The sequence below is a fragment of the Oncorhynchus clarkii genome, chromosome 31 (assembly GCF_045791955.1).
Source record: "Oncorhynchus clarkii lewisi isolate Uvic-CL-2024 chromosome 31, UVic_Ocla_1.0, whole genome shotgun sequence".
NCBI classification, from domain to species: Eukaryota; Metazoa; Chordata; class Actinopteri; order Salmoniformes; family Salmonidae; genus Oncorhynchus; species Oncorhynchus clarkii.
Window position 1 is genome coordinate 34,892,232 of NC_092177.1, and position 66,259 is coordinate 34,958,490.

At 41.3% G+C, this 66,259-nt stretch overlaps 1 non-coding gene across 1 annotated transcript; it reads left to right on the forward strand.

The window, feature by feature from the left end:
• The first annotated feature begins 46,144 nt into the window (after positions 1–46,144).
• On the forward strand, positions 46,145–46,197 carry LOC139391259 (U7 small nuclear RNA). The gene has a single exon (XR_011629575.1). It is a non-coding gene; the product is annotated as a U7 small nuclear RNA (small nuclear RNA).
• Positions 46,198–66,259: the final 20,062 nt, after the last annotated feature.

The following is a 66,259-nucleotide window of genomic DNA, read 5'->3' on the forward strand; positions in this document are numbered from 1 at the left end:
CGCCTGGTGTAGAGGTCCTGGATGGCAGGCATCTTAGCCCCAGTGATGTACTGGGCCGTACGCACTACCCTCTGTAGTGCCTTGTGGTCGGAGGCCGAGCAGTTTCCATACCAGGCAGTGATGCAATCAGTCAGAATGCTCTCGATTGTGCAGCTGTAGAACCTTTTGAGGATCTCAGGACCCATGCCAAATCTTTTTAGTTTCCTGAGGGGGAATAGGCTTTGTCGTGCCCTCTTCACGACTGTCTTGGTGTGTTTGGACCATTCTAGTTTGTTGTTGATGTGGACACCAAGGAATTTGAAGCTCTCAACCTGCTCCACTACAGCCCCGTCGATGAGAATGGGGGCTTGCTTGGTCCTCCTTTTCCTGTAGTCCACAATCATCTCCTTGGTCTTGGTTACGTTGAGGGATAGGTTGTTATTCTGGCACCACCCGGCCAGGTCTCGGACCTCCTCCCTGTAGTCTATCTCGTCATTATCGGTGATCAGGCTTACCACTGTTGTGTCTTCTGCAGACTTAATGATGATGTTGGAGTCGTGCCTGGCCATGCAGTTGTGGGTGAACACGGAGTACAGGAGGGGACTGAGCACTCACCCCTGAGGGACTCCAGTGTTGAGGATCAGCGTGGCAGATGTGTTGCTACCTACCCTCACCACCTGGGGGCAGCCCGTCAGGAAGTCCAGGATCCAGTTGCAGAGGGAGGTGTTTAGTCCCAGGATCCTTAGCTTAGTGATGAGCTTTGAGGGTACTATGGTGTTGAACACTGAGCTGTAGTCAATGAATAGCATTCTCACATAGGTGTTCCTTTTGTCCAGGTGGGAAAGGGCAGTGTGGAGTGCAATAGAGATGCATCATCTGTGGATCTGTTTGGGCGGTATGCAAATTGGAGTGGGTCTAGGATTTCTGGGATAATGGTATTGATGTAAGCCATTACCAGCCTTTCAAAGCACTTCATGGCTACGGACGTGAGTGCTACGTGTCTGTAGTCATTTAGGCAGGTTGCCTTCGTGTTCTTGGGCACAGGGACTATGGTGGTCTACTTGAAACATGTTGGTATTACAGACTCAATCAGGGACATGTTGACTTAACTGACTTGCCTAGTTAAATAAATAAAGGTAAAATAAAAATTGACAAAGTGAATGAAGGAAACCTGTACAGAATAAAAAATATTCCAAAACATGCATCCTGTTTGCAACAAGGCACTAAAGTAATACTGCAAAAAAAATTGCAATTAACCTTTTGGCCTGAATACAAAGTGTTATGTTTTGGGAAAATCCAATACAACACATTACTGAGTACCACGCTCCATATTTTCAGTCATAGTGGTGGCTGCATCATGTTATGGGTATGCTTTTAATTGTTAAGGACTGGGAGGTTTTTCAGGATGAAAAAGAAACAGAATGGAGGTAACCACAGGCAAAATCCTAGAGGAAAACCTGGTTCAGTCTGCTTTTCACCAGACACTAGGAGATTAATTCACGTTTCAGCAGGACAATAACCTAAAAAACAAGGTCAAATCTACATTGGAGTTGATTACCAAGAAGAAAGTAAATGTTCCTGAGTGGCCAAGTCACAGTTTTGACTTAAATATGCACGAGAATCTATGGCAGTATTTGAAAATGTTTGTTTTGCAATGATCAACAACCAATTTGACAGAGCTTGGAGGATTTTAAAGATATTGTACAATCCAGGTGTGCAAAGTTTAGACACTCACCCAGAAAGTATCACAGCTGTAATCACTGCCAACGGTGATTTTAACATGCATTGACTCAGGGGTGTGAACACTGTATTTCATTTTTAATACATTTGCAAAAATGTCTAAAAACACTTTTTCACTTCTTTATGGGTTTTTGTGTGTAGATGGGTGAGACATGTTTTTGTTAAATCCATTTTTGAATTCAGGCTGTAACACGACAAAATGTGGAGTAAGTCAAGGGGCATGAATACTTCCTGAAAGCACCTTATGTCATTTGAAATACATTTAAGAATGAAATTGTTTCAAATCCTAGTATTCTAATTCTACCTGTTCTAGTCCCAAATCGGACTATCATATGATTCAACTCATTGTTGTTTGTGAACAAGTGATCAGAATACATTTTTTGGGATATAGATTGTCTGGATCAATATACAGTATATATGAAAACAATATTGAAATAAATCTACACAGTCTCTCTTTGTCACACCCACAACCCTAGTGCACATGCAGTAGAATAAGGCTGTAGCGTAACAAAATGTGGAAAAAGTCAAGGGGTCTGAGTATTTTCCGAATGCACTGTATATAAAAACAATATCGAAAGAAATCCACACACACTCACAGACACTCCGAGATTATGTTTTACAGCATAAGCAAATCCAATGTAAATCAATGGCAAATGAGGCCTGCTACATCATTCTCTCTTTTTCTCTCCTTCTCTCACAAGTGCACGTGTACACACACATACCTTAGACATATACACATGTGGGTGGGCATTGATGTCTGTGGTATTCTTCAGTTTTGTCCATCAGAAAGCTCAGAGAGCAGGTGTACTAAAAGGCATTATACATTCCGTTATGGACACGAATGGGTTAAGCACAGTGTGAGTTAAAATGTGTAATTTTTGATCAGTTTAGAGAAATCAATTGTACACGTCCCTGACCTCCCATCATTGCCTTTCCCTGTAATTTGCAGGTGTGGGACAAACTTAAATGTCCAGCCAGACAATGAATCCTGGAGTTTCATTACTCAAGCTTTAATTCCCACTAAGCTTTGCACTAAGCTCAAGTTCTAACTCCCGCTTGTACTTCATAAAACTCTCAAGTGGTCCTTTTTCATTGTTGTATCTGAGGTGAAAGGGATCATTAAGTCTGATTTCCTGTCAGTCTTCTAAAAAGGATGAATAACCAACCTTAGGCCATTGAAGTTGCTCTTGCCTACAGGGCTCCATTTAATCCTAGTAACACTAAACTGACCAATGGGGCCCTCAATGTCAAATTCATTGTTAGTGGGACTAGTGGATGGGACTAACTCCAGGTTAGAATCCTCACCTGAACACTAACTTCCTGTTGTGCGCCATCTATGTTGGTGTTTTACTTCAAACAGTGACATGGTCAAGTGATTTAGGAAAAACCTTAGAAACTGAAGTGTTGTATTTTTAAATCTCATATGACGCATTAATGCACCTGCTACAAATTTGAGTACTGGGGTTTGTTTGGAACTTGATTGCCTATAACCCAGTTAACGATCAACAATGGCTAATCACTAAAATCATGTTTATTTTGTAGTTGCTGTAAACACAGTGAATAGTGTCTCTGTGTGGTATTCTCAATTTACTAGGTTTTCCGTCAACCGCTTGATTGGCAGATTGTTCAGATATTTAAATAATTTTACAGTGATTCCCATCATGCATTTCACATTCAATGTCATCACATCTGTGCAATTTAACGTTATAATGTCTCCACGGGTTACTATTTGCATATGTAAATTAGCACATCTACAAGGGAAGATAAATTATTCCAATTCTAAAAGTAAATGGAAAAGAGGAATTAATTTAAAACAAAACTGTGATCAAGCTAGCTACACCATGAAGCTCCATTGTTGAACAAGAAACACAACATCGACCACAACTATCCAATTTTGCAACTCTGTGAGGTAACGGTTTTAATCATGCTCTGCTTAGTGTAAGTCTCTGAAATCTTCCACTGCGCTAGGTAGGTCTTTGTGTTATCGTGTTCCCTCCGTTCCGCCTCTTTGTTTGCTTTGGTGCAGTTGCTGTGGCGACTGAGCCCAAGGCCCCCAATCAGTGGGCCATACCATTGGCAGGCAGAGGGGTGGGGAATAAGGGAGGAGTTGGGTTGGAGTAGTCCATTTCCCCATCTACAGGCCTTCAATAATCCATGGTAATAATGCTCTCGCTTCTCCACCACCATAAATCTTGCCATGGCGGAATGTGTCACTGACAAAGTGCTCTTGTGATAACACAGCTCGGCCCGTTATTGTGCTCTAATGCATGTGACAGCAGAGAATCCCCTGATGCCTTTACAGAGCTCACCTCAACCAAAACAGTAGGGCTTCCATTCAGGTGAAGTCTTTGTCTTACAAAAACATCCGTGGTTGGAATCCTGAAAGCTTGGACTTTGAAATGTTAACTACCACCTGCCACCACGTTCTGCTCTCAACAAAACATTACTGCCAGAGTCAATTGTATTTGCGCTGCGGCTTCGGTTACAGCCTATCAAAGCAATGCTCCTTCTCAATCTGTAAGCAGTTTTACTAGGACTGCAGTGAAATACTCTAATTGCATTTATAGACCAGTACATATGCACAAGCTGTTTTGGGCCGTGTTGTGCCACTTGACTTCAAAGGGATTGTCAAAGGTGCCCGATTGGCCTGTGTTGCGTAACATGAACCCCGGCTGAGCTGCCCATATACATATGTGACGATTGACTTGGAGCCCGATGACACATCTCAGACCTTTGTCAGCTTTTATCATGTGTTTTCTTCTGTCAGCCAAGAAAATGCTTGAGGTGCAGCTGTTGGAGAAACCTGCAATTGGTTTCAATAAAGCTTGTTGGAGACGGGGGGGGGGGGGGGGGGGGGGGGGGGGGGGGGGGGGGGTGCGCGTGTGTGTGTGTACATGCACATGCCTTTGTGAGTGTGTGTGTGCACATGCGTGCGTGCGGGTGGTTGGGGGTTATTTGGCTACCGTTGGCTTGGTCTTCATGTTGTACAGAGCCGAGACTGACTAGAATACTGATGGGTTGGGTGTCTCCTGCCATTATATTGAAACCCATCAGTTTCTCAAGAGCACAGATGGATAAAATGGCCATTTGATTTGCACAGGCCCACTGAGAGAACACAGTGAACTGGTGGTTTTGGCACTGGACCACAGCATGGTGGCAACCTGATTGATCCTTGAGGGATTTGAACCATTTCCAGCTAATTTCACATGTTGTGGTAAATAATCACCAAGACAAGGCCTCAGCATATAAGGGGAGTCTTTTTTGATCAAATGATGAATTACAAACACCAAGTGTAATTTTCTGAACTTTTCAAAATATTTTTATATATATTTATCATATTCAAATATATTTGCATGTAGATTCTCAAGATTTCAAGCTTTAAAGCAACAGGCTCGCACAGTCTCACTGCAGAATTAGACGTTTATCAAATTATTTTTGTTGCTCCTGCTGCTCTGTATCATTCCATTTCTCCAAACGTCAACTTTTGAAGTTAAGGGTGAAGTTTAGTCACTCATTCCGAATGGTTAAGGAAACGGTTAAGGTTTGTGATAGGGTTTAAACCAAAAGGAAAAAAACAGTGTCCAAAACTAGGATCAAACACACAACCTTCTGATCCAGAGTCATGGGGTTACACCCATCCACCTCCCCCATCCACAATAATCTAGCAAAACCCAAGTCTACTTGATGGTAATAGCGTTCAGTGTTGACCCTAGAGGCCAGTTTTGAAGGCATTTCCCGACGTCCTCAGCTCATGGATAGATGTCAAATTTCAACGTCAATCCTGAACGAATTGGCTACTTCTAAGAGGCTTAAATGGAGCAAACAAGTGTTTTAGTAAATTGTACCAAAATCTTCTGCACTTCCATTGTGGCACTTTACCATCTTGTTTCAGCTGCCGCCACTGTCTGTATATATCATTTTTTTGGTTGCCATTGCAGACCTTTCTTTGTTCTCATCAGCTCTGTCACAAATGTCGCACTTCAATCTATCCCTGCTATTTGACATGCTCTAGAAATGAGTATTCCTTTCACTTGGTAACACTTTCAGTTTGAATTGAATTAATCTTCCATTCTGAAAGGAGGCTGCTTTGTTCATAAAATATACAGGTTAGCATTTTTCGTCATGAATCTTGTTTTGGAGGTAGCTCTGCAGAGTGGTCATTAGCTGGCATAGCCACAAAGTCATAACATCTGATTTGAGACATAACCCTAACCTTAACCATAACTTTAACCACACTGCTAACCCTAATGCCTAACCCTAACCTTAGATGAAGACCAAAAGGCACATTTTTGTTTTCACAATATAGCTAATTTTGACTTTGCAGCTTGCCCATCTAGCCGTAATCGCTCAGTTCTGCCTCCAGGACAAGACTCATCCCAATAAATGTCAACCTGCATAAAATAAGAGTCGACTTCACATTAATTTAAAATGTGAACTCTTATTATTCACCATATTTATTTTGCTCCTGTTTTCAGTTCCCCGATCTCCTATTTTCAGAGGGGTTATCTAAATGCTAATGTCTCAATGCATTAAATTGAAGGCACAGTTGGTGTCACAGATAGAAGGAAGAAAGGCAGCCACGAACCTCTTTGTGATTGAGGGAAAGAGACGACAAAAGCAACCACGGATGTTATCGAGTGATTTTAGAAAATGAAATGGGTCTCCTCTTCTGTGGTGTGAACATGCATGGGAATCGCAACAGAAGACGTGCGATTTAGATTCCTGATGATGTCAATCTGGTCTTTGCGCTGTGGCGAAGAGATGAAATGTTCAATTTGTTTCATGACCCTCTCGATACAGCCAAGCTGCCATGGATTAGGCCGGTCTCATAACACTAAACTACTACATCCTCTATGGTTTATGGGTAGTTAGATCTGCCCTACGATGGAACCAGATACTGTAAGTGTGTGTGTGTTCTTGTGTGCGTGTTCTTGTGTGTGTACTGGATCCCAAAAGGGACGAAAACATTCCGTATCCACCACCTTTTGAATATGCATTGCCAGTTACGTGATTGTATGCATGTTTCAACGCATGAGTTCCTGACAAAAAAACATTCCATATCCACTTACACATGAATTTACTGATATCCATTAAGTATTTAATATGTATCCTTTATTTAGACAGGGAGCCATGCTGAGACCACAGTCTCTTTTGCAGATTAGCCCTTCATAGTATACTTCCTGACTGGTCAAATATCCAGTATAACCTCCCTTCTTCACTCCCACACTGTGTTGATTTGCAAAACTTTAAATCACCAGTCTAGTGATAAAGCCTCACCAGGAATCTGTGGTCCGTCAGAAGTGAAGGCAAGAGGGTGAAAGCCCTCCACTGTGTGCCCTCCTTCACTCCCTCTCTGGGTTTTACAATACTTCTTTCACATGGAGTTTGACCTTCAGAGCAGTCCAATAGCAGTCCAATTTTGTCCAGCAGCAGCAGCAGTAGAAAGCAGCACCAGCACCAGCAATAGCCTAATTTCGTTTTTTTTCTCTTTGCTCAGTCTAAGAAAAGCTAGCCTCAGACATTTATCCTCACATAGAAAGCAGCTAAATGTGATGATTCATGGGCTAGCCAATACCTAGACATGTGTTCAGGCACAGGGACATTAGAGTGTTATCAAACATTGCCACAAGGCCTGGACTATTATATTATGAGAAACGAGGGGAGCATAATATCGCTATTTGTGTCCAACACAGCATTCTGCCTGCATTTGTGTCACTATCATTCACTCCGTACATACATCATACAATACGTGATCAGATGCACTGTCACAAATATCAATGCCCCTGCTGGCTTTGTTCTGCCTGGGTGTTTTGTCCTAGCCTGGGTGCCTGGGTGTTTTGTCCTAGCCTGGGTGCCTGGGGGTTTTGTCCTAGCCTGGGTGCCTGGGTGTTTTGTCCTAGCCTGGGTGCCTGGGTGTTTTGTCCTAGCCTGGGTGCCTGAGTGTTTTGTCCTAGCCTGGGTGCCTGGGTGTTTTGTCCTAGCCTGGGTGCCTGGGTGTTTTGTCCTAGCCTGGGTACCAACCTGAGATGTTTGATTCCACTCATTTCAAGTCATGCAGTTATGTAACGTTTGAATGTTTTTCTGATCAAGTATGGGCGTATGATCCTCCTCATGGTTCCACTTTGCAATGACCTTCCTTCACTTAGAACATCTTGTTCAACAACATAGAGGGACCCTAGAAATAGCCCTTTGAAGACAAACCAATGACCAAACTCGTCATAGCTCATTCTTGCATTGTACAGTTCTCTGCTTGGGGACAATATACGTTGCAGCTTGTTTTATTTTAGTCAACGTGAAGGAAATGAAATGATACTCTTTGACAAGGTATGTTGAATCTATGTTATATGTTCTTCTTTCTGTCCTGAAAGATTTTTCAATGGAAAATGCACTGAATGAAATCAAACAAAATGTTATTTGTGCTTTGAAAACAGAAGGTGTAGACTAACAGTGAATTGCTTACTTACGGGCCCTTCCCAACAATGCAGAGAGAAAGAAAATAGATAAATAATAGAAAAGCAATAACTTGGCTATAATACACAGGGTACCAGTACAGAGTCAATGCGCAGGGGTACGAGGTAATTGAGGTAGATATGTACATATTTGATTCAACTAGGCTTGTCAGTTAAGAACAAATTGTTATTTACAACGCTGGGCCAATTGTGCACTGCCCTATGGGACTCTCAGTCACACCCAGATGTGATACAGTCTGGATTTGAACCAAGGTGTCTGTAGTGACACCTCTAGACACTGAGATGTAGTGTCTTAGACCGCTGCGCCACTCGCATAACTAGGAACAAAGTGACTAGTCAACAGGACATAATAAAGAGAAGCACCAGTGTACAATATGTTATGAGTCAAAGCAGTTTGTGGAAAAAGGGTCAATGCAGATAGCCCGGGTAGTCTATTCATCAGTCTTATGACTTGGGAGTAGAAGCTGTTCAGGGTCCTGTTGGTTCCAGACTTGCTGCATTGGTACCGCTTGCTGTGTGGTACCTGAGAGAACAATCTATGACTTGGGTGGCTGGAGTCTTTGACAATTTTTAGGGCCTTCCTCTGACACCACCTGGTACAGTATAGAGGTGATGGATGGCAGGGAGCTCGGCCCCAGTGATGTACCTGGGCCGTACACACTACCCTCTGTAGCGCCTTGCGGTCGGATGCCAAGCAGTTGTCATACCAAGCGGTGATGCACCCAGTCAAGAAGCTCTCAATGGTGCAGCTGTAGAACCTTTTGAGGATCTGAGGGCCCATGCCAAATCTTTTCAGCCTCTTGAGAGGATTCTTCTATTCAAAATGTTCCAAATGCACCACTACCTCCCTTTAATAGATTTCACTCCTGGTTCATGGACCAGCATAAAGCAGCCATGAATAAAATGCAGCCAGGCTGAATGAATGGCACTTACTCAAAATGTGCACATGATGGTATGGAAAGAAAGACATCAAATTAATTTGAGCCTTCAGCAAAGACCCAGGCTGTCATTGCGTTTGGTAGCCTACTGTAGCAGGCAGGATATTGTCAGGGAGAGTCCCTTTTATGCTGCAGACAGAGTAAGCCTCATTCACACTGGTTTTGTTTTCACCCAAAATTCCACAAGTGCCTGCCTGACATCTTGAACAATCCCATGGTCCAGGACCTAGATTAGTTGGAATTCCATAGCACTTTTGTCCAGGTGCACTGTATTACAGTAGTATACGCTCTTTGCCAGCATGTACCTTTCCCAAGGGGGGGGGGGGGGGGGGGGGGGGAATTCTACTAAGCTATATCAAAATCAAATCAAAATCAAATGTTATTTGTCACATGCCCAGAATACAGCAGGGGTAGACCTTACAGTGAAATGCTTACTTACAAGCCCTTAACCAACAATGCAGTTTTAAGAAAAAAAGTGTTCAAGTATTTAACTGAAGTTAACTAAAATTAACTGAAGTAAATATACATTTTTTATTAATAATAATAATTAAAGAGCAACAATAAAATAACAATAGCGAGGCTACATACAGGGGGTACTAGTACAGAGTCAGAGTGCGGTGGCACTGGTTAGTCGAGGTAATTGACGTAATATGTACATGTAGGTAGAGGTAAAGTGACTATGACTGCAATGCAAAAAGCCATTTGATTAGCTGTTCAGGAGTCTTATAGCTTGGGGGTAGAAGCTGTTAAGAAGTATTTTGGACCTAGTCTTGGCACTCCGGTACCGGCTGCTGTGTGGTAGCAGAGAGAACAGTCTTACTAGGGTGGCTGGAGACTTTGGAATTGTTTTGGGCCTTCCTCTGACACCGCCTGGTTTAGAGGTCTTGGATGGCTGGAAGCTTGGCTCCAGTGATGTACTGGGCCGTACGCACTACCCTCTGTATTGCCTTGAAGTCGGAGGCCCGAGCAGTTGCCATACCAGAAGGTGATACAACCAGTCAGGATGCTCTCGATGGAACAGTTGTAGAACTTTTTGAGGATCAGAGGACCCATGACAAGTCTTTTTAGTCTCCTGAGGGAGAATAGGCATTGTTGTGCCCTCTTCACGGCTGTATTTGTGTGTTTGGACCATGTTAGTTTGTTGATGATGTGGACACTCTCAACCTGCTCCACTACAGCTCTGTCGATATGAATGGGGGCATGCTTGGTCCTCCTTTTTCTGTAGTCCACAATCCTCTCTGTTGTCTTAATCACGTTGAGGGAGAGGTTGTTATCCTGGCACCACACTGTCAGGCCTCTGACCTCCTCCCTATAGGCCGTCTCATCGTTGTCAGTAATCAGGCCTACCACTGTTGTGTTGCCGGCAAATTTAATGCATGGCAAAGGAGTCATGGGTGAACAGGGAGCACAGGAGGGGACAGAGCATGCACCCATGAGGGGCCCCTGTGTTGAGGATCAGCGTTGCAGCTGTGTTGTTACCTACCCTTACCACCTGGGGGCGGCCTGACAGGAAGTCCAGGATCCAGTTGCAGAGGGAGGTGGTTAGTCCCAGGGTCCTAAGATTAGTGATGAACTTTTAGGGAACAATGGTGTTGAACACTGAGCTGTAGTCAATGAATACCATTCTCACGTAGGTGTTTCTTTTGTCCAGGTGGGAAAGGGCAGTGTAGAGTGCAATAGAGATTGCATCATCTGTGGATCTGTTGGGGGGGGGGTATATGGCAGCCATCTCCTCCGGTACCAGCTCTATATGGAATTGTTTTAAGTAGTTCATACCGAGGATCATTTTGCTGTATGATTCTGAAGATGATTTTTTAACACCTTATTTTTGGCACTACACAGTCTAAGCCCTGTCTACGCCGGGATAGGAGGGGGGTTCTACTAAGCTACAGTGCATTAGGAAAGTATTCAGACACCTTGACATTTTCCACCTTTTGTTACGCTACAAGCTTCGCACACCTGTTTTTGGGGAGTTCTATGATGATCCTCTCAAGCTCTGTCAGGTTGGATGGGGAGCATCGCTGAACAGCTTTTTTCAGATTTCTCTGAAAAGGTCACTGTGTTCTTGGGGACCTTCAATGCTGAAGAAATGTTTTGGTGCAATTACACCGATCTGGGCCTCGACACAATCCTGTCTTTGACCTCGACCTCATGGCTTTGTTTTTGCTCTGACTTGCACTGTCAACTATGCGACCTGATATAGACAGGTGTGTGCCTTTCCAAATCATGTTCAATCAATTGAATTTACTACAGGTGGACTCCATTTAAGTTGCAGAAAAATCTCAAGGATGATCAATGGAAACAGGATGCACCTGAGCTCAATTTCAAGTCTCATAGCAAAAAGGTCTGAATACTTATCTAAATAAGGAATTTCTGTTTTTTATTTGTAATAAATTTGCAGATAAATCTAAAACATGTTTTCGCTTTGTCATTATGGGGTATTGTAAGTAGATTGATGAGGGAAAAAAAGTATTTAATCCATTTAAGAATAAGGCTGTAACGTAACAAAATGTGGAAAAGTCAAGGGGTCTGAATACTTTCCAATGCACTGTATATGGAATTATTTTAAGAAGGTTATACCAAGGATAATTTTGGCACTGAACAGTCTCCATGCTGCATGTACAGTTGAAGCCGGAAGTTTAGCCGAATACATTTAAACAGAATGATGGAAGTGTAGTCCCATGGAGTTTATACTTGCGTACTATTGTTTGTAGAGATGAATGTGGTACCTTCAGGCGTTTGGAAAATGCTCCCAAGGATGAACCAGACAAATTTGTTTCTGAGGTCTTGGCTGATTTCTTTTGATTTTCCCATGATGTCAAGCAAAGAGTTTGAAGGTAGGCCTTGAAATACATCCACAGGTACACCTCTAATTGACTCCAATGATGCCAAGGCTCACCTTCACACAGAGCGGTCAAGTTAGTGTGTTGCCCAAACTCTTTGGACGCTGCAGACGGAAGTCTGAACGCTAGGGGTGATTTTGAGAAAACCGATTTTGCGGGATGTCTCATGCTAATTCGAATTCTGTGGTGGTGGGGACATCGACTCTTGGCTGTTTTAAGAACCTGAGCAAAAATAATGCTATTACTGTCTGTGACAGTCACATGATTTCATTGGGTTATAACACAGATGATCCTATCCATTGCCTTCATGTCTGTACCACCTGTTCTAAGCAAATTCACACTCACACTTAACTCCATGTCTCCCAAATCCAATTGTCTTTAGATCCACATGATTTACCATTTTCTAAACCTGCAGAAATGTATAGTAAAATATTGTTACAGAATGCTTTTTTAAAATGTTTTTCGTTCACTCATATAAGAACCTACCAAATGATAAGCCATTAAATATGGAATTCACACCATCGGCCGAAACGGGCGCTATATCTCTCAACATACCACCCTGTGTTAGAGCTACACTCCTAAGACGCAGGTTGACGTTTATTGGGATGAGTCTTGTCCTTGAGACGGAACTGAGTGATTTCCACTAGATGGGCCAGCTGCAAAGTCAAATTTGGCAAGGTTAGGGTTAGGTTTACAATCAGATTGTATTACTTTGCCGGTCGACCACTCTGCAGAGCTGCCTTCAGAACAAGATTCATGACAAAAAAACGTTAACCTGCCTCTAAGACCCCACCCTAACCCCTCCACCCCACCCCATCCCTGGCCCTAACCCCTCCACCCCACCCCATCCCTGGCCCTAACCCCTCCACCCCTCCCTGGCCCTAACCCCTCCACCCCATCCCTGGCCCTAACCCCTCCACCCCTCCACCCCTCCCTGGCCCTAACCCTTCCACCCCTCCCTTGTCCCTTTGTAATCACTGAACCCAGAGATGTTTAATTACACTCCATTATAAAGGACATCATGAAAGGAATATGGCTCATTGCCACTGCAGCTTGGCTACAGACAGCCAACCAGGCTGGCTAGCTGACGTGGACGACAGGTCTTCATTTCTTCAGTTAATCTCCTTTTGTTTGGGCTTCATCAGGGCTGAATTGGAACCAGTGGGTCTTTCATGAGAAACTTGGGCATGCATCTATTCTCTTGCTATTCTTGGATCCCAATTACTTGCTTTTCTGAAGTGTCTGGAGATCAGATTTTTGTCATAAAAGCGCAACTCGTGGGACGATGGTAATATTCACTGGCCTCGCCTTGCCTTGAATGAGATTCCGTCTTTGAGCGCCTACCACGTTTCCTGTCTGGCGAAGGAAGTAGACAAGAGCAATCACCAGGAAATGAGACACACAAACCACAAAACTGATTGCTTTGGTCTTTTGTTTTCTCAAGCTCTTAAGAGACCAATGGCAAATTCTTTCCACCCATTATTGTGATTAACATTATGGTCAATGTAAGAGCTTATCGTGAAAGCCACACATTTCATTACGGGCTAGGGCGAGAAAGAGAAAGCCAAACAGAAAGGCATGATTTCTCTTTGTAATTGCATGGCCCCTGCCACCCAAACCTCTTTGTGCTCAACAGGCCATGACAGTGCACACAGAGCCAATTCGAGCGTGACACTATTGTGTCTGAATGTGTCTGGATGGCTCGTCCTGGGGATGTGATATGCTGGAATGAGGTTGTGTCTCAGTAACCCAGGAGGGTGGTTCATCCCCTAAACAGGATCAGACCAAATCCTATAGGTAGATATCCAGGGAGACGGGATTAGCCATATTCCCACAACTCCAGTGACCAATCAATAGGATCAACACAGATGCTACATAGCCATATGTGCTGATAGGGTTAAATGGATGCAATTTAAGGGTCACTTCACCCCTATAGCACCAATCATAGGTTGGAAATGTAAGGTATAGCAGAGACAGGCATTGGTGGATCTAATATTTTTTTTTTTAATTGCAGAAAGGCTTTCTTTTATGTATTTATTTCCATCTATGTAGTGTAGATTTAAAAAAAATAAAATAATTTGCACTATATTATACAGCACTGGCATTACAGCGCTAACATAAAGTATTTCATTTCTGACAAAGCTGGGTTACAAAAAGGGTTTTGGGGTTCTTTCTTCTAGATAACATGAATTTTCTGTGGTAATTTGTATTATCTGCTCAGTTTATTTGCAGATTTCTGTCCCATGGCAACACTCAGTCTGTGATTCTTTTGTTTTTGGAAACAGCACATAACTGCCTATCATTATAACTAAAAAAATCACATCTATTTAAATTGGCATGCCCCCAACAGAGACAATTTTACTATTTATTACTATTTATTATTAATTTTTCTATTTGCACCAAAGAAAACAGGTGATATACAACAATACAGATTAAAAACAAATACAAGAAACGGTGTGCAGGTGTGGTTGGAAGCCTAAGGGCTTAGGCCAAATAATTCATGAAAATGTTATAGCGTTGTATTGAAAACAGGCCAATTCCAAAGGTCAAAACTGTTTTTCTGTTGTTGTTTTTTCTATTCAGTTGGGTTTCATAGTTAATTGGATTTTTTATTACGTTTCCAATTCAATTAAAGCTGTCAGTAGGCCTGTGATGATTGGCGAATGCCCCTCTATGGTTTAATTAGCAGCAATAAATTGTCCAACTAGATACTCTAAATTATGTTTTATTCATAATTGCACACTTGCTTTATTTTCTCTTAAAAGGTGGCGAATTGATGTGACATCTAATATGGATGGAAATAACACATTGTTGAATGTGGTATACGATATCGCAAATAAACAATGAATTCAATAACATTACATGGTTTGGTTCCTTGCAGCAACATCTTGCGAAGAGACATTTTTTTATTCATCATCCCATAAAACTACCTTGCGATTTGCTTCCCATGGCTGTACATTTACTTTGGATGCACATCACTCTCAACCCACTGGGCACACACTGGTTGAATCAAAACGTTGTTTCCACATCATTCCAACAAAATGACGCCGAACCAACGTAGAATAGACGTTGAATTGACGTCTGTGCCCAGTGGGAATAATGTTTTTTTCTCTGCTCAGGACTAGCTACCCCAGCTCCATAAAACCCTTTATACTTGATCACACTCGATGGAGATAGGGTGGACAACTTCACTCTCTCAGACAGGTGGCCAAAATACCAGGAAACCTTTCCCCTCCATTTAGCTGTCCTCCGCACCGCTGGCTTGCGGCCTGGCAGAAATTGAATGTCAGTGGCTTGTTTACTTTAGATCCTTTATTGCTGACTCTTGCAACCCAGTGCCAAACGGCGGTTCTTCGCCCCACCATCCGCCTGCTTCCTTTGCACAGCATATTTCACACATTAGTGTTCCCATTATAACCCTCCAAAGCCTCTGTGTCGTCCCGTTCAAAAGTTTAAACACACAGAAGCCTATTAGGCTTATATGTATTGACACAGTCCCACTCTGAAAACCTTTGTGCAACTACTCAGAGGGTGTCTCAGAAAGGGCATTTTGTGTGGAGAAAATATCCCCCAGCTTTCACAGAGCAAGCACTACACAAGTTCTCACCAAACTGCAAGGGAAGTATGTTTTCAAGGCCTGTGTTACTATGAGTGTGTTACTACCCAGGGGTGTGTTTCCTGTTCCCTGCCTGCTAGCTGCTACAGCTTGGACACTGTAACTGTCACTTATCTGAACGCTTTAAACTGAAGGTTTCTATCTAGCCACTGATACTGCCTGACCTACTTTCTGTTAATCTAACCAGCAAGCCACGTTAATGAAGAGACTAAACCAATATTTGCTTCAAATGTTCTCACAACACAAAGCAAAGTAACATGAATGTACATAGGGTTAGTGTGGTACTGTAGTATGCAGGGTTTAACACACAAAGAAAAATGCCAGCCTCAGATAAAGCCTGCAGTTGATTCATGCAGAATTCTCCTTAGCTGTCTGCCTCCCCTCCTGAATACTTGACATTCCCTAGTCTGTGCAGAGCCTCATATTATGTAGCATCAGCACAAGCAGGCCTGGCAACTTATGAATAGGGTCAGTTAGATTTCAAATATCTTCTGATGAAAAGAGGCTGGAGCTGTGGTCGGAGACTGGAGCAGCTCCCGGCTGTTCTACAAAGGCAAGCTTTCAAAAGAGGAAAGACGAGGAATGGTGAGCACTTTTTGTACTTAGTCCTCCACAAAACTGAGATAGAGTGAGGGGGAGAGAGGATGACAGAGAGAGAGAGAGAGAGAGAGAGAGAGAGAGAGAGAGAGAGAGAGAGAGAGAGAGAGAGAGAGAGAGAGAGAGAGAGAGAGAGAGAGAGAGAGAGAGAGAGAGAGAGAGAGAGAGAGGCTCAATAGCATGTCTGATAAGCCCTGTAAAATGTCAGGCCATTCTACAAAGAAACAGGTGTTTGGTGGTTTAAGGTTTCAGGCAGAGGGGATGATGGGATAATGGGATGTTGACATTTATGGATGACAAAGGGGGACCTGTTCATGGGCATTACGTTGTTTTAAGGGAAAACATGCATAGAAGATTAAAGAATAAAGAGCCAAGGAATGATGAAAGCGAAGAAATATTTTCTCATTAATATCCCCATATCTTCATTAGAATCCGTAAAATATTTAGCCTTGCCTTAGTACATATCGCAAAATATGTCTACCATGATTAAGAATATGGTTTAGTAAGGATGGTTTAGTAAGAATTGTAGTTAGGATTGTAGTGTTGTTGGCAGTAGTTTTGGTCATAAGTAGTCTGTTTGAAAAATGTATCTAAAAAAAAAAATATTTCTTCAAATTGAAATCCTTTTTTTTTCTATGACCCTATGGCACCTGCTGCACAGAACAGTACAGTGAATTAAGTCATTGTTTTGAGTCTGAGGGTGGTCACATAATCTCTAGGTCCATAAGGAAACTTAGTACATTGGAACCTTCTGCCCAGAGGTGAAACATTGCTGTTTTTAAGTGTCACGTGTTGACAGGTGAAAGGCTTTACCTTCACAGATCATTCAGCAAAGGTCTTCATCCATGTTGTTGTCCTCTTAGTACACTCTTCTATTTTTTACTGTGTTTATGTTGCAAATGGACCAGTAAATGTTAGTTGAGGTGCTTCTTTCTAGGGAAAACCCTGGCTGGAATGCAACCATATCCGAAAACCCAGATCACTACACAAAACCTGTAGTGGTGCATCAACAATAATTATGCTACTCCAAATACGTGAATTTGAGAAAACCTAAAGTCATGTCAATTAAGGATGGTGTCCAGACTGAGAGGAATGAAATCAAGTTATCAGGCTGGCCTCTTAGCTAATGCTAGAACAACAATGCTAGAACAACAACAATCACTCCCTCACCAAAGTTCAGAGTGATTATACTTCCAGCTGGGATAGCTAGCACTAGCCATGAAGAACAGTGTGACCAGGATGTACACAAAATGGTTTCTGGAGCACTGCTCTATCCCCTCTGTGTCTTTTACTGTTATCGCTCAGGAGTGAGTTGTGTTAATTAATGGCAATCCTTCAACTGCGGTAACTGCCACCAGGCTAAAAAGGTAGCAGCTGGTAGGCGAGAGGTTCGCTCCAACCGCTGCTCCCATTAATGTGGCATGGAAACTTGTTTTAGGCATCACCGCAGCGTGTTTACGACTCCCAATGTCTCCCAGGAGGTGGGATATGGACGGAGTGAACAGAAATCAGCTGTCTATGAAACCCTGTGGATATGAGTCAGCAAATACCTTTATAAAGGGTTGCATTCAAGTTCTCGAGTGGCGCAGTGGTCTACGGCACTGCTTCTCAGTGCTAGAGATGTCACTAGAGACCCTGGTTCAATTCCAGGCTATATCACAACCACCTGTAATTGGGAGTCCTATAGGGTGGTGCACAGTTCTCCAGGTTTGGCTGGGGTAGGCTGTCATAGTAAATAAGATTTTGTTCTTAACTGACTTTCCTAGTTAGATAAATAAAAGGACAGTAATGGTAAAAAGGTTTCATCTTTCTAATGTTTTCAGATAAAGAATAAGAGCGTGATGTCACAAGGTTGTTAATTCATTTTTTTCCCCTGAAAGTGACATGGTAGTCCATTTCACCCTCTAAGAAGTTTTTGCAATGGTTGTTCATTTTCACACTCCTTGCGGTCATTTGGGGTAGTGTGCTTAACGTACAGTCATGCAAAAGGACTCGACAGATCATAAAAACAAGATAACAGATCAAGTGCATTTTCATCACAAGTTCAAAGGACTGAAATCACACACTACCACCCCCGCCTCCTCACCGCAACCCATTGAAATGTGTTTGTCTGATTTCTACTGAAAGCCTTCAATGAACCTGAAAGCGACTTCCAAAATTATAAATAACCTCATTACTCCCTCTGATGCATGATGGGAAAGTGGCCCGACATGCACACATCCAATCAAAGTCTCTGGAAAGATCAAAGGTGTCTGAGGACACTAATACAAATCTCTGAGGATTACCACCGGACGAAACCTCACAGGAATTTCAGCAGTTCTGAGGTTAAATCCTGAAATGAAATCCATTGATGAGGAAAAGGGAACTATACAAGAAGAACTTAAACAGTAAGGCTATTTCTATAATCATGTTATCTCTATATCTCTATATTATCTCTATATCTCTATACTATCTCTAACTTTGATTATAATTTCAGAAATGTTTTTGTATGTTATTAAGCGTATGTTTTTTTACTTCGAATTGTAAATATTAAGGTTGTTGGTTGTTGTGTGTTTGTTGTGTGTCCCAAACAAAGCATTCCTCTCTATTCCTTCCGTAGACCAGAACTTTTAACTTGCTACCAAATATCTTCTGTAAGGCAAACTGAACATCCATCAACTACTAACTTGTCAATTCGTCAGAGATGAACCCACACCATGACAGTAAAAGCACTGTTGTCAGAAACGTTAGACTAAGAGAAATTGTTATTTTGTTCTCCACTTCAGCTGTCAACATCAATTGAGTGTACAAAGGAGCATCTGTGTGCCCTGGAAAATAGAATCATGCTCTTTTTATTTTGGGACAACAAAGCAACAACAGATGGATTTCAGCAAACATTGTGTCATGTACATGCTCAGAGACTGGCTTCAATTACATTGACTTCCCTGGCACTTCAGACAAAGCATTTGTTAATTTTGTCAACAAAATGTGACTAAAATATTTGACAAGCACCAGTTTTTCAGTGCCAATTGACGAGACTAAAACTGACTAAATAGACCCAGGAAAAAACTATAGCTAAACAAAAACGATTTTTCATTTCAGTTGACTAAAAGGAGACAAGACAAAGCTATCTCTTTGACTTAAACCTGACTGCTAAATGGAATAGACGAGAGATTGAGAGCTTTTCAGTGATAAACATAGTTAATACCAGCAGCACAGATGTGTGCAGCACAGTTCTGTTCAGCAGTGGGAAGGACCCCTCACACCTGGCAAACACAGCCTACATCATCAGCTGGTGAGCTGAGGGGGAGCAAGCAATGAGTGTGGGCAGACATGCAGACAGCTCCGCTCCTGGCTCTGCTTCCGATTATAGCCTCCACATTGTGCAGGTGACTCTCTTGCTTCACCACCAGCCTTCTAGTTAGCTACCCTTCTCCCTGGTTAAGAAACACAAGCTGCTTTATTAGATTAAAAATAATAGCAGCATTAAGTTTAATAGTAAAACAAGAGTCTAGCTATGTTTTTCTCTCCCTTGAGTAGGCTATGGAAAAGTAGGCCGTCTTTGAATTTGTGGTCTCGTTCAACCCTCCCACTTTTGCCACTGCACTTCATATACAGGTTCTGTAGCCAGCTTAGCAAAAGTCTCTCTCTTTTCCTCAGAGAAAACGTCTTGATTCTAGCTCTTAGGCTACCATTCAAAAGACATGACCCATAATACCAGCGCTACATTTTTTTTCCTTCTGTTGTGCCATTGGTAGGCCGCATTTTACATTCATGAAGCGTCCTAAAACTAGGCTTCTTGCGGATCAGAACGCTAATTTGTTCAGGCTACACCTTGTTCAGTCATGTTACCTCACTAGCTAGCAAAAGTTAATAACCTGGGAGCGTGTTCAGCAGGACGCAAAGTTTTGGAACGTTCAGATGTAAATATGCTATATAGGACAAAGATGCCTCTCTGACATGTTGAATAAAGAATAACGTCGGTGTAGACTCAGTGACTCAGACGTGAGCACTTGGACCAGGACTCGAGCACTGGCTCTCGGACTTCAGCCATAGAGACTCGTGACTCGACTTGTGACTCGACCTTTGGTGACTCGGACCCGGATTTTAGCACAGGGGACTTGGGACTCGATTCGGACTCTAGTTTAGTGACTCGACTGCATGACTGGGCGAAACAGTCATTAGCATACGTTCAAGGTCATTATACCCATTCTACTTTTGGACATCAATGGGGCTGTGGCATATGTGAAATGTTGATAACAATGGAAATGACGTGACCGAGGGACGGAGGTGCAACACATACTACTTTGCCAATACTTTGCAGCACCATCTGGTGGTGGTGGTGACTCTCTCTCTCTCTCTCTCGCTCTCTCTCTCTCGCTCTCTCTCTCTCTCGCTCTCTCTCTGCTTGTGTGTTTCTGTTAGTTTTGTATGTTATGTGTACATGACCAGATAATTCTTATGTAATATTATTCTTATATGTGGTTGTCATATTTCTGCTGTTGTGAAGAGATTGGGATGTTATGCAGAAATATGTGTTGGTAGGACAAGGCTATGTATGCATGTACACATGGAAGTTTTGTGTTTACTATAGGTTAATGAGGCAATGCAAATGTGATGTGACTAAAACTTGACAAAAATGTAAGGGCATTTAGTTCACCAAAATGGCCCACTGTTTTCTCATTTTTGGCCCACTGTTTTCTCATTAAATAATTATTCAACTGGTAAAAATGTGACTTAATTGTATTTTTTGTCAAAATGACTAAGACTAGACTAAATCTAAAAAAGATAGCCATAATTAACACAGAGACAAACAGATTATGCAACACCAACCTCATAGACAATGCAAGATTGAATTGCAGTTAATCGTTTGAGGGGAAATTTAGAATACTGTAGGTAATGTATTACAAATACTTTACAATGCATGTATGTTGGATTTATCGATACTGGAACAACATGACCAGTTTTTTTTATGAGAGGCAAAAGTGTGCCAACATACACTGAGATGTGTGCAGAACCGATTCACTCTCCACCACTCCAAAATCCACACGCCTCATGGAGGGAATTGTGCACTCGCTCATCCGTAAGAGAACCCCCAATCGGCAGTCTGGGCTGCTGCACTATCTAAGTTACAAGTTGTGACAAGCCCTGATGGCTCCTGACTCTCAGGCCAGGGTATTTATTAGAGTCTATTCAGCTCCATGTCTTGCAAAAATAAACACAGTGCCAGGCAGCAGCAAAAGTGCTGACAGTGAGAATAGTTTCCAGGTTGGAATAAAGCAGACTGAACTGCCCTAGGATATCGCAGCTAAGCGCTAACCCCGCTAGCTCTGCAGAGCCCCAGCCCTCCACCCATCCTTTCCAGTTGACTTCAGGTGCAGTCATTTGCCGAATAAACAGTTGTGTCAATGCTGCTGGAGAGAGAGAGCAAGAGAGAGACAGAAAGAGACAGATAGCTTAATAAGAGATAGAGAGTGAGAGAGAGATAAAAAAATAGCGAGAAAGAGAGAGAGAGAAGGAATGGTGTCTGCCTGCCAGAGAAGTTAATGAACAGGAAGGCATGAGTGTTCCAGTGATGGAGTGGAAGAGAGAAATGAGCGAGTGGTTCAGCGAAAATGTTGAAGAACAACAGCCCCTTAAAACCCAACTTCTCATTCAGAAAACAGCCTATGTGGCATCAAAATGAGTCAGAAACCTTCTTCTGTAAAAAGTGTAAATAGGATAATTTTGATCATAAAGTCAGTCACCTCCAAAACAGAATGCATCACAGCGTAAATGGAGGTTGGGTTTGTTGCAAACCTGCCCACATGCCCACAGCTGACAGCTCACAAGAAATCATCTATTCGGAGTGCAGCTGCATGCAACCCAATCGAAACGCCTGTAGTAAATTTGGATTGACATTGGATATTATACAATGCACATGGGACAATATGTTAAAATTCCAATAGCTCCAAATTGCAGTGACTTAAAAACATCAAACCTCCTATAAAATGTAGTAATCCATATGCAAATATTAAAAGCATCTAATGATGAAACTAAAATGTGTGCAACATTAAAATGTTGTCTCATTTACATTGTGTCGGCCCCTAACTAGACCTGGAGATAGGCTATCCAAAGTCAACCCCCCCCCCCCCCCCCCCTTATCTTTCTAGCAATACTTAACATGTGTTTGTAGGAGTTATAGTTTTGAAACCAAAATGTACTTTATGAGGGTAGCAGAGCCTAATCCTGCTGGAACATGATCCGGCACCTCTCTTTTGTTAACTGTTTCGTTATGGAACATATTTGTCCGGATCTGATACCTCTTGTGGCATGAACAATCATTTTCACTTTTTGCAATGAACAAAATTTGAATAAACGCAATCAAATTCATTCAAAAATAAATAGAGAATTTTTGATGTTGTTGAAAAATTCGCTTTTTATCCCTGCCCTGATATTCTAAGAGTTGATTCAGGTTGGGCCAGACTGGGCTTATGGTTTGTGCAACATTGTAACATATGTTTGAGACCAACTCTTATCTCTCCAGCATTGCACATCATGTATTTCCTTGTAGAATAAGTGTGAAGGGTCCTGCTAAAAAGTGAAGACTAATGTCTGCTCAGTAGGCTACCAAAATATTTGATCAACTTCCAAATATTGTTTTACAAAGGAGCACCTCTTAAGGATTCGACCTGGGAGTCAACATGCATCCAATTATTTATATTTTTAATCACATGCAATGTAAATCCCTACAACCGAAATCCAAAATGCTATTCAGTCATGACTGGAATAATGAATTCATTGGAGAGAAAAAATAGCAAACATACCATTTATGTTTACACACTTAGTCTGCCTTTGTCAACATCCTAGCTAATACCAGAAATGACTTCACTCTGCAAATCAAACGTGCACTCTGAAAAAACAGGAAGTGTGAAAGTGTAAAAGGACCCATTTCGCCTTTTTTTCCAATGTTCGCCTAAAATGACGTACCCAAATCTAACTGCCTGTAGTTCAGGAGCTGAAGCAAGGATACGCATAGTCTTGATGCCATTTGAAAGGAAACACTATGCAGTTTGTGGAAATGTTAAAATAATGTAGGAGAATATAACACATTAGATCTGGTAAAAGATAATACATAAAACATGCATTTTGTTGGTATTTATTTCGGAGCGTCATCTTTGAAATGCAAAAGAAAGGCCATAATGTATTATTCCAGCCCAGGCGCAATTTAGATTTTGGCCACTGGTTGGCAGCAGTGTATGTGCAAAGTTTTAGACTGATCCAATGAACCATTGTATTTCTGTTCAAAATGTTGTATCAATACTGCCTAAATGTGCCTAATTGGTTTATTCTTTCACTGTAATAGCTACTATGAATTGGACACTGCAGTTAGATTAACAAGAATTTAAGCTTTCTACCAATATCAGATATGTCTATGTCCTGGGAAACTGTCCTGTTACATACAACCTCATGCTAATCAAATTAGCCTATGTTAGCTCAACCTTCCCGCGGGGGACCCACCGATCCTATAGACGTTAACGCATAATCAAACGTGCTGCTACAGTATATGCTGCCATATGCTGCCAGCACACTCACAAGCAAGTTACTCTCGGCAGCCGAAGCAGCACGCAGCAATTTACCATGTGCTAGTGTACATGAGCCGTAAGTCTAGACCTTCATCACTTACTGCGGCCTGTCTGTAAGGGACAGATCCAAATTTACTGGGGAGTAGTGGCTGGTCCAACTCAAGGTGTCATAAAAATTAAATGCACCTCCCTCCCGAAAATATATTTATTTTTCACATAGTCCTCCCCTTGTACTGCTAAGCTGACATATGGAATTGTTTTAAGATGGTCATACTATGTATCATTTAGCTATTTGCTTTTGAATTTTAGGACCCCTTTATGTATAATTTTAAAATATTTTTTATTGTTTGATAAAATATAGATTTTAGCCTTTACTACTAAAGCCTAAAGAAACGCAATGGATAACACATTCATAAATAGCAAAAAGGACAGTCAAATAAATAAAAAGGACAGTCAATAAATCATAACAAACAAGGTTTTGAAGAGTCTGTCCTTAAATCTAGGAGATGTAAAAAAAAAATGTCAGGATATATTTTATTTTACAAATATTTAACCCCTTTTTTGGATAGGCACAAAACTACCTTCAGACTTCCATCGTGTTTGTGCAAATCTCCCCTTTCCATAGAGTGGTCATAATAGTAGCAACCATTCGGATGCTACAGACGTTTACCTGAGAAGACATGCCACCTTTCACCACATATGCGAAAGTGTGACACTGGCAGATGCTGTAGATTGAGACGTATCCAATGCAAAAAAAAACAGATACTGTATCACTGGGCTTAAACTGACTGATTTTCATTGGAATGTTTTGCTATTTAACTTAAATTGACGCACAGGTGTGTCAATCGTATGTAGGGGGTTGAACTCCAACCCCCTCTGTTGGCATTTTCTAAACAATGCTTAATTTGTAAATCGGGAGGTGCCGGAACAAAAAGTGAGTGCAGGGTGACCTTTGGAGCTCTGAGGTACTGGAAACACATGAGAAAAAAAAATCGAATTTTAAAACATTGCATGCATATCATCGAATTGGCGTAGAGTAGAGGCTCTTAGAGAAGTTGCAGACATAGAAAACTATTTTAGTGGCTTTGGGTCCGGAAAAATGTTGGCCTTTGAAACTTCTTGGTGACAGGGGAGCAGTATTGAGTAGCTTGGATGAATAAGGTGCCCAGAATAAACTGCCTGCCACTGTCCCAGATGCTAATATATGCATATTATTAGTATTATTGGATAGAAAACACTCTGAAGTTTCTAAAACTGTTTGAATTATGTATGTGAGTATAACAGAAGTCATATGGCAGGCGAAAACCTGAGAAAAATCCAACCAGGAAGTGGGAAATCTGAAGCTTGTAGTTTTTTAACTCAGCCCTTATTGTAGATACAGTGGAATATTAGTTATGTCCTAAGGCTTCCACTAGATGTTAACAGTCTTTAGAACTTTGTTTGAGGATTCTACTGTGAAGTGGGACCGAATGAGAGAGGAATGAGCCAGGTGTCTGGCAGAGTGCCACAGGCTCTGAGACGCGGTCACGAGAGAGTTCTCGTTCTCGTTCCATTGCTTTTCTACAGTCATAGGAATTCTCCGGTTGGAACATTATTGAAGATTTATGATAAAAACATCCTAAAGATTGATTCTATACTTAATTTGACAAGTTTCTACGGGCTGTAACGGAACTTTTTGAACTTTCCGTCCGACGTTCGGCTGGACCTGAATGCGCTTTTGGATTTGTTTACCAAACACCCTAACAAAAGAAGCTATTTGGACATAAATTATGGACATTATCGAACAAAACAAACATTTATTGTGGAACTGCGATTTCTGGGAGTGCATTCTGATGAAGATCATCAAAGGTAAGTGAATATTTATAATGCTATTTCTGACTAATGTCGACCACCCAAAATGGCGGATATATTTTTGGCTGCTTTGTTTTCTGAACGCTGTACTCAGATTATTGCATGGTTTGCTTTTTCCGTAAAGTTTAAAAAAAATCTGACACAGCGGTTGCATTAAGGAGAAGTATATCTCTTATTCCATGTATAACAGTTGTATTTTCATCAATATTTATAATGAGTATTTCTGTAAATAGATGTGGCTCTCTGCACAATCACCACATATTTTAGAACTACTGAACGTAACGTGCCAATGTAAAATGAGATTTTTTGAAAAATAGGCACTTTATCGAACAAAACATACATGTATTGTGTAACATGAAGTCCTATGAGTGTCATCTGATGAAGATCATCAAAGGTTAGTGATTCATTTTACCTCTATTTGTGCTTTTTGTGACTCCTCTCTTTGGCTGGAAATATGGCTGTGTTTTTCTGTGAGTTGGTGGTGACCTAACATAATCGTTTGTGGTGCTTTCGCTGTAAAGCATTTTTTAAATCAGACACTGTGGCTAGATTAACGAGAATTGTATCTTTAAAATGGTGTAAAATACTTGTATGCTTGAGGAATTTTAATTATGAGATTTTTGTGGTTTTGAATTTGGCGCCCTGCACTTTCACTGGCTGTTGGCGAGGCGGGATGCTACCGTCCCACATATCCCAGAGAGGTTAATAAACGCATTTCATGCAATTCAACGTCATTTTACATGACTGGAGACTTTGGCATAATTTTTTTAAAGCTGGGAAATCTCCGACTTCCGACTTTAGTGAGTACAAGCCGACTGGGAAATCGGCAAAAAAACGAGCTCCGACTAGGAAAATTTGTTTTGAACGGTCATCCAAATAGGAATTCCAAGTCAGAAACTTGGGCCTCTTTGTAGAGCTGCGACTTTCCGATGTGAAGATGATATAACGTCATGATATGACCTCGTTTTTTCATAGTTCCCAGTTGTCTTGAAAGCACCATAAAACCAAACAAATTATCGAAATGACAGGTTACTTTGACACTGACAAACTGAGAATATGATATGAACGTAAACTTCCTTGTCTTGAATCTATCAATAGCTAGGCCTAGGTGTGTGGAGACACGTATTGTAGGCTACAGTATGAGGAGAAAATTATAGTCCTAAATGTGCTTTCCAGTTTCACTGAATCATCCAATGATGCGCAGATCACTTCCTGCTAATGGCCGATGCGCTAGTTCCAAAAGCCTATCTCTCGTATGTTTTACTTTGTAAACAAAGTTCAGTCAAGTTCCATCTTCATTAAACTGTGCGGGTCAATCTGACCCATACCACAATGGACGTAATTTTTTTTCCAGCAAAGCACAAGGGTTAATGTATGTTTTGATATCAGTGTATCAGTCAAGAAGAACTCAGCAAACCTGCTCATGAAAAAAAGCATGTACCAAATCAGGAGATCCTTTGGCATACTGACTTATGTTGATACCATACAGGTATTGGCACTATAAAGCTAGGTAGCAAGGGAAAAGGGGACTGAGACAAACAGCAATGGATCCGGTGGTTTTATGACTTATATCTCTACCCAGAAAATGGCATAGTGCTTCATAGCTGCCTTGCACATTATTTACACCTCTTTTTATTAGGGCAGCTCTGACACATGGTGCTGGTGATCGATGAAAGCTCTTATTCACTCGGTTCTACGGGGTATCCAAAGTGGGCCACAAGCTTTGATTTGGCAGAAAACCTGAGGACACAGAAGGTAATCGGGTTTACTGCCTTTGTTTTTATTCCCAATTAGGAGCAGAAAACTATAAAGTAGAAAGCTAGATTAGAGTAGACGGTTTGTCATAAGGCTGGTGGGAAGATTAATGAATGTATTATGTTTTTGTTAATCATGTCACATCACCTGGATTTTAACGTTTATTTAAAGCTTTTTCATTAAACTGCCCCCTTTTCTTTTTTTATGTCAAATGGTCCAGCACCATCCGAGGACAATTGCATACATTTTTGGTCTAATTCTAATTTCTGGAAAAGTCTTAAAATAAATGTTCAAATCTAGGTCATGTGACATAATTAACCAAAAGACAGAGCACTAATTATGAGGACCTAGGGGTGATGCACATCATTGTTTGATGTCACAAAAGCCAAGTACGAAGGCAAATAAAAATCTTATTACAATAATTGGGTTGACCTGGGAGTCAACATGCATCCAATTATTTCTATTTTTAATCACATGCAATGTAAATCCCTACAACCGAAATCCAAAATGCTATTCAGTCATGACTGGAATAATGAATTCATTGGAGAGAAAAAATAGCAAACATACCATTTATGTTTACACACTTAGTCTGCCTTTGTCAACATCCTAGCTAATACCAGAAATGACTTCACTCTGCAAATCAAACGTGCACTCTGAAAAAACAGGAAGTGTGAAAGTGTAAAAGGACCCATTTAGTGGCAAATGTGGGGTGAAATAAATGCGAAACTCTGGAGCTTTTTGGACCTTGTTTTTAAGGGTCGAGATATTACTATTCAATCATTAAATCTCACCCTCAGATTTGATTAACAAACACCAAACATCTCTTTCAGCCCAAGCGTACTGTAAATATATATATTTTTTAATGAACACATTCTCTTCAGAATCTCACTTGCTCTAGGCACTTTCCTTGGTGTTTTGTGTAGGTTGCATACTTAAGCGTTGCTCTGTGTCGCTGCTCTGTAAAAGCTGCATAGCTGGGAACAAAAGTCTCATCAATGTTCAGCCAGCACTCTATCACTCCTGTCAATCCTCCCTGCTGGAGAATTTCACTAATACCTCAATGTGTTCCCTCAGTGGGGTAGCGGTAGTGGGTCATGGTTTTCATCTCTATTTTGGGTAGCCATTTTATAATTTTAATGACTGGATATAATTTAGGCATTGTGTAATGGAATCATGGCTGTTCCATGGGATCACTGGGGGATCCTTTTGATGTACTGTTTTAGTAAACACACTTGATTGGTTTGGGTTGAAAGCTGTTTGGGTTTTTATCTAATATGAGTTGAATGGCCTCATTGAAAAATGTTGTGTTTGTCTGTAGCATTTTGTGTTTCTTAGAAGTATGCACAGTAGCTGATTCCTGAGGCAATCTCACCACAGGACCATACAGAAGGGTCCATCTTTTTTTGTGAGGTGTATTAAGAATCTGGATTGAACCAGCTACCATACTGCTACAAGGGTTGTAAACCTGGAGTGTTCTTTAATAGCCATGCAGGCCACCTAAAAGCAAAGACATGGGTTTTCTGTGAAGGTCCTGTGAAGACCGACAGGACATGAGTCACCAGCTCTACACTAGGGATTGTAGATGATGACAATCCTTCTGGATGAGTCTATGCATTTTGATCATCACGTGGGCTTCTGGATCCAAAGGATCTAATGTGTGTTGAAGTGGCCTGGAAATGGCTAAAATGGCTTATTGAGAACACCGGCTCTACCACAACATGTTAGCATTAAATAGTCATTGTAATTAACAATCTGCATCCAACTTTCTTCCCACCAACAACTCCCCCGTGACCGCTTATTATTGCCACGCAAGTTGTGTGTTATCACGGTACTTCATACATGCGCGATTGCGCAATTTTATACATTAGAGATTCTACACTCTCCTCTAAGTGGGTTTGGTGTGGTTGAGGCCAGCCTTCCAAATGGAAGTCTTTAAAGTCTCTGGATTCTGTTCTTCCGCTTTGGCAGGATTCCCAACTCACTAAAGCAATTCCCAGGGGTCCCCTGAAATGTATAATCATCTGTCTCATGGAAAATAAACACACATTTTCACTTGGGAACTCTGCAAGAGCTAGCTTTTGCTCTCTGAACAGGACAGTACCCTCTATATAGATTATTTTAGGGTCACTTTAGTTGGTCCTTCGAGGTGTAGTCAAATGCTCCATTTAGAACGCATTTTTTTCTGCTGTGGTTTCATTCAGATACTGTTCTCTAACAAGGAAGAAGGGGAAGTGTTTAACCTTATAAGGGATGTGATGGATTTTGTCCGTTCAGAATCTCTGTTTTTCAAGACAATGAGCAGCATTTGTCTTAGACTCTTATCATGGTTCTGGTGTCTTTTATAGTAACATTGTCCGTTTCTTTGGACATTGTGCTGGAGCCGGTGTCAGTTTCAGAAGTAGGTTTTTGCTCGTGGGTGTGAAGAGGGTGTGTCCTTTTCTGTCCAATGAGGTGCAATTTGTGGGGACCCATGAGACCCCCTGGAAATTGTGTGCAGCTGTAGGCCTAACTCACCAAAATACCTCATACTCTACTTTACAATAAATCAGCCTGAAATTACACAAAAACTGTTGCAATTTAGAGCATGTTTGGGACCAAAATGTTTATATATTTCTGACAAGCTCTTTAGTCTGCTCCTAAGGGCTAAAAATAAAGACATTTGATCAAAGTCGAAAGGGAGGTCTGTCTTCTGGTAAAGGCCCTTTTTCTCTGAGAGTGTTTGAAACAAGACCTTGAGATTCACCAATCAAGGGCTGTTGTGTGCTGGAGAGAAATAGATAATCATTAAGATTAGATTGGGTTCAGGCATGAGGCTGGAGAATGGCCGCCTGCACGCTCCACTTGGGGAGGAATGAATAGAGAGGAACAGGAGGGGCAAGACTGCATTTCAAAGTTTTTCAGACACTGAGGGAATTGCTGGAAAACACTATTGAAATAATTGTCTCCATATGTGGAATGGCTTCTCAAGATAGCTTTGCTGCCAGGGTTATTTCCCTTTTGGTTATGTGCGTCGAAAACATCATGTTTGTAGTGTAGTGAAACCTTATGAGCCCGAGCCTCCCTCCCAGTTCGGAGCTCTGCTACAGATCATACCACAGTCACGTGGACATGGTGCAGGCAAAGCTCTTCCATATGTTTGTGCTCATGCTTTTCTTTCAAGATTTATGAATGAATAAGCTTCAATCAGTTCCAAGTCCTAGCCAATGATATGCTTATGTTTGGAATTTCAGCCCGGAATTTCAACTTTTTGTAATCTTTCCTGAAGTGTTGTTGGGGTTTTTTTTCAACAAGAAGGAATTGCAAACGTGTGTTAGCCCAGTAACCAGCGTCTAACCCTCTCTGTTTTTCGATTAAACCACAGATGAGAATTCTAGCTTGTGTTTGTATTAAAATTTCAATGCATTTATAGTATGTTCCTTTAAAGCAAAAATGTATGCACTGTGCCAACCAACATAACAGCATTATGTGTGCACAATGTGCATGACTTGTTCTTATGTGTGTTTTCTCCTGAGCCATTGCTGTGTTTCACATGCAGGAGGCGTCCTGCTCTCTTCGTGGTGTAGTACACGTATGGAATGACTATGGCCCATACGGTCCACGCCGGGGCTTGCATAGGCTTTAAGCTGAGCCCCCCATCCTCTTGAGGGCAGAGTAACAGTAGCACTGTGACCAAGTCTGAGCATCCATAAGTGAGCACATTCAAAAGTTCCTGTCACTGTTGACCCGTCCTCAAACTATGCCAACACAGCATTAGTACATTAGCATTCTGAGAGAGAGAGAGAGAGCGAGACAAAGACAAAGTAATGTCATTGCTGAATTCACTTTATGTTTGCTATTTCATGCAGCCACAGAATAGAAAGAAGCTAGACAAATTATTTTGTAGTCAAATGTGTGCATTGGTTAAAGTTCAGAGATATCATTCACGCAAAATAATGTGTCTGGGTGTGTAAATATGACTCCAGGATAAAATGGTGAAGTGCAAGGACATCCAAAATCCATCAGATTGACAGTCAATGAAGCATGCAACTGCTGATACCAAATTACATTTTTAGAAGATAAAAAGTGATCACGTTGTGAGAGAGAGAGAGAAAACGAGAGAGAGAGATGCTGACACATTCAATAGGTCTACTGTAAAATTCACACCATATCATAAGCTTCATAGATTGCTTGACCTGGATAAAAGTTGTTTTTTGTTACTTGAATACCTCTACAGTTTATGCAGCCAGGTCTACTACAGTACAACTCACACACATACAGTATCATGCATATCAATGTATTTAGTAATTGTCATTGATCATACCAACCTGAACTATTGGTTAGAGCTTTTCTTTGCACATCACAGTCACTGAAAAGCAGGGGGGGGGGGGGGGGACTAGGCTAGGCTCAGTTAATCTGATCTTGTTAATCTAAACACAAATCATTCATCTCAGTGATTGACAATATACAAGTATTATTTATTGAAATGAGATGAAATCTAGTCATGATCAGTTTCATATATTTCATTCAGGTACATTTTGTAGATTGGCTTGATAGTGGTATTGACGCTGTTGGTTGTCTAGGAAGCAGAACACGTGGGGAAACTTGTCCAGCCCATTGGAAGCTAGCTATCGTTAGTTCAAATAAAACAAAATGATATAGTAACATGAAAGTGCAATTGGAAACTATAAAGGATAAACCCACCATAGTGATGTCGGTGAAGAAGTTATGAATGAAGTCCCCCAGGCGGAGGGTTTTCGGTGAAAAGATTGTGACCCTAGAGACAGAAGGCACTGGGGAATCATGGGCAGTATGGGGCAGCCAACCACCAGCCTCGTCTCCCTGGGTGGCCCTTAAAGGCTCAGTGCAGTCAGAAACGTGACAGAACAAACAGACAAATATGTTTCCTCTGCTGAAGGTACAGTGCCTTGCGAAAGTATTCGGCCCCCTTGAACTTTGCCACCTTTTGCCACATTTCAGGCTTCAAACATAAAGATATAAAACTGTATTTTTTTGTGAAGAATCAACAACAAGTGGGACACAATCATGAAGTGGAACGACATTTATTGGATATTTCAAACTTTTTTAACAAATCAAAAACTGAAAAAATTGGGTGTGCAAAATTATTCAGCCCCCTTAAGTTAATACTTTGTAGCGCCACCTTTTGCTGCGATTACAGCTGTAAGTCGCTTGGGGTATGTCTCTATCAGTTTTGCACATCGAGAGACTGAATTTTTTTCCCATTCCTCCTTCAAAACAGCTCGAGCTCAGTGAGGTTGGATGGAGAGCATTTGTGAACAGCAGTTTTCAGTTCTTTCCACAGATTCTCGATTGGATTCAGGTCTGGACTTTGACTTGGCCATTCTAACACCTGGATATGTTTATTTTTGAACCATTCCATTGTAGATTTTGCTTTATGTTTTGGATCATTGTCTTGTTGGAAGACAAATCTCTGTCCCAGTCTCAGGTCTTTTGCAGACTCCATCAGGTTTTCTTCCAGAATGGTCCTGTATTTGGCTCCATCCATCTTCCCATCAATTTTAACCATCTTCCCTGTCCCTGCTGAAGAAAAGCATGCCCAAACCATGATGCTGCCACCACCATGTTTGACAGTGGGGATGGTGTGTTCAGCTGTGTTGCTTTTACGCCAAACATAACGTTTTGCATTGTTGCCAAAAAGTTCAATTTTGGTTTCATCTGACCAGAGCACCTTCTTCCACATGTTTGGTGTGTCTCCCAGGTGGCTTGTGGCAAACTTTAAACAACACTTTTTATGGATATCTTTAGGAAATGGCTTTCTTCTTGCCACTCTTCCATAAAGGCCAGATTTGTGCAATATATGACTGATTGTTGTCCTATGGACAGAGTCTCCCACCTCAGCTGTAGATCTCTGCAGTTCATCCAGAGTGATCATGGGCCTCTTGGCTGCATCTCTGATCAGTCTTCTCCTTGTATGAGCTGAAAGTTTAGAGGGACGGCCAGGTCTTGGTAGATTTGCAGTGGTCTGATACTCCTTCCATTTCAATATTATTGCTTGCACAGTGCTCCTTGGGATGTTTAAAGCTTGGGAAATCTTTTTGTATCCAAATCCGGCTTTAAACTTCTTCACAACAGTATCCCGGACCTGCCTGGTGTGTTCCTTGTTCTTCATGATGCTCTCTGCGCTTTTAACGGACCTCTGAGACTATCACAGTGCAGGTGCATTTATACGGAGACTTGATTACACACAGGTGGATTGTATTTATCATCATTAGTCATTTATACATTTAGGTCAACATTGGATCATTCAGAGATCCTCACTGAACTTCTGGAGAGAGTTTGCTGCACTGAAAGTAAAGGGGCTGAATAATTTTGCACGCCCAATTCTTCAGTTTTTGATTTGTTAAAAAAGTTTGAAATATCCAATAAATGTCGTTCCACTTCATGATTGTGTCCCACTTGTTGTTGATTCTTCACAAAAAAATACAGTTTTATATCTTTATTTTTGAAGCCTGAAATGTGGCAAAAGGTCGCAAAGTTCAAGGGGGCCGAATACTTTCGCAAGGCACTGTAGCTACCAGTCCAGCAGTGACTACAATGGCAAAGGCTAAATTGATTGAAAGTGTGATTCCAGAAGATATGTGATTTAGCTGATGGCTTCCCTTACGGAAAAAAAAGATTGCAGTACACTGGACCACAGATTACTACCTAGAAATGCCTCGGACATGAAATAAACAAGCCCAAATTCCCCCAGGGTGAAATTCCCATTTATGATTGTCCTATACATCAGATGGGGTCTCTATAAGCTTCAATATGAGGTTCTAAACCTAGCATGAAAGTGCATCATTGTAGCTGTGTGGGCTAATATAGTCAAAATGTTTGCCTTGGGATACGATGGGCCAATGGCAATGGGGTAAGTTGAGCCAATGGTGGAGCCAATTACAGGTTGAGCAAATGTAGGTGTTCTTCCCAGGTGTAATGCAACAAATTATCGCTGGGATATGAGGTAGCAACAGTGCCTGATCTATGTTAAAAGTGTTTTAAAAAGTACATGAGTTTTGGTTAGGTGTTAAGTCTGTGTTAGAAAAGTATTCAAATACATGATTATACGATTAAAATAGAAAAAATATGATTGTGTTCAATTGTGTTTAGGAAATAAAGATAGACCTGGTTTTAAAAAGGTAGTGGTAATATTTAATTCAGTACAGAAATTTGTAGGCGATTTGTCCCAAAGCTCAACTTAACTCATTCTTTTTTGGACAAGCTATGTTTTCAACAATGTAATATTCACATTAATTCTACATTTTTTCCCAGGGATAGACAACCCCCTGACATATGTGATGTTGTTGTTGGAGTGATGCTGAATGTAAATAAAATGCTCAATTTACCCCACTCTCCACTGTCATCATGATTACCACGTTTCAACACACAAACCTTGTATAAAATAGTTTGAATTAGTACCTTTAAAACAGCGTCAGATCTTCAATGTTATATCCATTTTCAGAAAAAAAACTGTAGTCTGGGCAACACCTCCTACTGGAGAATTGATCTATGTACAGCTATCCTTTGGTCTCCTTTAGAGAGCTTGGGACTATAATGTTCTATCTGCAAGATATTTGGCTTTAAAGTGCTGAACCATAAATGTGTTTGAATGGTATCGGCAAGTTTGATCTTGTATTCTTTCGAATTTTGGGTATTTAGAGTACTATATACAGTGCCTTTGGAAAGTATTCAGACCCCTTTACCTTTTCCACATTTTGTTACGTTACAGCCTTATTCTAATATGTATTAAATAAAACATTTTCCTCAGCAATCTACACACAATAACCCATAATGAGAAAGAGAAAACAGGTTTAAAAAAACAGAAATACATTATTTACATAAGTATTCAAAACCTTTGCTATGAGACACGAAATTGAGCTCAGGTGCATCTTGTTTCCATTGATCATCCTCGATGTTTCTGCAACTTGATTGGAGTCCACCTGTGGTAAATTCAATTAAATTGGACATGATTTGGAAATAAACACACCTGTCGATATAAGGTCCCACAGTTGACAGTGCACGTCAGAGCAAAAACAAAGCCATGAAGTTGAAGGAAATGTACGTAGAGCTCCGAGACAGGATTGTGTCAAGGCACAGATCCGGGGGAGGGTACAAAACATATATTCATCATTGAAAGTCCCCAAGAACACAGTGGCGTCCATTATTAAATTTATTATTTATTTATTTTTACTAGGCAAGTCAAACAAGAACAAGGCTTGTCATTGTAAACAAGAACAAATTCTTGTAAACAAGAACAAATTCTTGTTTACAAACACCTCTCCTTCCTGAGCGGTATGACGGCTGTGTGGTCCCATGGTGTTTATACTTGCGTACTATTTTTTTGTACAGATGAACGTGGTACCTTCAGGTGTTTGGAATTTTTTCCCAGGGATGAACCAGACTTGTGGAGGTCCACCATTTTTTAAAATCTGAGGTCTTGGCTGATTTCTTTTGATTTTCCCATGCTGTCAAGCAAAGAGGCACTGAGTTTGAAGGTCGGCCTTGAAATACATCCACAGGTACACCTCCAATTGACTCAAATTATGTTAATTAGCCTATCCGAAGCTTCTAAAGCCATGATATAATTTTCTGGAATTTTACAAGCTGTTTAAGGGCACAGTCTACTTAGTGTATGTAAACTTCTGACCAACTGGAATTGTGATACAGTGAAATAATCTGTCTGTATGTCACGCCCTGGCCATAGAGAGGCTTTTATACTCTATATTGGTTAGGTCAGGGTGTGACTAGGGTGGGCATTCTATGTTAATTTTCTATGTTTTGGATTTCTTTGTTGTTTGGCATGTGGTTCTCAATCAGAGGCAGCTGTCTATCGTTGTCTCTGATTGAGAACAATACTTAGGTAGCCTTTTCCCACCTGGGTTTTGTGGGTAGTTGCTTTCTGTTTTTGTGTCTGCACCAGACAGAACTATTTCGGTTGTTCTCTTTGTTTTTGCTATTCAGTGGTCAGTTCAAATAAAAAAAGATGAATACGTACAACGCTGCACCTTGGTCCTCACCTTCCACCAACAGCCGTGACACTAAACAATTGTTGGAAAATTTACTTGTGTCATGCACAAAGTAGATATCCTAACCAACTTGCCAAAACTATAGTTTGTCAACAAGAAATTTGTGGAGTGGATGAAAAACAAGTTGTAATGACTCCAACCTAAGTGTATGTAAACCTCCAACTTCAATTGTGGGTGACAACTAAACAAAAAATCAGACATTGTTTTTCCGTTGGAATTTGCTTTTGCTTTTAGATGTTTGAAAGCCTAGTGATAACACATTGGACATTCAAAACACTTTTGAATGTTTTTTTGAGTGGGTGAATATAGGTTGTAATCTCATTGCTCAACATCTCAACCAAATATTACCCAATTATCCACGTTGAAATGACATGGTGTTCGCAGTGAGTTTGCCTTACCCGAATATTTTTATGCTATCAATATTAGTTACATTTGGGTCAGGTAAAGACATGACTGCCTATATCATAGAGTAACATTTGTTCCAAAGAATACTAGCAGTGAAGCATTAAGGAGCTGACACAGGGGCCGCTACAAACGGCAATTGAACCGAGAGAATCTACCTTCCGCGTGGAGACCAGCGTTCGCAGTTGTTGTCAGGTCGAATTTTGTATTTCATATATTGTTTGATTGGTTGACAAGATTAACTTTGCTCATTGGTCAACCGTGCATAGAGGCCGCTCAATACTTCAGCTAATTTTATATTTTGGCTCCTCCGCTCCACTTACAAGAGTGAGCACAAAGAACTGCACTGCTCGCAATTTGATGCCTGTTGCCCTACTCCCAGATAATGGCTCATGCACACGGTAAATTGCCACGTGCCGCTTCGGCCACCCAGAGTGGCTCTCTTGTGTGCGTGCTGGCAGCCAATAGCATCAAGAATTCAGCATAGAAGTTTGTATGATGGTCTGGTTATTAAAAGGGTAAATAGTTTTAATACATTCTCCATTTCATGAATTTATTCACAGGTACATAGTAATATACTCTAAACCACTCTGGTGACACTTTGTTGCCCTGTTTCCAATCGTCCACATGGCTGTGAGAACCTATTCAAGTCACGCTAAGTAAATACATTTCGAAAAGGTTTTAAAAATGGATGTATTACTAGCTAACTAACTACAGTGCAGGCTAACTCAATTGAGCTGCTAACGTAGCTAGCTAGCAATCTAGCCAACTTTACATACTGTATAGGTGGCTAGTTAAGTTAATACAATTTTACCAGCTACCTAACTTCATATTAGCTAGCTATCTTTATGTGGTTATCACTGTAAAAAACGAACTCCAAATGCATTTGTAGGTAGCTAGCTAGCTAGCAGACATGGAGGAGGGTGAAAGTAGGATAAGCAGCCCGATCTGTCAAAGTGAGAAAGTAGGCTATTCTGGATAGGGCAGGCACTTTTGTGTAGTTCCATTCCCTAGAAGTGAGGACTGAGATAATAGTAACATAATATTCAGTGCGGTCTAATTGAAGTGTAGTAGTCTGTTCCTTGTGAGGTTTTCTTTCCTGTGAGAACTGTGAAAGCCTGTCTGCAGATGAAGAGGGCCCAATGAAGAGCAGTGGTTCTCAGTCCTGGGGACTCAAAAGGGATGCACAGTTTTGTTTCTGTCTTACTGTAGCACTACACAGCTGATTCAAATGATCAAGTCTTCAAGCTTCAAGTGGTATTTATGTATTCATTTGTGATGCTATCCTTGATATGATCCTGCTATTGTCATATGCTGCACATGTGTGTGCACATGCATCTATCTATCCAATGTAATCATGATTTGTTATAAGGGATATTATACTTTAGTAATCTACCATGACCTGGTGATGTAAAAGCCTAATAACGACATTCTTCCACATTCCTACTGATACCTTGTAACTGGAGATTCCTTCAAAACGATTGCCTACAGTTACCGTGTAGGGCACTGCAATTTTGGGTGAATTCAGGCTGTTGAAGGCTACCTTGTCCTGCATAACTTCATGAGGATGGACACGAGGACCAGCTGGGGATCTGCAGCTCGCCGCCATGTGCCAGAGGAGAGGTTTGCTGCTCTGCAGAATGTTTCAAGGATGGGTGCCAACAGCACGGGAGGCAATCCATGTGCGGGTGAGCTTCCATTTCCTACTCCTTCGAAGAGGGTGCTGTTCCCTGGCAACACCATAGACTACACTATGCTCAACCAAATGCTCTTTTAAAAGACATCTACATTGCAATAAGAGTATTCTTCAATTTGAGAAGCTATGTCAACTGCAGTTAATAAAATCACATTTTCTCTACTTCTCAGGTGAGGGTGTGTTTAGATAAAAACAAAACAGGCTCTTTTAAGAGTCACCCATATTGAAAACATTGAGAACAATTAGACACCATATAACCCGCACCTACAGACTTGTGTATCAATCTGATTGGTGGATTGTGTTGTGCAGACTCGGGTGTATAACTGTGGCTCCTTCCATCTTCAAAGAGGACCAACTATGGAGAATAGTAAGACACTCCATCATTTCTATTTCTATAACTGCGCTATATTGTTTGTCCTTGTGTGTCTGTGCTTGTTTTTCAGTATAAAGTACCCTGCAGCCACTTGGTGTGGACACCAGGTGAGACCACACACATAGATTCCTGTTGAACGGTGTCTCTTTAACTACCTTATTTTCTCAATAACAGTCTCTATACCTTCACTTCATCCCCCTTCTCCCTAAAACCTCTTTAGTAGGTTATATCAGCTGTGTCGGTGAACCCGTCCCGCATCTGAACTTGCTGACCCATAGAGGGCACAGCATTATCATAGGTGAGAGGTCACTTGGTCGGGTCAACAGGAAGTTTTATTAAAGAGAGAGATGTACAGAGTAGTTGTCCCAGAGTTAATGATACAAGGTCCGTTTTCCATTTCACCTCCTGATGTCTATGATGACTGACAGTGTTAGCATGATTAAGCCTTGTTTTTTTTTTATTCTGTCTCTCTTCTGCAGGTATGTTTTGATGTGAGAGAGGGTGCTAACCCCCGGCCTTGTCATCACCATCTCACCCGCTCTTAAGATAACCTTCGGGCCAACTGGGTGCCCAAGGCTGCTAGGAGACTCCACTAGAGACACCAATATGTAATTGTGATGAACTGCGAGAATATTAGGGTAGCACTGTAATTCATGAATCAAATGCGATCTTCCCTGCTCCTCTGTTCTTACCTCTTTCCCTTTGTTACCTTTCTTCCTCTGTTTTTATAATGCACACCAGAGCCGCATTGAAGTACAGATTGAACTTGTATTTAGAATATAATGTTACAGGTATAATATTTATTATGCATGTATTATGTATTTAAAACACTTGGATAATGACGTTTTCAGGAAAGTGTTTCACATTCCATTCGGGTTGAAATTAAGTCTCTCATTTGAATAAATACTACACCGATCCTGTGTCCTCAGATCAATGCAGATGAAGGGAGTTTGATAATGAGATTAACCAGTTTTAGAGTATTTACATGATGCATAGGAAGTGTAGTGTATTGTTTTTTTTAAATTCTGTTTCTGTATATATGAATTACAAATCAGCCTTTAACTACTTAAATCATGTGTATAGTCTATTGCATAGTTACAATGTGTAACCATTGATGTCCCAGGACCAGGATTGGTAAACACTGTCAAAGTATAGAATTGTAATACATACTGTACATGCAGACACAGCATCATTCAAAGAATGGAGTTTGTTACTCCTGGTATTGGATATAACTGAAAAAGAATGTCTCACAGACATTCATACCTGAACCACACCTTTATTTTCTACTCCAAGGTGGAGTACATGATCAGTGAATATATAAAATGTACAGGCTACAATGTGGGGATCTAATTTTTGGTAATACCTACATGTACAGGCTACAATGTGGGGATCTAATTTTTGGTAATACCTACATGTATATAGGACTTACATCCTTGGCACAATAAAGTTATATTATATTATACTCAATCCATAGGCTTCTTTAATGCTATTCAGACTGTTTTGATAGTCGATAGAACAGGCTACGATAGCATCCCGAGTGGCACAGTGGTCTAAGGCACTGCATCACAGTGCTAGCTGTGCCACTAGAGATTCTGGGTTCGAGTCCAGACTCTGTCGCAGCCGGGACCGGGAGACCCATAGGGCGGTGCACAATTAAACCATCGTCGTCCAGGTAAGGGAAGGGTTTGGCCAGCAGTGATGTCCTTGTCCCATCGTGTACTAGCAACTCCTTTGGTGTGCCGTGTGCAGTGCACGCTGACACGGTTGCAAGATGCATGGTGTTTCCTCTGACACAGTGGTGTGGCTGGCTTCCGGGTTAAGTGGGCATTGTGTTAAGAAGCAGTGTGGCTTGGTTGGGTTGTGTTTCGGAGGACGCACGGCTCTCGACCTTCGCCTCTCACAAGTCCGTACGGCAGTTGAAACGATGAGACAAGACTAACTACCAATTGGATACCATGAAATTGTGGAGAAAATGGGTTTAAAAAAATAGCTGAGGTTTATAAGTAGGTGCTGAACTAATATTTATACTAAACATTTTAGGGTCCATACACAGATTGGCTACATAGCTAGCTACAGAGCCATAGGCACACAGGTATTTTTATACTCCACTACACAATAAGCAGGAAAATAGTTAGCTAGCTATGTTACTTCGGCTGCATTGCATGGGAAATATCAAGCTTACAAAATTGTACATTCAATTTGCAGTAAAGGCTTTATCTAGCTAGATTCTTTACATCCATTTTTTCACAAGACGTCAGCCTAAAACATTAAACAGCACGAATTACAATATCATACTCATGTCACAACACCCATAAAGCTAGCTAGCTGGCCAATGTAAGCTAGTCAGCTAGCTTGCTAAATAGCAATTTCCGTAAATTTAACCTATGATAAGAAAATATATACCTTGTATTTGCCCATTTAATAATCAGACCTTCATACAAACTTGCTATGCTGAACTCTTAAACACACTCAAGACAGACAAAGAAGCAAGTAAAAACAGCCAAAACTTTATTTTGTCAGACCTTTCAGAAAGAAGAAATTCAAAAACATTTGATTTCAAAACTCTATATTTAAGAATTATGTGTTAAACATATTTCCTTTCTCACAAACAAGTGTTTTCTGTTTGGAGCTCATTTTGGAGTGTCTGTGTCAGAGATCTGCTGCTCTCGCACTGAGAAGGAGAAGCTTGGGAAAGCTCCTTTTCACCCAAACATAATTATAAAAGTGCAACCACAACCAGTCAAAACTAAATACATCAGAGACACTTGTTTATTTTAGACCTGTGAAAATATCTATACACATGAAAGCCTCCGGGTCAAAATGACCAACAATATCGTGTTTGTATACAAAATCTACACAGACATTCCACCACACAACACACAAATGTGTGTCCACATTTTGAAGTTAGGTTCATGACCCTAAATGGGGAAAAGTCATTAAATTTCATGGAGAAAAAGAGAGGTTAACTAGTATTTTAGACAAGTCAAAAGTGGAAATGGGTCGAATTGACCCACAACATAATTGGAGGGTTAAGTAACACACACATTTATTGGAATGTGCTTTACCTGGTGACCTAACTTCAGCCATTGTCCACCTGTTGTGGATATTAAAGATGACCATTAATCCCCTGAGGATAGGTCAATGTAAACAAACTGTCACAGAGAGCTTTTTCTTATCACATGCAATGTTTCAAAACACAGAAGCTAGTGGGTATACCTAGTGATATCCATATAGTTACCATGGTGATATACGTCCAACTGTCAGCTTTCTTATGCAGGTGGAATGTACTTTACACCGTGCTGCACAAGTGTTTTCCCATAACACAATGGAAATGTCATACAGGGACATGCAGAGCTACAACCCTATTCACTGGAGAAGTGGTCCTGGGGAACGTAGGAGGAAACCCCCTTCGATAACAAACAATGCACTCCGCTTCCCTTGACGTCTCTGAAGTGTGAACTTAGCGTTTGTATATATGATTGTAATGAAAGCAGGAAGGAAGCCAATGGTTTTGTAAATGACCAGCGAGTGATGTTTGCGGGCCTGGATAATTGCAGTAGCTCGCAAGGTGATAGGGAGAGTAGCGACCCTGTCGCGGGGTTTCACCCCTCTCCCGCTAACACAGCAATGGGTGATGTGTTTATGGCACAAAGCAATTTTCTTGATGAAATACTTATGACAATCACTTTCGGTGTAACGCAGAGAGCCATTCAATCATGCTGGTAGTGGACATATTCCGTTCCCAAAGGAGAGGGAGCTTTACAGTGTTAGGGCAAAAAGACACCACACAACAAGTCCCTTGCCTTTATAGAAAGGAAATTGCTCCTAGAGTGCCTCTGCCACAAAACTGATATCGAAATAATTACAAGCAAGCATTCATAGAGTGAGGAAACATAGAGAAAGTGTCTCAAGAATGTGAGATAATGTGTGATACTGCAACAGTGAAGGCACTTAAAAGCTTAACAACTTTGTGAAAGTAGGGCACCTGCTTTCACAATCATTCATCTTTCTCGGTTTTGGGGATAGGGGTCTGAGACTCCTGTACCTTCCATTTAAAGTGCTCAGGCCTTTAACGTCTTCGATTCGCAAAGTCAGATTTGATTGTGCCTGGCATTTCTTTTTCAAGCATCGCACAGTATCTGTGATATTGTGCAGGGTGGGATTCAAAACAAATTCAATCAGCTAAAGCAAACGTCAGTCTCCTTTCTTTCCCAGCCAGAGAAAATAAACGTTCCATAAAAATGCAAAGAGCCATCATGGCGTGTGCATACTGTGGGAAGCTGGTCTTCGTCTTCCTCTCCCAGGGCAGCAGGCCGGGTGAGGAGAGGAGGGAGTGGAAGCCTGAGCTTGCGGGTGCTGCTCTATGATGCCTTTGACTCAGAGCTCAACTGAGCGGTCAACGCCAAAGAAAACCTACACCAGGAACAGCCAGAGGATTGTGCCCCGGACCTGGCTCCTGGCTCCAGGATAAAATGAACATTCATGGAATTTTACAGCTCATACCTGATTGCTTGCACAATGGCTCCTTTTTGCTCGCCGCTTGGCTGCTTTTTCCGACCTGCCAAAGCCCCTCCTGATGCTCCTTCAACAAAGACCTTCCTGATGCTCCTTCAACAAAGACCTTCCTGATGCTCATTTAACAAAGACCTTCCTGATGCTCCTTCAACAAAGACCTTCCTGATGCTCCTTTAACAAAGACCTTCCTGATGCTCCTTCAACAAAGCCCCTCCTGATGCTCCTTCAACAAAGACCTTCCTGAAGCTCCTTCAACAAAGCCCCTCCAGATGCTCCTTCAACAAAGACCTTCCTGATGCTCCTTCAACAAAGACCCTCCTGATGCTCCTTCAACAAAGACCTTCCTGATGATCCTTCCCCCACATGGAAAAAATACTAAATTTTACGATATAATATTATTGTACTTACTATAGAATTCTGTGGTAAACTGTAGTAAGTTGTAGTATTCTGTAGAATACTATACTCCACACTGTAGTATCCCTTGATCATGTGTAGTACTTACTATATCATTTTGCAGTGGTGTAAAGTACTTAAGTACTTTAGTAGTACTTTACTATTTACATGCTTTGGCAACTTTTACTTTTACTTCACTCCATTCCTAAAGAAAATGATGTACAGTTGAAGTCAGAAGTTTACATGCACCTTAGCCAAATACATTGAAACTCAGTTTTTCACAATTCCTGACATTTAATCCTAGTAGAAATTCCGTCTTTGGTCAGTTAGGATCACCACTTTATTTTAAGAATGTGAAATGTCAGAATAATAGCAGAGAGAATTATTTATTTCAGCTTTTATTTCTTTCATCACATTCCCAGTGGGTCAGAAGTTGACATACACTCAATTAGTATTTGGTAGCATTGTCCTTAAATTGTTTAACTTGGGTCCAACGTTTCGGGTAGCCTTCCACAAGCTTCCCACAATAAGGTGGGTGAATTTTGGCCCATTCCTCCTGACAGAGCTAGTGTAACTGGGTCAGGTTTGTAGGCCTCCTTGCTCGCACATGCTTTTTCAGTTCTGCTGACAAGTTTTCTATAGGATTGAGGTCAGGGCTATATGATGGCCACTCCAATACCTTGACTTTGTTGTCCATTTTCCACAACTTTGGAAGTATGCTATTTTGTGAAGTGCACCAGTCCCTCCTGTAGGAAAGCACCCCCACAACATGATGCTGTCACCCCTGTACTTCACGGTTGGGATGGTGTTCTTCGGCTTGCATGCCTCCCCCTTTTTTCCTCCAAACATAACGATGGTCATTATAGCCAAACAGTTCTATATTTGTTTCATCAGACCAGAGGACATTTCTAAAAAAAAGTACAATCTTTGTCCCCAAGTGCAGTTGCACACCCTAGTCTGGCTTTTTTATGGCGGTTTTGGAGCTGTGGCTTCTTCCTTGCTGAGCAGCCTTTCAGGTTGTGTTGATATTGGGTTTGTTTTACTGTGGATATAGATACTTTTGAACCTGTTTCCTCCAGCATCTTCACGTGGTCCTTAGCTGTTGTTCTGGTATTGATTTGCACTTTTCATACCAAAGTACGTTCATATCTAGTAGACAGAACGCGTCTCCTTCCTGAGCGGTATGACGGCTGCGTGGTCCCAATGGTGTTTATACTTGCGTACTATTGTTTGTACAGATGAACGTGTTACCTTCAGGCATTTGGAAATTGCTCCCAAGGATGAACCAGACTTGTGAGGTCTACAATTTTTTTCTGATGTCTTGGCTAATTTGTTTTGATTTTGACATGATGTCAAGCAAAGAGGAATTGAGTTTGAAGGTAGGCCTTGAAATACATCCACAGGTACACCTCCAATTGACTCAAATGATATCAATTAGCCTTGCAGAAGCTTCTAAAGCCATGACATCATTTTCTGGAATTTCCCAAGCTGTTTAAAGGCACAGTCAACTTAGTGTATGTACACTTCTGACCCACTGGAATTGTGATACAGTGAATGATAAGTGAAATAATCTGTCTGTAAACAATTGTTTGAAAAATTACTTGTGTCATGCACAAAGTAGATGTCCTAACCGACTTGCCAAACTATAGTTTGTCAACAAGAAATTTGTGGAGTGGTTGAAAAAGGAGTTGTAATTACTCCAACCTAAGTGTATGTAAACTTCCGACTTCAACTGTGCTTTCTACTCCATACATTTTCCCAGACACCCAAAAGTACTCGTTAAATTTTTTTATGCTTAGCAGGACAGGAAAATTGTCTAACTCACACATTTATCAAGAGAACATTCCTGGTCATCCCTACTGCCTCTGATCTGAAGGACTCACAAAACACATGTTTCATTTTTAAATTGTTGGAGAATGCCCCTGGATATCTGTAAGTAAAAAAATAACATGATTATTGTGCCATCTGGTTTGCTTTATTTAAGGATTTTACTTTTGATCCTTAAGAACATTTTAAACCAAATACTTTTAGACTTTTACTCAAGTACTATTTTACTGGGTGACATTCACTTTTACTTGTATCTTCTTACTTTTACTCAAGTATGACAATTGGGTACTTTTTCCAAGACTGTCATTTTGTAATATACTGTAGAATACTATACAAAACACTGAAGTATCTCTCGATCAAGTGTGGTACGTAGGATTTAATTTTGGAAGATACTGTAGAATACTACTGTATTATCCTCAATAAAACACTGTGGTAAATACTTCAGTAATGTAGGCAAAACACTACAGTGTCTCAGAAAAACATATTCATTATATAGTATTTCATTTGCATATACTCCACCCATTCCCGTCCTCCATATCCCAATTTTTGCCACACAAGAGTGAGAAACCTACATGTTATGGAAAATGTCCTCTTTTAGTATTTGTCCAGTAGGTTTCCTCAAGTGGAAATCCCCCCCTTCTATGTCAAAGATAGTAAAACAAGAACACTATAGTAAATACTACAGTAATGTTCACAAAAACAATTCAGTAAATACTACATTAAAGTCCGCAAAAATACTAAAGTTAATACTATAGTATAGAAATAAAGTTATACCACAGTATTTATTCATGTGGGTAGATCCACAGTGACAAAGACAAATGTGCAGATATAAGTCAGCCTATATAACCAATACTTATTATTTTACCAGGCAAGTCAGTTAAGAACAAATTCTTATTTACAATGACAGCTTAGGGACAGTGGGTTAGCTGCCCTGTTCAGGAGCAGAATGACAGATTTTTACCTTGTCAGCTCGGGGATTCGATCTAGCAACCTTCCAGTTACTGGCTCACGCTCTAACCACTAGGCTACCCTGCCGCCCTTGTGGGAGTGATTGATTATGTATCTGGGCATCATTACCTGACAGGTTATCTGCGCCCCAATCGTAGACTCAGTGATCTTAGAAATGATTAACCTAAGAAAAACATATTGGAGAAAGGCCGTCTTCATTTTATCATCTCTTAGTCATAAGCATACGAAAACAAGTTTCTTTTAGAAAACACACAGAACACACAAACATGGAAGAGTTCTGAATGCCAAGAGGCACCATGTTAGACATTCCTGAGTTCACGAATGCAGCTGCTTAAACATATCCATACTCTAAACATTGGCTTGGCACACAACTCATAACTAATCTGTTTACCACATATGGGTGTGAATATTTTAAAAATCGACCCGGTGCTGGAAAAGTGTCTTTGAGAAATGATGCTGTGCCTCGATTTTAAAGTGTGTTTTGCAGCCTGCTGAGAAGTCTGAAATGATAGTCAACAGGGTGCCTGCACAGAGACATATAAAGTCACACAGAAACAGAACTGAAGACTTCTACGCTCCACAAATGCAATGTCTTGAAAGCCTTGGGGTTGGTCATTTATTCATTTTTTTGCACCACCAGCAAAAGCTCATGTAAACACACACATTATGGTAGAGGGAAAAAAATCTATGACATAGATACCTAAAGACTTTCTCAAATATACCATTTAACCATTACAGGGTCTCCCTCGCGTCCTGCCCTTGTATGTATACCTCTCAAACAACAATGTGCGTACATATCCAGTAACCTTTCCCCAATAACCTATTCTATCTCCCTGTCAATCACAAAGCGCCATGTTGGATTCCAGTCCATTGGTGGTCCTGACCCCTGTGTGGAATGGGGAAGCAGGCCCCTGCATTCAGACCAAAGACGTCTATCTCGACTTGGCGCCAGCGGGCCCCCAAGTACTGTAATCTCTGCTATTGATTAAATGGGCTCCCGAAGCCGAGGGGGTGCCCACCTCCCGAGGTGGAGCAGAATCGTATCGAGAGGGCCTGGCAAATCGAGGGGATAGAGCATCTTAAGTTGCTTTTTGATGTGCACTGATGAATAATGCCTGACGGGGTGCATGCTTTAAAGGCCTCGGTGTGGGCTGCCCAGGGAGAGCCTGCATGCTGTGGAGGTCTATAGGCTTGCCTCTTATATAGGCTCTGGATGGATGTGCACTCTGAAAAAGGAGCTTAGAAGCACACACTCACAAAGCCCAGGCCGAGTGGGGAGTGAGGTGGCTGCTGGGTGCACGTTTCGCCATGCAAGGCCATTTAAAATATACCTCAAATACCTCCAGTCGACAGGAGGTAGTTGAGCAATGAACAGTAGGTTTCGACCCATGATAACCCAATTTGTCACCCAAGGAAGTCTCTTCGTGGACAACAGAGTTCACTGCTAAGAGACTGAAAGAAGTAGAATGACAGGGCTTTCTGAAGTTGTTATTTAAGTAAGGCTACAATCAAGTAGCACAGATGTCGATATAGTAACAAGTAACAGTAATAAGTACACACACAACGCATTGATATTACACTTTGAGGTAATGTACAGGACATCTTCAAGGAGTTATTATGATTGCATACTAGTGCAAGTAAGATGGAATAGTTCAAAAGGCACCCAGTATTAGCGCATCAGAAAACTATTGGAGTCATGTGAAAGGCACTGCAACTTAAAGATTTACTCTGCTCTGATTCTTCATATCATTAGGCATTCTCAATGGCCACTCTGCATCTGCTAATCTGCTTCTGTCTGCCATCTGTTGGCTGATAAGAGTACCTGCTTTGACATGAATTACATATCCCATAGCTTTGCGTTAATACGGCGAACTATAATAACTCCTGTAATAACTCTATTTCCATGCAAGCAAACATGTTCTATTGAACTTTTAAAATAGCACTACGCTAGCATAAAATCAAGTTGCCTTAGCCTGGCCAGCGTAGCCTTTTCAATGATTAGTAAAAAGGTTTTCTGTGGGCTCTGAAGGCTTATATTTAAATGTGATTATGCGTTCATTATTGATACCTTCAAAAACTAGACTAGAAGTGGAGCCTGATGTGCTAGAGACTAGAAGTGGAGCCTGATGTGCCAGAAACTAGAAGTGGAGCCTGATGTGCCAGAAACTAGAAGTGGAGCCTGATGTGCCAGAGACTAGAAGTGGAGCCTGATGTGCCAGAGACTAGAAGTGGAGCCTGATGTGCCAGAAACTAGAAGTGGAGCCTGATGTGTCAGAGACTATAAGTGGAGCCTGATGTGCCAGAGACTAGAAGTGGAGCCTGATGTGCCAGAAACTAGAAGTGGAGCCTGATGTGTCAGAGACTATAAGTGGAGCCTGATGTGCCAGAGAATAGAAGTGGAGCCTGATGTGCCAGAGACTAGAAGTGGAGCCTGATGTGACAGAGACTAGAAGTGGAGCCTGATGTGCCAGAGAATAGAAGTGGAGCCTGACGTGCCAGAGACTAGAAGTGGAGCCTGATGTGCCAGAGACTAGAAGTGTAGCCTGATGTGCCAGAGACTCGAAGTGGAGCCTGATGTGCCAGAGACTAGAAGTGGAGCCTGATGTGCCAGAAACTAGAAGTGGTTTTCCCCTGTGTTTAACTGCACCTGTAGAGGGAAAGGAAAGGACATGCTTCCACATCTAATAGACTCACGCTCTAATAACTTTTAGAGCCATCACAGTGAGAACCCACAGTGTGACTGTGATCAAAGTCGACAGGTAGTTTCAAGGCTGTTGCTGGAGTCCCAGGGAACAGGGAATAGCTCATTTTCTTACGGGCTTTGTTTGTGTGTATGTGCCTGTGTGTGTGTGTGCCTGTTTAGATTCTTCTTCTTCTAAGCATCAGTTCACTAAGTTTTATGATTAGTTCACCGCTTATGAACTAATGGTGAAAGAAACAGTCCCATTTTTCCTAAGGGAACGAGACTTGGCTGAATAGCTACTTTTTCTTTTAAAAGCAGAGGGATGTGTTAGGAGTCACTTTAAAAAAAAATATGCCGTAGTCTACCCAGCCTCAAAACATGCTGTGAGGTGTGGGCTAGAGGAAGAACTTTGAGATTGACAAACATACATTGTTGGCAGTATAAGGAGCTTTTCCGTTTCAATGGTTCTTACTTTCCTTTCAATAAAACATAGTCAGCACACAGCCTGACTGCCAACTTCAATACTCAACAGGCTACACATCACATGGTCAGTCCAAGACACCCACCATTGGCTACCGGCAGTTTCCATGGAGACAGAGCTCAGTGTGCCTTCCTGGGAAAATGTAAACAGTCAGTGAACATGGGAGGATTTATATAAATTGTTTTCTAATTTCTCATTCCCATTATGGAATGGATACTGGTTGACAATCAGAGAGAGAAAAATAAGAAAGGAGGTGGAGCTAGTAAGAGAGAGAGAGCTTTCTTCAACTTGACATCTTGGTATAGTTAGTGTGCTCTTCTCATTGTGTCATAGAACTATTGTATAACCTGGTCCGGCTCCAGGCATAAGCGACATAAGCGGTCGCTTAGGGTCCCCGGCCGCTAGGAACACAGTCGGTGTCTCAACTTACTATTGGGAGTTAGAATAGTAGAATACACAAGGTGCAAGTTCAAAATGTGGTTGTGCATCAACAGTTTTTCTCTCATTATGTCATTGTCAGGTAAGTTAGTCTATCCTGCTATCTAAATTTGTAGTAATCATGGACGAATATTGACCGGTATTCTGCCCCATGGCAAAATAAATAGAATTGCATGAAATGTGTTACAACATTTAAACATTTCTCTCTTCTCCATGGCAAAATGTGTAGAATTGCGGAAAGCATAGTTTAAAACTGCAATTGTTTTATCTCTACCCCATGGCATATCCTTCCTGTTTGGCCTAGTCCGGGGGTGTCATCGGATGGGGCCACAGTGTCTCCTGACCCCTCCTGTCTCAGTCTCCAGTATCGGGGGGCTAGGGTCAGTTTGTTATATCTGGAGTACTTCTCCTGTCCTATCCGGTGTTCTGTGTGAATTTAAGTATGCTCTCTCTAATTCTCTCTTTCTCTCTTTCTTTCTCTCTCTCGGAGGACCTGAGCCCTAGGACCATGCCTCAGGACTACCTGTCATGATGACTCCTTGCTGTCCCCAGTCCACCTGGCCGTGCTGCTGCTCCAGTTTCAACTGTTCTGCCTGTGATTATTATTATTTGACCATGCTGGTAATTTATGAACATTTGAACATCTTGGCCATGTTCTGTTATAATCTCCGCCCGGCACAGCCAGAAGAGGACTGGCCACCCCACATAGCCTGGTTCCTCTCTAGGTTTCTTCCTAGTTTTTGGCCTTTCTAGGGAGTTTTTCCTAGCCACTGTGCTTCTACACCTGCATTGGTTGCTGTTTGAGGTTTTAGGCTGGGTTCCTGTACAGCACTTTGAGATATCAGCTGATGTACGAAGGGCTATATAAATACATTTGATTTGATGCGGAAAGCATGGTTTAAAACTGCAATTGTTTTATCTCTACCCCATGGCAAAATGAGTAGAATTGCAAGAAATGTTTTATAAAATTGCTGAGCTTCTTTCCGCCCCATGGCAAAATTTGTAGAATTAAAGAAAACTTGCTTTAAAACAGCAAAATATTCCGTACTCCCCATGGAAAAAATGTGTATAATTGCAGGACATTAACTTTAAAACTTAATTCATTCTCTCTGTGGTCAAGATTGGGTCTACAAAAGGCTAGGGCCGGCCGTGTGTATGACTCATAGATAACTCAGTGTGGTTATCAAACTATGCAGTTTAGTGGTGCCGCCAATCTTTATCCCCTCTTCTCATCCATTCTAATATGTGAAGTTTGGGCTGTTGACTTTTGACATTAGTGGAAGTACCTTCAGTTGTTTGGAGTCACCTACACACACAAACAGTAATAAAATGTCCCTTAAACCCACATTCTGACTACAACCTAAAACGTACAGCCAGACTTCCTTAAGTTCATCATATCATTTGTATTATTTTGGACCGGTTAAACATCAATCATGCTATTACAATTGCCCTTGTTATTCGTATAATTGTGTGGTCTCAAAGCAATTGGGGGATTTGCTTCTTTGCTGCCTCAGTGAATCTGAGGATGAAGATTAGATTCCTACTGAGGCATGAAGTATGAAGGAGGTGAGTGATGTGATGTGTGGGCAGGAAACACACCATATTACGGTGTCCATTTTAGGACACGCTCAGTCTTAATCCTCACCCCTTGACTTAGAACCTCTTAGATATAAGATCCCCTGTTTAAGGGACCTGCGTGGTGTGCAGGATAAATCAATGTTAAATTGGACATAGCTGGCCATATCACATAGTTGTCCCGATTGGTATTTTTAATTAAATCACTGATGAATGATCTTGAGACTGATTCCCTGACCTGTCAATGTTTTTAATTAGCTGTTTTTGATTTTTGTTATACTCTTGTGAATTCTATGGTTTTTACTAGATTACTTGTAGTTTTTCATGTTGTTTGTCTGTCATTTTTGTAATGACTTGGTGCGGCGTATCTTGGCCAGGACGCTCTTGAAAAAGAGATTTTAAATCTCAATGAGCCCTTCCTGGTTAAATAAAGGTTAAATAAATAAATCAATCAAAATGTGTCCATTCAGCCCATGGATTTTTTTTTCTATCAGCATGAATTAGATTGAGCAATTAAAGCCCCACTTTCATTCCATAGGCTGGGATCTGCAATATGCAGCTGTTGCAAGAGCACGTTTTTCACTGGCTGGCCACTGGTTTCAACAACAATGATTGATAGGCAGCTTAAACTTCTTGAATTCAATCATTATTGTGTTCAAATACACATTTGGATTTGTGAACAGCCATCCACAACCACCACAATCTGTAAGGCACAAATAGCTAAATGAGAGAGCAGCAGTGTGATTCACATCAATACGCTATGTAGACATCAATAATAAGTGATATTCGTATCGCCGTAGACTACACCACTGCTGTCATCCTTACCTCCAAGCATTTATTCAAGTTGGATAATCTTTGGATGCCGACAGGAGTCACACCATTGGAAGACATAGCTTGCAATGTAGCCTACAAAAGCCTATTCCTGCTCATTTCCCACGATCCATCTAACACAATTTTGGTGTGTCATCATAATGGTCTCTGACTTGTGGTCAGACTCACTCAGGTGGAACAAATTTAGCCTTGAGTCTTTTTCAATGCTGATTCGAATGTCATTGAGAAAACAGAGAAGTGTCAAAGATTTTTTTTGCAAACATCCTTTCTGAATTTAAAAGTAATCCTCAAAGTTTTTCAAAAGCATCTGTAATCTGATTACAATATTTTTGCTGGTAACGTAACGGATTACAGTTTTTTGTAATCCCGTATATGTAACGGATTACGTGTAATCCGTTACTCCCCAAGCCTGGTGAGACGTTTACAGCGATGGGGGCAGATATTTTGATCAAGACAGACAATTAGACAACATGCACATTTTCTCTAACACTAAATATACAAATATGTATTATACAGTTATAAGGAAGATGACATTTATATTTAGAAAGCATACAAGTCATTTCAAGCCTTATTCATTCAGTTTTGTTGAATAGGAAATACACCATTTAAAATATTTCATATTTTCATATTTTTATCATATCTGTACTGTATACTTGAGCTTGTGTCCTCAGAAGAGTTTACACTTAAGCTATTTTTTTTTAAATCACCAGAAAGGTGAGATTTGATCCTTTCTTTAAGTATGCTGCATTACTACAGTGGTTATTGATTTTGGCCCTCTCATGATAAATAATTACTTTTTGGGATTACGTAGAGGCCATTTTATATTACATTTAGTTACGTTCCACTGGTTGCCACCCCTCCTTGAATCACTCGTCATGAGCTAGGTATAAGCCTTAAGGCTGAGTTTGTCCTATAATGGACACCATACTTCACAGTGGGTTAAGCTTCTTAACTCAGCATAGTGTGTTCACACAACTCCTCACAGAGATTACTGCATCTCCAATCCATTTGAATGAACTGCTGCTTTTATGTCCAATGCTGAGATCCACATTCAAAAACCATTTGATTAGCGCTCTGGGTGGAAATTTGTCTTTTACAGTAGCTGATTTCAAAATATATATATACAGTGCCTTGCGAAAGTATTCGGCCCCCTTGAACTTTGCGACCTTTTGCCACATTTCAGGCTTCAAACATAAAGATATAAAACTGTATTTTTTTGTGAAGAATCAACAACAAGTGGGACACAATCATGAAGTGGAACGACATTTATTGGATATTTCAAACTTTTTTAACAAATCAAAAACTGAAAAATTGGGCATGCAAAATTATTCAGCCCCTTTACTTTCAGTGCAGCAAACTCTCTCCAGAAGTTCAGTGAGGATCTCTGAATGATCCAATGTTGACCTAAATGACTAATGATGACAAATACAATCCACCTGTGTGTAATCAAGTCTCCGTATAAATGCACCTGCACTGTGATAGTCTCAGAGGTCCGTTAAAAGCGCAGAGAGCATCATGAAGAACAAGGAACACACCAGGCAGGTCCGAGATACTGTTGTGAATAAGTTTGAAGCCGGATTTGGATACAAAAAGATTTCCCAAGCTTTAAACATCCCAAGGAGCACTGTGCAAGCGATAATATTGAAATGGAAGGAGTATCAGACCACTGCAAATCTACCAAGACCTGGCCGTCCCTCTAAACTTTCAGCTCATACAAGGAGAAGACTGATCAGAGATGCAGCCAAGAGGCCCATGATCACTCTGGATGAACTGCAGAGATCTACAGCTGAGGTGGGAGACTCTGTCCATAGGACAACAATCAGTCGTATATTGCACAAATCTGGCCTTTATGGAAGAGTGGCAAGAAGAAAGCCATTTCTTAAAGATATCCATAAAAAGTGTTGTTTAAAGTTTGCCACAAGCCACCTGGGAGACACACCAAACATGTGGAAGATGGTGCTCTGGTCAGATGAAACCAAAATTGAACTTTTTGGCAACAATGCAAAACGTTATGTTTGGCGTAAAAGCAACACAGCTGAACACACCATCCCCACTGTCAAACATGGTGGTGGCAGCATCATGGTTTGGGCCTGCTTTTCTTCAGCAGGGACAGGGAAGATGGTTAAAATTGATGGGAAGATGGATGGAGCCAAATACAGGACCATTCTGGAAGAAAACCTGATGGAGTCTGCAAAAGACCTGAGACTGGGACGGAGATTTGTCTTCCAACAAGACAATGATCCAAAACATAAAGCAAAATCTACAATGGAATGGTTCAAAAATAAACATATCCAGGTGTTAGAATGGCCAAGTCAAAGTCCAGACCTGAATCCAATCGAGAATCTGTGGAAAGAACTGAAAACTGCTGTTCACAAATGCTCTCCATCCAACCTCACTGAGCTCGAGCTGTTTTGCAAGGAGGAATGGGAAAGAATTTCAGTCTCTCGATGTGCAAAACTGATAGAGACATACCCCAAGCGACTTACAGCTGTAATCGCAGCAAAAGGTGGCACTACAAAGTATTAACTTAAGGGGGCTGAATAATTTTGCACGGCCAATTTTTCAGTTTTTGATTTGTTAAAAAAGTTTGAAATATCCAATAAATGGCGTTCCACTTCATGATTGTGTCCCACTTGTTGTTGATTCTTCACAAAAAAATACAGTTTTATATCTTTATGTTTGAAGCCTGAAATGTGGCAAAAGGTGGCAAAGTTCAAGGGGGCCGAATACTTTCGCAAGGCACTGTATATATATATGTTTTTACAGAAGCACAGAGCTAGCACAGCAAGTTTTCACAACACTAAACAAAATTGCCTCCCTGAAACAAGACATGGTCCTACTTTACATTAAAAGTCCCTGATACGCATGTATTTATATGGTAGTTACGTAGGCAAGTACAGTGTAATTACATTGTAAGTACACCATTTTAAATAGTACAATAGTCGTGCCAGTTGTATACCGTGCCAGTTGTACATGTCTTGTTGCCATGTATGTTGCTACAGTATGTGAATGGCTGCATCTTTATCATAGCATATTGCTAAACTTTCTGCAGAAGTTCCACCAAGCCCATCTTATGTATTCCTATTGTCATCAATTGGAAATAGTGAAATAGGAGTACATTATGATAACCGTGATATCTTATGTGAATATTTCTACCTTTGCAAACATAAAATGCAGATCCACACAATCGATTAAAGCATCACAGATGAATTAACCCATGAATAAATGACCATTGTTTCGTCAGTCATGCTGAATATTTGATCAAACTGATTTAGGATCTGTGAAAACATTATTACTTGAAGAATGTATAGCCCACTGAACGTACCGCAATAGTTCACATGAAACAATCCTGTGGATGACCTTTGTTAATTGATGTAGCCTACTATGAGAACAAAGTTATGGAATCTCTTGCGTAACGCTTCAACCAACTGCATAACAGCTTTGACGGATGAACAAAAACCCATATCTGATGTTAAAGTATAAGGTGACGGACGGTAGAAGAAGTAAAAACCCTTACAAAAAATATTGCAGTTTTCGAACCGCAGTAAAAGTGCAGTAACTGTAGTCTACTGTGTTATTTTGGACGCAGTACTTGCAGTTATACTGTACTCTAACTGCAGTTATACTACAGTGTACTGCAGTTATACTGCACGATGACTGCAATCGTTTTTCGTAAGGGAATTCTCCACGTCCTCCTAATTTCTTCATACCTACATTACCAGTCAAAAGTGTGGACACACTTACTCATTCAAGGGTTTTTCTTTATTTTACTATTTTCTAAATTGTAGAATAATAGTGAAGACATCAAAACTATGAAATAACACATATGGAATCATGTAGTATGAGACAGCTGCCAAGTACTTCACTTAGTTTAATCAGTTTATCTTAACAAGCTACAATGCCATCCTTAGCAAGATGTTTTGAAGTGTTTCTTGTAAACGGTAAAAATATACTCTTTTCCCACGAGCTTTATTGACAACATTTTTATGTTGGAATATCTTATGCTGGAAATGACATTTTTGCGCCAATGCTAAATGTAAAGGGGATGTCACGCCCTGATCTGTTTCACCTGCCTTTGTGCTTGTCTGCACCCCCCTCCAGATGTTGCCCATCTTCTCCATTATCCACTCTGTACTTATACCTGCGTTTTCTGTTTGTCTGTTGCCCGTTCGTCTTGTTTGTCAAGCTCACCAGCATTCGTCCTGTCAGCTCCAGTCTTTTCCCAGCCTCTCTTTTTCAAGTCTGGAGGGGTTCGTGGATGAGGTGAAGAAGTTTTTTTTTAGCCCTGTTCTCCTGGAGAGCTGCCCGGGAGCTAATCCAGCTTCGGCAGGACTCCTGAAGTGTGACTGACTATGCGGTGGATTTCCGCACGTTGGCAGCGGAGAGTGCTTGGAACCAGGAAGCACTGTTCGATATGTTCCTGCACGGCATTTCAGAGGAGGTCAAGGATGAGCTTGCTGCTTGTGAGTTACCTCCGGATCTCGATTCCCTCTTCGCTTTGACCAATCGTATCGATGGGTAACTACTGGAAAGGCGGAGGGAGAGGAAATTCGACTTCGCTCACACGTCCAGGGATTCCACCGTGCCTCCGAGTCATCGCGAAAGTCCCAGAGGATCCCGTTGCCGAGTGAACCCGAGGCCTCCCGACCTGCCCCGAGAGTCACTGGAGTCTGCTGAGTTGCCGCTTCCCGAGCCTATGCAAATAGGTAGAGCTGGGCTATCAATAGCGGAACGACAATACAGGATCAACACGAAGAGCTGTCTGTATTGCGGGACTCTTGGTCATTTTGTGTCCTCTTGTCCTTTAAAGAGATCAGGCTCACTGATAGGAGCAAGTACTCTGGTGGGCCATATAGAGAACTTTCCTGCTTCCCTTGCTTGCACCCCAGTTCCTGGCATTCTACTGTGCCTTAGCCAGTCTAAATCTCTCCGTGTCCTCATTGACTCTGAGGCCGATGAGAGTTTTTTTGGACGCTACCCTGGCTTCCGAGCTGAACATCCCCACTCAACCCCTCTCCACTCCAATGGAGGTTAGAGCTCTGAACGGGCACCCTGTAGGCCGGGTCACTCATATTACCACTCCCATCAACCTACGGGTGTCAGGGAATCACAGCGAGAATATTCCATTTCTGCTCATCAAGTCTCCTCAGATTCCCGTGGTATCGGGATTCTCCTGGCTCCAGCAACACAATCCCCTCATCGACTGAACTGAATTGGTCCACTCACACAGACAGCATCGTGAAGAAAGCGCAGCAGCGCCTCTTCAACCTCAGGAGGCTGAAGAAATTCGGTTTGTCACCAAAAGCACTCACAAACTTCTACAGATGCACAATCGAGAGCATCCTGGCGGGCTGTATCACTGCCTGGTACGGCAACTGCTCCGCCCACAACCGTAAGGCTCTCCAGAGGGTAGTGAGGTCTGCACAACGCATCACCGGGGGCAAACTACCTGCCCTCCAGGACACCTACACCACCCAATGTTACAGGAAGGCCATAAAGATCATCAAGGACATCAACCACTCGAGCCACTGCCTGTTCACCCCGCTATCATCCAGAAGGCGAGGTCAGTACAGGTGCATCAAAGCTGGGACTGAGAGACTGAAAAACAGCTTCTATCTCAAGGCCATCAGACTGTTAAACAGCCACCACTAACATTGAGTTGCTGCTGCCAACACACTGACACTGACACTGACTCAACTCCAGCCACTTTAATAATGGGAATTGATGGGAAATGATGTAAATATATCACTAGCCACTTTAAACAATGCTACCTTATATAATGTTACTTACCCTACATTATTCATCTCATATGCATACATATATACTGTACTCTATATCATCGACTGCATCCTTATGTAATACATGTATCACTAGCCACTTTAACTATGCCACTTTGTTTACATACTCACCTCATGTATATACTGTACTCGATACCATCTACTGTATCCTGCCTATGCTGCTCTGTACCATCACTCATTCATATATCCTTATGTACATATTCTTATCCCCTTACACTGTGTATAAGACAGTAGTTTTGGAATTGTTAGTTAGATTACTTGTTGGTTATTACTGCATTGTCGGAACTAGAAGCACAAGCATTTCGCTACACTCGCATTAACATCTGCTAACCATGTGTATGTGACAAATAAAATTTGATTTGATTTGCTTTGATTTGATTTGACTGGGCTACTGGTACCATCGTGGACTGGAGCCCGTCCTGTCACACTCATTGTCTTCCGGGAGGCTTAGACATTGCCCCGGACGTCTCCGCCAGCCCCTCAGAGTACCAGGACCTCTGGGTGGGGTTTAGTAAGGGCCGGGCCACTTCGCTTCCACAGCACCGACCTGTGTCCAAGAAGATCAAGCCCGAGGCACTAGTACGCCACTATAGTGCCGCGGCTACACCCCTGGAAGCTGAGATCTTTCCAAGATTATTAGCCCCTATGCTGTTCGTCCTCTGTTGCCCTGTACCTGCTGTATTTTTCCTAACATTTCTGTGTCTAGAAAACCATGTCTGACAGCCCCTTGTCTCCTGTTTGCCTGTCCTGACTCTGTACCCGCCCGCCTGACCACTCTGCCTGGCCCTGACCCTGAGCCTGCCTGCTGTCCTGTACCTCTGCTCCTACTCTGCATTATCGACCCCTGCCTGCCTTGACCTGTCGTTTGCCTGCCCCCGTGGCTGTAATAAACACTGTTACTTCGACACGGTCTGCATCTGGGTCTTACCTTATCCTGATAGGGGAGGCATGTTAGGGTGGGAGACATCGTCTCACTGACTGATCTGCTTGGTCTTTGTTTGCATAAAAGGCCATCCATCCTCTTTCACGTACTCATCTCTACGTCAGCAGACAGTGGTTGGCTAACTGTAGTTATCAGTCCACCTTCCACACGCCCATCTGTCCTGTTAAGTAATGCAAACTGAAACACTCGCCAAAGCTTTGACAGAAAGTAAGATGAACAGCATCTGAATGTCATTTTTGACAAGGACTTAATGCAGCATACAAACACAAAATGCCACTTTGATCTTTTCCATGCTAAGTGATCAATCTTGATGAATCGTTGGTGAGAACACATTCTTGAAAAGTGGCGGAATGAATTGCTAAATGAACACGCGTCTTTAATTCTAATTGGGAAATGTAAACAGGCTGTACTATTTTGTATGCTTGTTCCTGTGACTGTGCTTTCTGCTTTCTGGTTTTGAGTATTACAGTATATGCCAATTTTAAACATATGCATACTTGTGGACACACAATAATGATGCTTCATTTACAATATTTCACACAAGGCAGATTTGATCCTAATGTGGGAATTGTACATTTGAGATATACTGTATCCACGAAAGTTCTTATAAACGATGTACAGTATGTAGATGCTCTTTGTCTCCATCACTATCAAAAACAATGCTTTGAAAAACACATGCATATCGTGTCCTCTTATTTTTGTTGTGATGCTCATACTGTAGAACCAGTAGGGTACATATCTGTGTTGACTGTCACGAGTAATGGCACAGTACTGGGATGAAATCAGAATTAAATCAGAATTCTTGTTAAAAAGGAAAATGGGATGTCGCTCGTCAGAGCCCTTTCATCTGCTCTATTTAATTGATCCAACCATAAATATACATAATTACACTGTGTGCAAATACTGAGAGAGCTGCTCTGAACATCTGAAAGAACACAATGTTAGTTAGTCAGGATGAAAGACCTTTACCTGAAGATTCTCTCCTATTCTAATGAATACAAGGACTCGGACAAAGATGTGCATATCCACTTGACTGTTGTTTGTCTGTGGGTGAGCTATTTGAGCTGCTTACCCTAGCCGTGTAAGTCAAGGTGTTTGCTTACATTTGTTTGTGTAGACACGTTTGGCATTCAGGTTTACAAAATAAGACAACATGGAATGATGAGGCCTTGAATGGACATAGAGTGCCTTGCGAAAGTATTCGGCCCCCTTGAACTTTGCGACCTTTTGCCACATTTCAGGCTTCAAACATAAAGATATAAAACTGTATTTTTTTGTGAAGAATGAACAACAAGTGGGACACAATCATGAAGTGGAACGACATTTATTGGATATTTCAAACTTTTTTAACAAATCAAAAACTGAAAAATTGGGCGTGCAAAATTATTCAGCCCCCTTAAGTTAATACTTTGTAGCGCCACCTTTTGCTGCGATTACAGCTGTAAGTCGCTTGGGGTATGTCTCTATCAGTTTTGCACATCGAGAGACTGAAATGTTTTCCCATTCCTCCTTGCAAAACAGCTCGAGCTCAGTGAGGTTGGATGGAGAGCATTTGTGAACAGCAGTTTTCAGTTCTTTCCACAGATTCTCGATTGGATTCAGGTCTGGACTTTGACTTGGCCATTCTAACACCTGGATATGTTTATTTTTGAACCATTCCATTGTAGATTTTGCTTTATGTTTTGGATCATTGTCTTGTTGGAAGACAAATCTCCGTCCCAGTCTCAGGTCTTTTGCAGACTCCATCAGGTTTTCTTCCAGAATGGTCCTGTATTTGGCTCCATCCATCTCCCATCAATTTTAACCATCTTCCCTGTCCCTGCTGAAGAAAAGCAGGCCCAAACCATGATGCTGCCACCACCATGTTTGACAGTGGGGATGGTGTGTTCAGCTGTGTTGCTTTTACGCCAAACATAACGTTTTGCATTGTTGCCAAAAAGTTCAATTTTGGTTTCATCTGACCAGAGCACCTTCTTCCACATGTTTGGTGTGTCTCCCAGGTGGCTTGTGGCAAACTTTAAACAACACTTTTTATGGATATCTTTAAGAAATGGCTTTCTTGCCACTCTTCCATAAAGGCCAGATTTGTGCAATATACGACTGATTGTTGTCCTATGGACAGAGTCTCCCACCTCAGCTGTAGATCTCTGCAGTTCATCCAGAGTGATCATGGGCCTCTTGGCTGCATCTCTGATCAGTCTTCTCCTTGTATGAGCTGAAAGTTTAGAGGGACGGCCAGGTCTTGTTAGATTTGCAGTGGTCTGATACTCCTTCCATTTCAATATTATCGCTTCCACAGTGCTCCTTGGGATGTTTAAAGCTTGGGAAATCTTTTTGTATCCAAATCCGGCTTTAAACTTCTTCACAACAGTATCTCGGACCTGCCTGGTGTGTTCCTTGTTCTTCATGATGCTCTCTGCACTTTTAACGGACCTCTGAGACTATCACAGTGCAGGTGCATTTATACGGAGACTTGATTACACACAGGTGGATTGGATTTATCATCATTAGTCATTTAGGTCAACATTGGATCATTCAGAGATCCTCACTGAATTTCTGGAGAGAGTTTGCTGCACTGAAAGTAAAGGGGCTGAATAATTTTGCACGCCCAATTTTTCAGTTTTTGATTTGTTAAAAAAGTTTGAAATATCCAATAAATGTCGTTCCACTTCATGATTGTGTCCCACTTGTTGTTGATTCTTCACAAACAAATACAGTTTTATATCTTTATGTTTGAAGCCTGAAATGTGGCAAAAGGTCGCAAAGTTCAAGGGGGCCGAATACTTTCGCAAGGCACTGTATAATAAAACAATGTCTTTGGATGCTATTGTCTTGGAGAGACTGCATTTAGCTGAAAATAGACTGAAGTGAAAAACTGTCATATACGCTGCCATATCAGGCAAAATGTAACCTCCGTCCATCGTATCATATCACTGTTTTCACCGAATGCCATTATGAAAAACAGAACCATCTGCAGCACGCCTGTAGGACCCCACAAATTGAATATATTAAACGGCAATCTACATTTAAATAGCTAGATTTCCACAGTCCAATACAGTGCACTAAAGGCAATTCCAGGCTTATTATTCACAGCTAATGGGAGCGTAAAAGAGACTATTGCATAGAAATGATATGCTCATGACATTTCCTTTACGGGAGACGATTGCCAGCGTTGACTTACAAATGTTTTCAGACATCTCCTTAGATCCTTGCAATTATGATATTCAGTGGTGGGAAGAGCGAAAATGTAAATTTCATAAGAGAATGCACGCAACGATAACTTCACACTTGTAGCTCAGAGGAGGGCAGCAAAAGGTCAAGGCTTGAAAATAATGAACCATTATGAGAATTCCAGAGACCACCGCATTCTTGGGTTGCAGCTGGTCTAATGAGCTACTGTACATTGTACACATGAGCAAAGATCTGCAAGAATCCCCTCTTGCTCACAGATGATACACATTATGGTGAGGGAATATATATGTGAAAAAAACTGTTTGCTCAGAAGTTCTGGATATTGGATAACTGCAACTGTTTACTGTATAGGTCCTTGGAATAGATCCAATGAACCACAGGGCAGAAAGGAGCAGATGCCACTGCATTGCCCTCATATCATATAACCAAAGCATTCCCTTTTCGCTCACACAAATATGCTCTACCATCTGGTAATTGTTATAAAAGGACCGTGGCTTTTGTTTACACCACCGATAGATAGAACAGGTGAAAGCCTTTATGTGGTACACATTCATCCACAGTGTAGTAGGTACACACCACGGGTAGGTGGAAGTAACTAAATGTGTGGATACCCACAATGTCCCTGCCTGTAAGTACTGCACCACGTAAAGACATGGAGACACATTGTGAAGTGTTCCACAATAACCACCAGTTCACTAACCACCACAATCCTACAATAACCACCATTCCACCAAACTCTGCTGTCCCACAACAACTACCGTTCCACCAATCCGCTATGGTGACATATGAAATTGAGCCAGACGCCTTTTCTCCTGACCTCGACCGACCCTTTGACCAGCTCTTGGCGACACATCGCAAGCTGCCTTTAGTGGCGGAACACGAGGCAGACAGGCCATAACAGCTTCACGGCGCCTGCACTTGTTGGTCTGCTAGATTTCAAAGGGGAGCGCTATGCACTTAGGGGCTTGACTGGGCCCAGTCTGGTCACTATACCACATCCACATATAAAAGGAGTGTCAGAGTGGATAGAGGCCCATGAAATAAATACCTCTTGACCATTGGATCCCTTGTACATTCATCATGTCCATTGTAACCAATAATGTACGTGAACCCTGGATTGCTGATGCTACAGTGCCTTGCGAAAGTATTCGGCCCCCTTGAACTTTGCGACCTTTTGCCACATTTCAGGCTTCAAACATAAAGATATAAAACTGTATTTTTTTGTGAAGAATCAACAACAAGTGGGACACAATCATGAAGTGGAACGACATTTATTGGATATTTCAAACTTTTTTAACAAATCAAAAACTGAAAAATTGGCCGTGCAAAATTATTCAGCCCCCTTAAGTTAATACTTTGTAGCGCCACCTTTTGCTGCGATTACAGCTGTAAGTCGCTTGGGGTATGTCTCTATCAGTTTTGCACATCGAGGGACTGAAATTCTTTCCCATTCCTCCTTGCAAAACAGCTCGAGCTCAGTGAGGTTGGATGGAGAGCATTTGTGAACAGCAGTTTTCAGTTCTTTCCACAGATTCTCGATTGGATTCAGGTCTGGACTTTGACTTGGCCATTCTAACACCTGGATATGTTTATTTTTGAACCATTCTATTGTAGATTTTGCTTTATGTTTTGGATCATTGTCTTGTTGGAAGACAAATCTCCGTCCCAGTCTCAGGTCTTTTGCAGACTCCATCAGGTTTTCTTCCAGAATGGTCCTGTATTTGGCTCCATCCATCTTCCCATCAATTTTAACCATCTTCCCTGTCCCTGCTGAAGAAAAGCAGGCCCAAACCATGATGCTGCCACCACCATGTTTGACAGTGGGGATGGTGTGTTCAGCTGTGTTGCTTTTACGTCAAACATAACGTTTTGCATTGTTGCCAAAAAGTTCAATTTTGGTTTCATCTGACCAGAGCACCTTCTTCCACATGTTTGGTGTGTCTCCCAGGTGGCTTGTGGCAAACTTTAAACAACACTTTTTATGGATATCTTTAAGAAATGGCTTTCTTGCCACTCTTCCATAAAGGCCAGATTTGTGCAATATACGACTGATTGTTGTCCTATGGACAGAGTCTCCCACCTCAGCTGTAGATCTCTGCAGTTCATCCAGAGTGATCATGGGCCTCTTGGCTGCATCTCTGATCAGTCTTCTCCTTGTATGAGCTGAAAGTTTAGAGGGACGGCCAGGTCTTGTTAGATTTGCAGTGGTCTGATACTCCTTCCATTTCAATATTATCGCTTCCACAGTGCTCCTTGGGATGTTTAAAGCTTGGGAAATCTTTTTGTATCCAAATCCGGCTTTAAACTTCTTCACAACAGTATCTCGGACCTGCCTGGTGTGTTCCTTGTTCTTCATGATGCTCTCTGCGCTTTTAACGGACCTCTGAGAATATCACAGTGCAGGTGCATTTATACGGAGACTTGATTACACACAGGTGGATTGGATTTATCATCATTAGTCATTTAGGTCAACATTGGATCATTCAGAGATCCTCACTGAATTTCTGGAGAGAGTTTGCTGCACTGAAAGTAAAGGGGCTGAATAATTTTGCACGCCCAATTTTTCAGTTTTTGATTTGTTAAAAAAGTTTGAAATATCCAATAAATGTCGTTCCACTTCATGATTGTGTCCCACTTGTTGTTGATTCTTCACAAAAAAATACAGTTTTATATCTTTATGTTTGAAGCCTGAAATGTGGCAAAAGGTCGCAAAGTTCAAGGGGGCCGAATACTTTCGCAAGGCACTGTATATATTGGCCATTAGGAGGCTTTGAAGGCACTGGTCGGCCATATTGGCACACCCCAGTAGGAGCAGTCATCCATAGGAATTAATGAAATTCTACAGTATTTCAATTAAAATGTTTCAAGGACAAACTTACATGTATTTACATCTTTTCTTTTGTCGTGGGGACAGTAACATTATTAGTCTCTAAAAGTTATACATTAGACAAAAATATATATTTGTATGTTTAGCTCACATAATATAATTTAAAAGTATGCATTAAGGCAGTGTTATAAAGTACTTAAGTAAACATATTTTAAAGTACTATCTAATACGTTTTTTGGAGTATCTGTACTTTACTTTACTATTTATATTTTTGACAACTTTTACTCTTACTTAACTACAGTCCTAAAGAAAATATTGTACTTTTTACACACATTTTCCCTGACAACCAACAGTACTCATTACATTTTGAATGCTTAATAGGATAGGAAAATTGTCACATTTTGCCTCTGGCTTGGCGGGCTCCCTAAACACAAATGCATCTTTTGTAAATAATGTCTGAGTGTCGGAGTGTGCCCCTGGCTATACATACATTTTAAAAACAAGACAATGGTGCTGTCTGCTTTGCTTAATATAAGGAATTTTAAATGATTTATACTTTTACTTTTGGATACTTAAGTATATTTTAGCAATTACATTTACTTGTGTTACTTAAGTATATTTAAAACCAAATACTTTTAGAATTTTACTCAAGTAGTATTTTACAGGCTGATTTTCATTTTAACTTGAGTAACTTTCTATTAAGGTAGCTATACTTTTACTGAAGTATGAAAATATTCAGTGGCTATCGAATTGTGAGCCCACTGAAGTCAGGTACCAGTTGGGTGGCTGGTCTCAGACAATCCCACAGGTGAAGAAGCTGGATGTGTAGGTCCTGGGCTGGCGTGGTTACACTTGCTCTGCGGTTGTGAGGCTGGTTGGACGTACTGCCAAAATCTCTTAAACGACATTGGAGGTGGCTCATGGTAGAGAAATAAGCATTCAATTCAGCATGCCAATTGC